The sequence below is a fragment of the Mytilus edulis genome, chromosome 14 (genome assembly GCF_963676685.1).
Source record: "Mytilus edulis chromosome 14, xbMytEdul2.2, whole genome shotgun sequence".
Lineage (NCBI taxonomy): Eukaryota > Metazoa > Mollusca > Bivalvia > Mytilida > Mytilidae > Mytilus > Mytilus edulis.
In genome coordinates this window covers 33754481-33826569 of record NC_092357.1, presented here as the reverse complement: position 1 = coordinate 33826569, position 72089 = coordinate 33754481, and the positions used below count along the sequence as shown (strand labels likewise).

Sequence of the window (72089 nt, the reverse complement as noted above, 5' to 3'; positions counted from 1 at the left end):
TGATAAAGGACCCCTAAATTACTAGTGTAATACCCTTCGAAAAGGAAAATCAATGGTCTAATCTATATAAAAAAAGGAGAAACAAAAAACACGTATAAATTACATAAACATACGTAAACTACTGTACATTTATGCCAACTAAAAAGTATGTGTGTTAACCGCACTACCCTTACCTACCTTTATTTTTATCCCTACCCTAAAAAATTTTGTGACAGGTTTTGATTAAGTACTGTTAAAGTCACAATATAGCTCCCAAAGAGTTGTGAATTTCCTGTCTTTATTCATTCCTTTACCAGTACTACCTGTACATTGTACAATGCAGCTAGATTGATACAATATATGGTTCTCAAACTCAAAAAAATGTTTACAGACTATGAGCTGGTTTTTTTTCTCTCTAAAAATTGGTTACTGTGAGACTTTTTCTTAACATTTCCTTAGTGCAGGTCATGTATCACAGTTATAAACATGGAAAGAGAACTTTTACATGTCTTTACTTCTATCGTTAAGAAAATAGAATCTGAATAGAATATGCTTACAAATGTATTCCAAATTAAAGGGCCCAGAAGGGGCAACATGAGATTATAACATTACAGATTACTCAGATAAAACAAATTCAAAATAACAATACTGAAGAAATGAATTACTTGATGATGTGATTGATATCATAGCATTTATGACATTTACACAAATTAATTATCATATCTACAAAACTTTTGTTTTCAATGAACCAATGCATTATGTTAAGCCAACTTAATGTACAATGTACATGTAGATGTAACTCACTGTACTGATCATGCGAATGTACAAATATACAATATTTTATTTCTTATCAACAGGTTAATGTTGAAGATGGAAAAGCACAAAAATAATGTTAAAATGAAAGCAGATATGATAGGAGATCATATAGGTAAATATATGATATAATTGATAAAAAAAAATGAATCAAACAAGTCATAACAAGAGACTACTAAATAGACAGCAAATAAGACCTGTGTTGTGGCATTATTTGTGAAATATAATCATATAATATAGAAATTGGAAATTGACCAGTTACATTTTTTATTGTAAAAACATGATAAATAATCAATAAATAGATTAACCCTTCAATTTTAAAAGTTCAAGCTGGTAAACAAAAAGTAAAAATAACACACGGAACACTCAAATTATTATTTTATGATCAATTAAGGGCCATATCAGTACAATTTACACAACAAAATTTTCATTACTCATCGTTGGAATTGTTCTCTTTATAAGAATGAAACCTAGAAAAAAATATGTGTTCTTGTCAGCTTGACACTGAGATCCTCATTTATAGTATACATGCATTTATGGTAAACCTGAAGACTACATTTGTATTTTTCATTTTTGAAAAAAACACTTTTACCATTATTACAGCTATTTTCCTAATGTGCGTAGAGTAAAACTTTGGTAGGTTTACTTGCTCTATTTGTATAAATATTGATTCAAGCTTTGTAATTAAGGTTGATATCTTCAAACAAAAAATATAGGCATATTTGAACCTTTATGGAGTACTTTCAAATTTGATTAGACGTTATGTCAATTGCAATTGTACAATATACAAACAAACCATGCAAGCTAACCGAAGTCTTAGATTTACATGCCTTAGAAAATTAGCTGTAAAATTAATTATATTTTTGTTTCCAATGCTTATTGTTTTACCAATTTCAAATGTTTTGGCTTGTTTTTAAATTGGGCTATATCAGCTAAAGGGTCAAAAGGTCCAAATTTAAACTTGATTTCATATAACAATTGAATAATTTTATAAAATGATATTATGCAAAATTAAACGGTGTATTGTACTTTTTTGGGTTAACTACTTCTTATATGTTTAGATTGTTAATATTCGTTTTCAAATTGCAAAAAAGATCACGGGGGCAAAAAAACCTTTGTTCGTTTATCAAAATATTATTGAAGGTTTTTTTTCTATGCTAAATGTTATCATGCATTTAGCATGTTTAGATTTATGATTTGGGCTCAGTTTTCAAGTTGATTCAAATTGGGGTCCAAACTTAAACTTTGTTTAAATTCATTAAAAAATTGCATATATGGGGTTCTTTGATATGATAAATTTAATCATGTCTTTAAGACTTTAGATTTTGGATATTGGCACAAATCCAATTTCAAAATCATCAGTTCTTTGACCACATCTATTCTGTGTCAGAAACCTACATGTATGATGTGTCTAATAATTCATCACAGTCCAAATTCTGAACTGTATCATGTGAATCAAGTTTGAATGTAGTGTCTATATAGTGTCCCCCCCCCACACCTGATGAAGGTGCAATCTCTGCATTTGTAATAGAATGTACCCTTGAGCTGTTTTATTCTCATTGTTGAAGGTTGTACAGAGGCATTACATTCATTTCATTTGAACTTTTGTGGATATTTGTCTCATTTGCAATCAATACTCATCTCCCTATTTTTGTATTGTCATAACGTCATAAATACAAGATGAAATCTACAAAATTAACTTCATAAAAATTAAGTTTGCTGCAGCTTGGAACAAGAAAAAAATCAAATTTAGGTCCATTTTTAGCTAGTATATATTATTTCTTATTCTATGTACTGGAATGTCAGAGTTGTGATAATGGAAAAACATTTTACACTAAGACCAAGGTAATAATTAATTTCTTTTTAGGAAATTTCAATCATTTAATGGATAACAATTGTTTTCTTATTATTTTTAACAGACATTTGGTGATCCAAAAATAACTGGAGTTCATGAAAGAAGACTGCTTGCTGAGACACATTTTTGTTGATAAACATGTTTATGATGAAGAAAAACTTAGATAATATTACTGATACTTGAATAAGGCTCTGATCTGTCTTTGAATTTTCCTCTTGATGTTAAAAAATTGCAAGCTCAAATAAAAATAAATTGAAATGGAACTCATATGCTTTGAAAAAAAGGAAAAAAAATGGCAATGTGAATCTCGCTGAAGTCTTGAAAACCACCAAGTCAACACACAGTTGCAACACAAATGAGAAGAGAGAGATATTTGCTAGGAAATAGAATGTTCTCACTGTCTCACCATCAGCAAGGCTTTCTCATCAGGGAATAAGAAGTGTAAAATTACTTCTGTATTAAAAGGTCATCAGTATTGAAGACAATATTAAAAGAAGATTACGAATGTACTTGGCCATTTGATAAACATAATAATATTTTCATTTGTCAGAAATTATTTCTTAGATTGACTAACTAGTTTTATTGATTGAATTATTAGTAAATTACCTTTCATAGTTCATGTAGTTACATGTATATAAATTCTTATAAGATAGTATGGAAACAATTTAATACTTCCCTAAATTCCATACCTTATGCAACAATTGTCTTGTGCTGCTAAGTCAATTCGAATTAACTTTTATGTATGTTTATAATAATCTTATTCTTGCATGTAAGCACCATTTAGTGTTATTGTATCATCTTCATTGATTGTTAAATATAATACTAATGCTATAAAAAATAATAACATTTATGATCATTTATACAGATCGAAATATTTAAAAATTTATCAATACTAAAAGAGAATTTATAAATTTAGACATTTTTTTTAGGAGAATTTTAGAAAGTACTACAACAAAAGCAAACCAATAGTATATGCTCAAATGCACTATTAACGCTCTCTCCAGATAACCAAATAGAGATATGTTTATATTTTATTAAATTGTTGAAGTGTATGTTAGTTTAAATTAATATGTACCTGCAATTTTAAGGTTTTAAAAATCAGCATTTTTATTGGATTATCTCCCTTTGTACAATAGAAATTCAGGTTTTATCCACACTGTCTCAGGTACTCATGATCTTATATGGTAACCAGCATGCAAGTAAAGGGTTGCAACGTGTCTTAATTTTGTTTACCTGTCAGACACAACTTCTGAATGTCAATACTTTAGATTTTTCAATATGATGAACTTGACATTGAATTTCATATCATTTTTCAGTAACCAGAATACAACTTTAGTAATTAGCAAGCTGCATTAACCAAAAATGGGATTACTAGGAAGAAAATGAATGGATTTTACTCTTTAAAGTAATAGGGACAAGTGAACTAAAGGAATTTGGAATAAAAAAAAATACCCCAAAAAAATTATCTTTGGCAGCCCCCCCCCCTTTTTTTAAGCCTAATGCTTACTATTGCTTGTGACACAAAAATCCAATTTTCTATTTGATTTACCTATATTGCATGTTACAATCTGTATAATTCAAGTATTTATTTTTGAATGCTTGGTTTCATTAAAATATGAGACATTCCTCAATTTATTGCGAAAATACAAAAAAGGGGGGGGGGAGGCTATCTAAATGATCAATAAAATCTATAAAATTAATTTGCAACCGAAATCCCTTCAAAATATTTTGAACCAAAGAAAATGCAAAGCATTTCTGAAATTTAGGGTAAATTGAAGCGACTTTTGGGCTGTAGTGTCTGTTTTAGTGTGATTTGATGAAAAGGCCATATTTTTTATCATTTTATGTGTTTTGCCACACCCTTATTTTCTATATATATCATTATGTTTAATAAAATTATGTGATTTATACTTCATACACATCCTATCTGTGCTATTAAAGTATTTAAACACTCAGAAGTATTATAGTATTTATTTCTATTTGAGAAATTTATGAAATCTATGCATTTCAGTAAATGCATCTATAAATAAACTCGAAAATACCCTAAATCCCTATCGTTGCCATGGTTACCAGCAGTGTAAGGGCTTCAAACTTGCATGACTTTCATATGAGGTCAACCTGAACATGTCAGCAAAGTTTCATCAAAATCAAACAACTTTGCATGGAGCACCATCTGCATGGTTTTCTCATAGATGTCCATTTAAATCGATTGGTTTAGAGTTTGATGCATCATTGTAATATTTTAAAATTGTAAAAATTTAACTTGTTAGGAAAGTATGTTTTTGATATCATTTATAAGCAGATTGCCTGACAATCTCAAAAGGCCATCGTGTTAAGAAATAAAAGGGTAAATAATTAATTAACAAAAAAGACAGACACATAAAAAGAGAAATGAGTATCATTCACAGAGTTTTAAAACCCGTCAATGCGTTATCCTTTTTTCAAGGACAAAGACACCAATTGACTATTCAAACTCAAAGTCCATTAAAAAGACAAACCCATAAAAAAAGCAAGAAAAACAACAAATTAGAAAAATTGCGTTACATGTAGAACTTAACAGTAGTTAAGCTTGATGCATACAGACAATACAGGACTTATCTCGAACAATCTGTCCTCTATCTACGTGTTTTATCCAAAGTGCTACTTATACTATACTATTAAAATTTTACAAGTCAAAACTGGTGATAAGGTTAATTCGATCAAGATCAAGGTCAAGAAACAGGTTCTCGGATCTAACGAACATGTTATTTTAATATACGTCAAATAGTGGAATTACGTTAAGACAATCTGTTCTGGCTATATACTAATATACTAATATACAACAAGTTTGTTATCGATTCGTTGTTATAATGAAATACACATGCAAATTAATGTTATGTACACACAGGAATGCTTCCCTAAAATCAGGTATCAAAATAAACTATATTTTATGATGTACACTTGCAGGTGTATTTTATAGAGATTTTTTTCGCGTATTCATAACAATGAAAATAAAAGAATCTAAGATACATGTACTCAAATGCTACAAAATTGTATTTTAAGGTATGACAAGTCAAGTTTTGAAAGCATTGATATTAGCAGTCACACTGACAGGTACGTCTAAGTTTTTGTATGGTCGCATCTTGAAAAAGAACATAATCTCAAATCATTTGTCAAGACTTTCTGGAAAAGAATTTGTTCTAGTGAAAAGATAATGGTTTCCCATGCACCGTCAACTATGTTATAGTATTCAAACAGATCTATGGTCATTAAATAGTTTTTAGGAGTAAAATAATGAGTAGTGATTTAAGTTCGTCATTACACAAAGGAATTTCTTTTTAGATTTTTTCTCGGATTTCGGTATTTTTGTTATATGATTTTGTTTGTATTTTTATTTGTTCGCAGCTGGATGCAACCCCCGACACTGATATTATCTACATTATCTTGTGAGTTTTATGTATGATGGAATTATAGCGTGTGTGAGATATTAGTCATATGCATTATTTGTATATTTGCTTATTCAAGATGTGGTAATTCAAGCACAAAGTGTTTTGACGGCTGTTAGTCATGTAATGACAAAACTGTACTATTTTCAAATAAAAAATAGCTCTTTTTATGGCATTAATAACCGTATCCGTATATGGCACATTTTTTGTGAATTTTGGGTTCTCAATGCTATTTAACTTTGTACTTGTTTGGCTTGATAACTATGTTGATCTGAGCGTCACTGACGACTCTTATGTAGACAAATTTTAAGCCTGGTACCTTTGAAAACTAGTATGGGTCCTACATTTTGAAACTGTGTCCCATAGCATGATTTTTAACATTCCTATCTTTGGTTTTGTCTCCAAAAAATTATATGGTGTTACTATCTGAAGTCTTCCACCTCAACTATGAGTATGTATTTTGAAGAATGGTGAGACATATTTAAATAAAAATCTACTAAATAGTATATAACTCATTTGATAATGATTTTATTTTTTAATTCATAAGTTTTATTACAGATATGCATCAACAGGAAATTTGCACCAAAACGGAAGGTAAATTACATAATTCGCATATCTAATTTAGTATTGTGAAATGACAAAAAAGGTGAACTGTAAAAAACAGAAGAACACATATTTACTTTTTTATATATAGACTTTCTGTATGTATCAGTGTTTTTTTATTTATACGAGATTAGCTAGGGGTTCAAAATTTATTGGTGATGGGTTTGTAATACATAGACTTTGTAAATTGCTAAATGCATGTGCATGTCCTAATCCAGGACATTTATGTAGTTTTTGTTGGACGTTTATAACTTTTTTTTATCTTGTTTTATATCTGTTTTCAAGTGTAGTGACGTCCATTTTACATAAATGATTAAAGCCTGCTGTTACGTATTAGATTTTCTGTTTTAATTTCAGGTTGATGTCTCATTGACATATTCTCAGTTTGTAGATCATACTTTACATATTTAACAGTTTATCTTTATGTATTATTATATTCAAGATTTTAATCCAAACTGCCAAAATTTCCTTTAAATTGTCAATTAAGGGGTAATAACCCTAAAATCGGTTATCCAATTTAGATGAAAATTTCATAGTATTGAATTTCATAGTATTGAAATTTTACAGTTTCAATTATTATCCCTTTAAGATAATATCCCAAAACTTCTTTAAAAATATCAATTTAGGAAAAATAGGCCAAACGTCAGTTGTTTGACTCGTCTGCAAATTTCCAGGCAGGTAATGAACAATTCAAACACAAATAACGTAAGCTTTAAATGCTTATTTTTCTTAAATATAAGCAAAAAAATGCATTTTGTCCCAGTAATTTATTTATAAAATGTACATGTATCCATGTTGTTTTTGTTTTTTTGTTGTTGACGAAACAGGAAATACAACACAAGTATTATACAATATAACTTCTAAGTAACCTAAGAATCATTCAGCTTACGTTTAGCTGGGTGTAGTCTGTCCTCGTCAGTTTTAATCTAGCGTCGAAGCACAGTACATGATATATAAGGCATGAAGATGGAGATTTTACAGACCAGCTGAATCATCTATTGCATAATATTCCACAAATTATTGTAGAATGCAGTCACAGAAATAATTATATAATAAGTACGTCTGAACCAGTGATCACTCCACGACAGATTTTATCAATCGGATCACCAGTGATGGTGATACCAGACTGAAAACACATTCCGTACATATAATTCATCTAAATAATAGCCCAACAATGTTAGAGCTGCAAATTTGCGCCAGAATATTTTTCGTTCTTCCATGAAGATTTGAACTCATGCTTTTAAATATAGTTGAACAATATCGCCTTGTACTATGCATGATGCACTTGACCACATAATCATTTAAGCCCTACAAAATATAAAACTTCCGGTGGTCGGGTGTTACCTTTCCTTGTCAGTTTTAATCTAGCTTCGTAACACAGTACATGCTATTTAATGCATGAAAATGGATTTTTCATAGATCAGCTTAATTATCTGATCTTACAAATAAATCACAAAAATAAATATATTATCAGTACGTCTAATCCAGTGACAATGTAAGATCAGTAAATCCGTGACGATAAATAACGCATACGTTTGTACGGGTTATTCCTAGAAATCATGCATTAAATTTTAAGTAATGACAAGATACAAACAAAATTAACGGTTTCAGTAAACTGTAAATATTAAAAAGAAGATGTGGTATGATTTCCAGTGCGACGTCTCTCCACAAGAGACCAAACATCACAGAAAATAACAACTATTGGTCACTTACCGGCATTCATCAATGAACACAGCCCATACCGCGTAGTCAGCTATAAAAGGCCCGAAATGACAATGTAAACAATTTATCTGGGAATTAGCCAACTATTGTACAAATAACAAGTATACAAATAATTGTTTGCTTTATGTGTACATGGACAATTTCAATTTGAGCTAGCGGTATTATGAATATTTCCTAACTAGTTATTTTGGGATCCTTTCGCTGTCTGCGTTTCAACTATGTCGCTTTCGTTAAGAAGTTGGAGACAATGATTTTGATTTTAATAACTAAAGTTTCAAGTGTTGGGAATAAGTTCAGGATAAACACAATATATATGTACATTGTCAGAAATAATAAAATTCATTTGTTTTCGCTACGAAACAGGTGAATAGCTCGGCGGAGCCTCGCGTTTTGTGCTGTTACTAAAGTTCATACAAGTAACATTTATATTTTCCAACAATATACATACATGTATATTGTATATTTAAACGAGAAAACTAACGGCCTTATTTGAGTACAAAAACTTAACAAAAAACAAATACGTAACATATAAACAAACGACTACCATTAAATCACAGGCTCCTGACTTGGGAAAGGCATGTACATACATAATGTGGCGAGGCTAAATATGTTAGTGGTATCCCAACCCTCCCCTAACCTGTGACACTGGTGTAATAGTACAACATTAGAACAAACTTTATTTGTCCGAGACGAGTATGTCGTGTACAGAAGACTCATCAGTGATGCTCAAATAACACATAGGTAAAACAGGCTAAAAAAGTACGAAGTTGAAGATCATTAGGGACCTTCAAAAAGAAGCAACAGTGATATCAATTTTTACCTTTGACAAAAGTATCTTAATATGACTTATAGAAGTATGGTAAAACAAGAAATATACTCTAGTCGTGTACACATTTTACATCTCAGCGTAATTGAAACTCTTGGATTAAGCATATAACTTTAAAAAAACAAATGGTGAACATGATCTTGCTTCAGATTCAATTATTTCAATTGATTTAATAACATATTTTTTTAAGGTAAAGGTCAGTGCGTTTGATTATCGATTACTGAATTAGTTACCCTCAAAGAGTGTTGTGAAAGAAATCATTTAAATTTAAAAAAAAAAAATACAAAATAGAATAGATCCGTTTTGGATTATTTTTGAATAGCATCTACTCCGATAAAGTATGTGTATCAAAAGAGCCACAAATAAATGCAATATATGCTCCCCTCCATCACCCTTCTATGCAATTGTCAGAAATACGGTTAGATAGGTTGGTTATGTCGAGTAATGTCATTTTTTTTAATTCTAGAATAAATCTTAGTTATGCATATTCGGATTAACAAAATGGTCTCATTTATGAAAATATATGTAACATTTCATAAAACACACACGTGCATACTAATGTTTAGCTGTTAAACAAATGTATCAACAACTGTAATGTAATAACTACCGCAGAAGTGTTTCATATGTTTTATTTGAACTACTTTTGATCAAATATAATAAGTAAAAGATAAACTCAATGTATCAAAGGAATTGTTTAATGCATGGGTCGAAAATAACCCGACAAAACACTGTCAAAAAATAAAATAACAACAGTCAATTAAATACATAATAAAGATTTAAGATTGAGCAACAAGAATCTGTCAAAACTTATCGTGATATCGTGTGCTCCTTTAACGTAAGTTAAAAATTGGTTTATACATTTTATTCGGGAATAACAAAACCGAGGGAAAGGGGACGGGATTGTGTTAACGACAATTCGGTAATACGGTAGTTTTACCAATTTTATTTGGAGATAATCTACCGAGTGAAAAAAAGTAGCATTTTGTATTTAAAATCGATCTGATAAGTCAAATAATTTCTAATTAAGGGGGCTCGCGGGTCTAAATCAATTTTTTTTTATTTAATATAGGATTTCTCTATATTTTTCTATAAATGAACTTTATCTTATACTTAATAGAAAAATGAAATAAAAAAATGGGGTCACCGTTCATTTACACTCACAATCTGCCTTCACAGAAGCATACATTTTTGTTAATGTCCTTTTTTTTCTGTTGAACTAATAGGATAAATAGCGGTAATATCGAAATAAAAAAAGAACTAAATTACAGAAATGGCTTAAATTTTACAATTATTTAGTTTATGCACAGCTTATTCGATAACAACAATAAAAAAAAATATAGGTCAACGATAAGTTAAGAAAGATATTTCAATTTTAATGCCAAAAAATGGCATTTTTGCACCAAAGGGAGATAATTTGGAGCTTTTCCAATGATATCTACATTTTAACAGTCACCAGGGGCCAACACGAATTCAATTTTTTGGAATGATTTTTGTACCATATGATAAGGTAACAACTACTTGAGGTAATTAATAAAATTTGTAATGAAAAAATTAATGTTTGATTTTTTTCTGAAAATCTTATACCCGCGAGCCTCCTTAACTTGTTTTGTTTTGTGGGTTTTTTTTATATGTCGAGCGAACTATAACACCAATGTCCAAGGCTAGTAGCATGCATCAATCGCAATGTGAATCCCCACTAAGTTAAAATATAACTGTAAGCAGAAATAGGATAAAATCAGTATGACAAAGGTATATACACGTGTCGATATATAGATTCTTTAAGAGCTAATATTCATTCGTACAATGTAGTTGAAAAACGTGAGTATACACTGTATTGACCATATTTCATAAAAAAAACTACAAATTGGTAAGTGTTTTAACTTAAGATATAATTTCATTTTTGTCATACCTTATGCTCATTTAAACATGGGTAGGGAATAATATATGTGTCCACACTGACTTATACATAAAGATTTAACGAAAATGTAAAAGAAAAAAAAAGGTTTTAGTGGAACTTTCATCAAATCGATTTTCTAATTATAGATATAGATCAAATGCCTTGTAAAAAGACTCGGCATGCATTGCGTGTCAAAGCTGGAGATAGTTTGATATTAAATTGTACTTGTTTTAACAAGACTAATGGTCAATGGACCGGTCCTTATAAGACACAATTCTCGGCTACAGAGCGTTTCATACCATACACACACGGAACAGCATTGAACCCAAAGTTAAACAAGTCAAAATACATGGTTATTGGTGGATACGATTTAAAAAAATGCTATTTAATTATTACGAACTTCATGTCAGATGATGATGGTACATATATGTGTCGGTATATCACCTCTTCAACAATTTACATAGATGTATATACAATAGAAGCGACCAGTAAGTACAATTTACGAATCATTTTTTTTTTATCATTCATACACAAACTATAGGGAACGAATTTTATAGATTCTGTTTATACTTAACCAAAGATTTATATTAAAAGTGAATAGGAACCTGTTGCCTTTTTATAATTTTTCAATCGTTAGTATATAAAAGGCAAAAGATGTTGTTGAACGAAATGATTTTAATATACGAATATTAAGGAGGTGTTGGGTGATTGTCAAAAGAGACAACTATAGTTTTCTTAAAATATTCGAAAAGTGCACAAATGTATTTATACATCGGAAAAAAATGTAAGCGAAAGTAGTCATGGATAAAATCTTCGAATAGTACATGTAACTGCATCTTTGAAATAATCTTTATGTAAGACAACATATTATCGTCACAATAAAAAAACAATAAAAAAACAGCTAACGAGTCAAAATGTTTACATGTTTTTTTTTAAACTGCTTTTCTTATCGGGAATGAAATTTGACGTTGTTAGTATTATATATCAAAGATAATAAGATGATGGTTAAAGTTAATATCAATCAATTCTTGAAAAAACAAATAAGTGACAGAACCTCAAATAGTGATACCTTTATACAAACATTCAAGATATAACTTTGTTTTCTTTGCTCTATGTTATTCGGTTTCAGTTTTACAATTACTTTGCCTTTTATCTTGTTTTCGTACAATACTTAAAGTTTTCACAATGATCGTTACACTTAGTCATATTTGTAACTAAAGAATTGACTTTGTTGGATAACATTGAATTAACTATGCAATTGAATTGTATACATTCATGATTATAACTACATGAACTAAACTGTTTTGAAACTTTTCAGTTTTGAAATTAGCAGGCTTTTCTACATGAGGAATTGATTACCTTAACTGAATTTGACAAAACGTTAGGAATTTTTGGTCCTAAATGCTCGGCAGTTGCGTATTTCATTTGGCATTTTCACATTTTGTCAGTCGAGTGTCACTAATGAGTCCTTAGCAGACGAAACGCGCGTGTGACGAAAACCCGAAATATTAATCCTGATATTTAGATGAGTTTATTCATTAAGTTATACACTATTTTCAGATCATGAACTTATACCTGCAACCTCATACGATTACTGTTGGATAATAATGGGCAGTTTGGTCGGAGTATTGGTAATATACTTGGTCGTGTCACATTGTTTCTGTTGTATAAAGCGTGTGACGAATTCAAGCCATGAAATATTACCAGTGGTACAATATGATGAAATAGGAACAATAAATTATCATGATCTCGTTTTGGAACCAATATCTGACGGCAATCATGAAACCACATCTAGAGTCTCTGATCATGCTGATAGCAACAATAGTCTCTTTCGAGCTGACGCGGATAGTTCCGATGAAAGTTCTGTTATACGACAGTCGAGTTTACCTCAGGATAATGAGGATTATGAAAACCCGTATCTTACAATCAATCCTGAAGATATCGAATTTCATTTATATAGAAGCATCCAAACTAACAACTATCAAAACACAACTATATTTCATGTGAGCACTGGAACAGAAACTCTAACAAACGGTAATGCAGAAAAAGACAATCATTGGCTTGTTATTTACTTGAAAGAGACATGAACAAAGTAAATAAAATATTATCAGTGTAGAAACTAATTCATTAATTGAATATTAAATAAAGGCAAAAGTAGTATACCGATGTTCAAAATTCATAGATCGATAGAGAAAAAACAAATCCGGGTTACAAACTAAAATTGAGGGAAACGTTTCAAATATAAGAGAACCACGACACAATAATGTTTTTACAGTTGATTTTTATTAGACGCTTTGTCACTATAATAATGTAGATATTTTTTTTATGTATCCCCACATAATCATTAATTTTTTTTTTAATCAGGATTCTTGTATAAATTTTGGTATAATTTTTAATGAACCAATATATTGTTTGTAAGTGTGTATGATATCTTATTAACATCACTGAAATTGAATTTTACCTGTTTTAATCGATAATCAATGTTTTGACATAGCCCCCACATTTAAAGTCTAATTTGCCAACCTCAGCTTTTGCCTTAGGTTTGACTATATAATGGTTCAGTGCTAGCTGTTTAAAAATCCTACATATGCAATAATTTGATATTTTCTTCAAGACGTTAAGTTTATTCGGATTATCATACATATTTTGGCTTTAATATTGATTCACTTATAGGGTCTTTGCATCAGAATTAAACATATTTATTATACAACCATTTGTTGGCATGACACGGGTTATGTACTTCTCATATATGTTATATATATGATGGTATAAAAATAAACCCCTAACTGGAGGGATTTTGCTTGATATTTATATGATGAAGGCATAATCTTTTAATTATTCTAATTGAGATCTGGAGCATTTTGTTTAGTTTCCTTTGTTACCCATTCTTTCATCGGACTCGGACTTCTCCTAAACTGAGTTTTACTATGAGCATTGTTGTGCGTTTGTTTTTTCTTCATTGGATAGAGGTATAGAGGGAGTGTTGAGATCTAAAACACAAATTTAAAAACGCCGCATTTTTTTGCCTGTCCCAAGTTAGGAGCCTCTAGCCTTTGTTAGTCTTGTTTGATTTTTAATTTTAGTTTCTTGTGTATAATTCAGAGTTTAGTATAACGTCCATTATCACTGAACTAGTAACATATTTGCTTAGGGGCCAGCTGAAGGACTCTTCTGGGTGCGGGAGTTTCTCCTTGCATTGAACATGTTGAAGACCCATTGGTGGCCTTTGGCTGTTGTCTGTTTTATGGTCGGGTTGATGTCTCCTTGACGCATTCCCAATTTCTATTCTCAATTTTATTTTACAATGTGGAAAGTTGCAATTTGGCAGGTTTGTCAAAGGTTTTATACTAATGTAAAACACAATTTAGAATTTACATCATATCGCTGCGCTTTTATCAATCAATTCATACATATATTGGAAGAAGCAATAGTTTGAACTCTCATCATAGTAGTTACATTTTGCATTTTGAAAAGGAATTTCGTTTTACCTTTAGTAGTTCATAGGTTTTTTTGCAGTTTGTTACATTTCTGTTGTCAAAAATAAACAGAATTGCAATTGTTTACATCCACATCTTTTTTTAATAGTTGTCTCCTTCGTAATCATACCACATCTCCTTGATTTTATATAGAAGTAGTAGCAGGCAACAACTAAGTAACAGTGTTCAAATGAAAAAAAAGATTTTTGAACTCAGGAAATGCAAAACTGTTGTCCTTGTCTACTTCGCCTTTGAATTTGTTTTAGGATGATTTGGTGGTGCATAGTTAAATTAATTGAATAAAGAGACCCCAATCATTCTTAAATTACTTTAATAAGAACATTCAAAAGGTTCGTGACTTACTTATATATTTTTTCATTCATATTATTTATACGTAAAATTCTATAAAGCATTATAATTGAAAATTAAACACAACAAATAAAAAACAATTAAAATATTATGACAAAAGTTGTTTGGTCTTTCCAATCTTAATAGAAAAAAATGTATTAATCTTAGAAGAATGTTTTAACATCCGTCAGTCGTCTTCACTTTCACTGCATGACGACGGCAGGGGTTCTGCTCTTATTGCATAAACAATTTCTGAATAAATAGTTCCCTCATCACTACCATGTATGATAAAACAATGTTGTGTAGCCTGGACATCAAATCTTACTTCAAAGTAGTTCAATTAAAAGGCAAAAATAGGAATTGTTTTCCTACATTATGTTTTAACAGTTTTAGTATACCCATATTTATTTATGGCGTATAGTTAAAAGAAAAAGGAGCGATACAATTCGAAGAATATACACTTATATATCATTTCCTTATTTCCGCTTAATTGGGATAAGTGTTTTCTACTTTTTTCGAATGTCATTATTGTATATTCACTAATACAAGTTACTCCGTACATTACGGAAAAATATTATGCATTTCCATTAAGACCTACAACACAGGTCAAATGTATGGAAACTCTAGACTATCGATGTCTTTAGCAAATGCATGAAATACAAGAAAGTTCGTATTTACAGCGCGCTTCTCCGTAATTCAACCGAAATGTTGAAGTATGAGCAAATAATGTTCGGTTTGTAGTTATACTGCTATTTTAATGTAGAGTGACATCGGGCTATTACTTTTGCCCTCGCATCATCATATAATGACACGTGCACATGATATAAAGGTAAATGCACATCATGTAGTAAAAATGTTCATAACAAGACATATTTGGCATTTCATGATACAGGGAAATCTATAGAGTATGTGACATGGCGATTGCTAAATTGATTTATATTGGCTGTGTTAGTCAAGTTGTAAATAGATTATGCAACCTTAGGACGAGTAACATGAGGACATGCATGTATATAAGTCATCACCATGTGGTTAGTGTCTTTAGTTTTCTATGTTGCGCGTTGTATTCTGCTGATCTTTTGCAGTTTATTTTCGACTCATTATAAATGTTCCTTTTAGTACATCGTATCTGTCGTCCCTTTTTAAATATTGATTTGATTTCTTTTTGGTTTAGACACGTCTTTAAAAGCAAGCTATCATAATCTGTTCTCTGTCATAGTAAAACAGTTGTAACTACTATAAAGGTTATTATAACAACATTTACTCTTTGACCAACATAGTTTATGAGGAAGCTCTATGTCTATTAAATACCGAAGAGATTTAGCGACAAAAGCGATTCTAAAGAAAAGTGTAAGTTTACAATAGGTGTTCCCAGTCCAACAAAAGCAATAACGACTCAGCCTTCCAGCGACTGGCGTCAACTCTCCAAGAAATATTCATTTAGCCCAAACCAGATCTGTTAACATTTAACAAGATGTTTGATGATAAACCAATTAATTATTCCAAGTGTAATAAGAGTTTTTAAACAAATGTAGATGTAGAGTATGTGATGATCTAATGGGATTAAGTTATTTTATTCAGTACTGTATTTTGCTAGGACCAACTGATGACCATAGCCCTTTCTTATTTATATACAATGTTTTTTTTTTTAAACTGATCTCTAACAACTTTCTTCCTTGAAGCCAAAAGGGAACGAAATAAAACAAATGTAAAATTGTCATTATTTCCATCACTGATTTGCTCATTTAAAGAAATAATAGTTAGTAAAGGTACCAGAATTATAATTTAGTAAGCCAGACGTGCGTTTCATCTACATAAGACTCATCAGTGACGCTCATATAAAAATATTTATAAAGCCAAAAAAGTACAAAGTTGAAGAGCATGGAGGGTCCAAAATTCCAAAATGTTGTCCCAAATACGGCGAAGGTAATCTATGCCTGGGATAGGAAAATCCTTAGTTTTTCGAAAACTTCAAAGTTTGGTAAACAGGAAATTTATTAAAATGACAACATTATTGATATTCATGTCAACACCGAAGTGTTGACTACTAGGCTGGTGATACCCTCGGGGACGAAACGTCCACCAGCAGTGGCATCGACCCAGTGGTGTGAATAGTTATCAAAGGTACCAGGATTATAATTATAACATAAGACTCATCAGTGACGCTCATATCAAAATATTTATAAAGCAAAACAAGTACAAAATTGAAGAGCATTGAGGGTCCAAATATCCAAAAAGTTGCGCCAAATACGGCTAAGGTAATGTTAAAGTACAAAGTATGAAGACATTCGAGTATCGATTTTCTGTCACGTATTTCATTTCAAAATATAAGATACCATTTGTTTGGATCTCAATGCTCTTCAACTTTGTACTTTATTTGGCTTTTTTAATACTTTTTGGATTCGAGCGTCACTGATGAGTCTTTTGTAGACGAAACGCGCGTCTGGCTATATACAAAATTTAGTCCTGGTATCTATTGTGAGTTTATCCATAAACGTCATTTGCTTTATAACATAAATTACTTGCCACTTGTTTCTTTATTGATAAGAACAACTTAATATTCTGTTATTGACTATATATTTATGTTTAAAGAGTATAACAAAAATACCGAACACCAAGTCATTTTTTTTTTAAATATAAGTCCATAAAAACTGACAAAAACGGAAAAGTGAAAAAAACAACTGAAATATTCCTGAATAGATCTTTTTCGTGTATTTTGTAGATGTTGTAGGTATGAACCTATTGTTCTGTACATTTTCTTTAAGTGGTTCTCCGTCCTTAATGTACAAACACACAAGTCGATGTGCATGGTTATCTTAATTGTTTCTTCTATATACATCCTCTAATTTACATTATTTTATTTTTTATTTAGTGTATCTTTTCTTTGCTCGGTAAAGTCAGTTAATTGAAATTGTTGATAGGACTGGTAAGCCGATAATTCTCTTTTGAATATACAGAGCTCATAAAACAGATAAAGTATCAAGCACATCAAATGGATTGAGGGTTAATCGACTCCTACGTTGCTTGCAACACCGTCAAATGAGCAGGGAGTCCTTTTTGCAAGTAAACATTTTAATCTATAAAATGGATGTTCAATAAAAGTTAAAACTGTAAAAAAGGTCCATGATATCATTAATATAATAATGCATGATAACTGAAAAAAAGAAATATAATGTTCTTTCATGAATTTATATTCTTTTTGTCACAACGGCCATTGCATTTCAATCGATAATCAAAACTGCATGTTTCAAAATACGGAAATATATAGTCTAAAGCAGATTGCATGCTGTAAACTGTCAACCTATGCTGAGTCATCATACATGTAGTTAAGGCCCAGGATTTTTTTCAATATTCATGAACTATTTATAAAACTTCATATTTGTGTTAATTTTACTAAAATAAAATGTGAGATAATAAAATTTGGTTAAATTCTGTTTGTTCTCTTTTTCATCCAATATAGGCTTTAAAAAGGCTTACACATAGTTATATACTTTTATTCAGTCACAGACTTACGATATCGCGGGTGTGGTCTAGTTTAATATCTGATTCGTAACAGTGTCCTCGTACCTAAAAATAGAAACGGGAAATTCTTCTTGGCTTATTTTAGCAGGTTTAAACGATTGGATAAATATCAACCTATCATCGCTCTCGTTATATATGTTATGTTATAAAGCGCAAACAACAAATAAGTGTTTCTGGCAGCAAAGCGTGGCTTGGGCAGCAGAAGTAGCTTCTAAAAGAAGATTTGGATAGAAACATATTCTAGCGTAACGACTTTGATAGCTTATTTATTGGAGAACAATCTACAACATTTTTTTAGAATTTGCTTAACAATGAAATGCACAGTGTATTGTGTAAAAAGAAATATGTTTATCCTGAGGCTCGCACGGGAAGCGGTGAACTATACAATAATTAAAGTTTATTTTCATTAAGACATCGATTTAATAGATACTTATCAAATTAAGATTGTGATAAGGAAATTATGCATGACGCTGATAACAAGGACGCAAATAAGGTATTTAAGTAACCACGAAAACCTTAAACGTGGGTTAGCAGGTATTAATTATAACTCCCCCCCTGTTTAAATTAAATTATTTAGAAGAAATGTCTGAATATTTTGAGTTTGATAACAACGTTCAACTCAAGGAAAAGTCTTTGTTGATATGCTTTATTTTAGGAGAGAGTTAACGAACTTAAAGCTACCTACGGATTTCGCAGCCACAACGGAAGCAGATGGAAGAGTGTACATGTACATATATATGTTATCAGATGAACGATCGACAAAATCATCAACAGGATTAAAACACAGCTGATGGCAGAATGTATTCTAGTGATGGTTAGTATATAAATAACATATATGTTATTTATTTTACATTAAAATAGTAAAATACAGCAGGGTACATTTCCTGTGACAGCTACCAATATACATGTATATATAGCATCGAGATTTTGTTGGTGTTTTAGTGTGTAGAAATCGCATAACACTGAAAGTATTGTTAACAATTCAAACAGTCACATACATGTTTTTCTGAAATTAAAATCGAGGAAGTTATTCACGGTTTAACGTTCTAAAGTGTTTATATACACGTTCTAGGCGAATTTTTAAAATAAGTAGACCATTTTCAATTTTTCAGAGCTATTTTGTTTGGTACTTTGTACACAGCATGTACAATGAAACATAAAATTGATAACTACTACGGTCAGGGATGGATACCTTGTATGTTTAAAACTGACGTAAGACACAACATTCCACTTAAAAAAACAACAACAAAAAACATGCATACAAATTGTTTTCTATATGCAATGGGTCTTGCATATAATTGAAGGCTATGTGATGACATGTGATTGATTTAACATATTTGTCACTTGGTCTTGCTGTAATAATAATAATGATAATAATAATAATAATGATAATAATAATAATACAAATGATAATGATAATAATAAAATTATAATGATAATGATAATGATAATATTAACAATTATAATAATAGTATTGATAGTAATAATAGTAGTTTTTAATAGTAATAATTATGATAAGAATTATAGTAACAATAATATCATTATTATTATCATAATAATTACAACAATAAAAGAATTGATTGACAACCCAGAATTTAAAACTTTTCACCTCTTTGGATCCTTACTTTTTCACCTGTTTAATGGAGTTCTGTTTACAAAATTATAGCTGTTAACTTCCAAAAATAGTATTTAAAGTATTAATCCATTTGATGTGTATTTTTAGGTATTTAAAAGGTAGTTAAACTGTTGTGTGGAAATTATTATCGGGTATCATTGGACAAAAAGTCAGACATTGTTGGTAAGTAAATAGCATCAACTTCAAATGTATTAAGACAACATGATTCATATTGAAGTTTTCTAAACCAACAGAAATGCGTATATATGTTTATAACAGAGTAAAATCACAAAAATATTCGGATTTATACGGTGACCTATAGTTGTTAATTTCTGTGTCATTCTGGTCTCTTGTGAAGAGTTGTATCATTGGCAATCATACCAAATTTTCCTTTTTTTTTATATATATATAGCTAGCTTAACCTCTGGCTTGTATGATTGTCACATTACATTGGATTATATTGACAACGATGCATGAACAAAAGAAAACAGATATAATAGGTAAAAATATAAAATATCGGGGTACACCAATTCTATTCACTATTAAACCAAACAAATATGTAAAAAAGAAACACAAAAAGGCAACTATGTTGAATCAACCCATAAAGGGTTTAAAGATTTTAAGTACTGGTCCGAATCTCGACCCTGATAGGTTCATGGTGAGGTTATCATTATCTATGATGTAGAATCGAGCGTTTGTCGTAGCATGTACATGTAATCGTCAGACAGGTCGATATAAACTGTTTGTTGTCGTTCAAAGTATAAACAGAATATAGCCAATAGATCTTTAGGCATATTCTCTACAGAGTCTAGATTATAAAGTTCCCTTGCTCATATGCATATTGTGAATTTCTTCTTGAAAAATAGCAAAGTCATTATGTATAAAGAACACAAAAGGGGATATAGACAAAGCATTAGCAAATATGAAAGACAAACATTTTTTTGTTTTTATCATAGTACAGTTACGCAATGGCGAGTATTCTCTTCAGCGGAGACACAACCAAAAAAATCAAATTCGTCGCGTGCAATTTAATAAAAAAAACTTGAGATTGACTGTTACAACCTTATTTTTAAAGTAAATAATGCATATACTTCTTTCATATAATATGTGCTTTGTGATTTCATTCTATAGCTACATTGTAGAAGGGTTAGTGTTTTGTTTTGCAATTCCACATTATTTGAACCCATGGGGAGTATTAACGATTTACCCTTTTAAGCTGTATGTATGTCACCGGTTTTTTTAGGATGTTGTCTCCTTGACTAATACCCTAAATCTTTTTGAAAAAATAAGATTAAAAAGTCAAACCTAATGTTACGTTGTAAAAATGAAGCAGCATATGATCGCTCTAGCTTTCATCTGTCTCTTATACTACCAAAAAATTTTCCATTTTGTGGATATCTTGGATATTAATTTATTTAGTTACAAACCATCAAATAAACATGTAAAGTTTCGTTCAGTTATATAAATAAAATAATTATTGTTTGTAAAAGTACGATTAATTCAGTTTATTAATTACAGATGATCAATTAATTATGTCTTGCTTGACACATTGGGTTTGGATTCTCTATGAGATATTCTTCAATTCTGTTCTCCCAGTAATTACATATGATATGTATAATTGCTTTGTTTATATAAAAACAAACATGCTTATATAACAGTTTGAAAAATCAAGCATAGTCAATTATATAAAATTTTGAAAAATATAAGATTGTTCTCATTGAAATTAAACCTTGGGCAGCAGTTACTATATTCTTATTATCGGAGAACAACGAAGAAAATACATCATAGCCAGATTCTAATGAAACTAGTTTATTTGTTCATCTTCATTATGGAATTATAGTGTTGTGACAGACAAAAAATGAATCTAAGCTAGTAAAGCATCCGATAATACTAGGGTATGGTTTCCATATGGAACTCCATGCACACCTTTTTTATATGGAAATCTGACATTACGTTGTGTTGTTTTATTACTATTTGATGAAGTTTTGTCTTAAAGTAAATTTAAAGTTCAAATTAAACTTCGGGTCGGTGTTCAGGGTTATTTGCTATGAAAAAAGGGAACGCCAGACATGGAATCAACAGATACTCTTTAGTAGTACACAGACAAGGTATTTTTAGCAACCACGAAAGACCTGAAACGTCAATCATTACCCCTCAATTGAATTTGTCAGATTTAAAGAAATTAAATGAATATTTTTATGTTAATAACAATGTTCAAAATAGTCTTTCATGACTTAATGTTTTACTTTTGGAGAAGAGGTCATGAAAACATTTATGAACTAAAAGCTACTGATTTTGCAGCCACAAGGGATGCTGATGGTAGAGTGTACATATATTTGTCATTAGATACATTGACAAAAAATCATCAACCGGATGAAAACACAGCTGATGGAAGAATGTATTCTAGTGATGGTTAGTGTATCAATAGTATCTATTTTATTTATTTTACTTTGCGATTGTAACATGCAGTGGGGTACATTTCCTGTGATAGTTACCAAACGATACTTCATTTTTATATAGCAGACTATGGGTCAATTACATTGGAATGTAATTAATTAAATAACAAATTACATTGCAAAAATGATCAATTACACTAATTACACATTACACAGTTTTGGAAATGTAATTCATTAAATTACAATAACTTTACTAATTAAAGTAATTAATTAAATTACACATTACATTTCATCATGACATTTTTTAACAATATTATACATTTTTTATACAATGCATGTGAAAATTTATTCATGAAAGCATAGTTTGAGCATTGCATTTGATAATCATTAGTTATTTTAATGTTTTGTTATTTAGTCTGAATCTTTCTGGTCTGAACACTCAATTCTAAATAGTCTTTCGACAGGAGCTAATGTGGCAGATATTCCTTGATAAGAACATGGAAGTTCCATGATCACAAGATCGTCACATTGATAGGATAGGGAATTTGTTCCTATTAACTTGCCAATACATCAAGGGGTATTTTGAGATCTCAGAAATGCAGTCATTTAAATCAAACATAATTAATAAAAAAAAATTGATTAAAAGTAAAAAAAATTCTATAAAAATATTTAAAAAGTGTGCTTGTTACAATATTGAAAATAATTTTTAGTACAAACAATGTATATAATGTCTAAATATTAGCAATATTTTGCTTATTAGATAAAATGCATGTAATACTAATAGTGGCATTGCCCCTGGACATTTTAATCTGATTAATTGCTGTTTGTTTTTACAGCTGTTAATTCTTATTTCTATAGTCCTTTTGTTTATACTAATTTGACAAAATGATTGTGTGCAGTGATTTTAAATTCTAAATGAACTGTCTAAGAAAGATTATTCACAGAGACACATTTTTTGTTTTTGTTAAACAAGGTGATTAATTACTTATCAATCTATTTAGTTAAAAGATCTTTCTTAAAAACTGAACAACACTAATATATGATCCTCATATTTTTTTAATTATAAGACTATTAAAAAAAGTCCTGTAGGTCAAATAAATAATATAAAAACTTCAGAATAAATAAGAGACTTCATAAATTAAAAAAGGATGTGATATCTATATTTGAAAAATAAATTGATATAATTTTACAATTTATATTATAAAACACAAATCCTTATCTTTAACACCATAACAGTACATGTAATTGAAATGTAATTTAAAAGTAATTGAGCATTACATGCTTTTTTCAATGTAATTAATCAAATTACCATTACATGTAATTCAAAAAATGCTCAATTACACATTACATTCAATAACATGGAAAAATGTAATGCATTACACTTAATTATCATTACATTTTTAATAATCCCATACCTGCTATATAGCATCGAGATTTTGGTTGTTGGTGTATAAAAACCCATCATGGATACCAGGACCAAAATTTTATATTTACACCAGACGCGCGTTTCGTCTACAAAAAACTCATCAGTGACGCTCGAATCAAAAAATGTTTAAAAGGCCAAATAAAGTACGAAGTTGAAGAGCTGTTTTACTTTGTAAAAATAATAACTGTCATATTCCTGACTTGGTAATAACATTTTCATGATTTTCTTATATGTAGAAAATGGTGGATTGAACCTGGATTTATACGGTGACCTATAGTTGTTAATTTCTATGTCATTGTGGTCTCTTGTGGAGAGTTGTCTCATTGGGTCCGTATATATTTGCGTCCATTCGTTTTTCATTTTGAAATATCAAAAACAAAAAACGAAAACGAAAGTGTTTTCATTTTTCGTTTTTGATTTCTTACAAACCAAAATGAAAAACTAAAGTGTTTTCATTTTCCGTTTTTGATTTCTTAAAAACCAAAATGAAAAACAAAAGTGTTTTAATTTTTAATTTTTCATTTTTGATCCCCAAAAACTAAAATCGAAAAATGAAAGTGTTTTCATTTTTCATTTTTGATTTCACAAAAACAAAAAAACGAAAAACGAAAGAGTATTCAATTTATTTTCCCCATACTGTTTAATTGTCATTCAATAGATGACAATGTTGTCATTTGTCATTCATTTAAAGATGCTTCAGAGAATGAAATTTGACAATGTTGTCGATTTTTGTTACGTACTTAAACAAAAAGGATGAACATAGAGTTTTGTATATAATTTTATTTCTCGATTTATAATGTAAAATGTTTTCTTTTCTTGATGTACAGTCATTGATAGTAAATGTTGCTAATGTAAACACCCCGGTGTTCATTCAACATAATGTAGACAAGATAGACCGCATGACTTCTGAATTGAACTACGGTGATAAAGTAATCAAAGACTTTCAAATTACCTTGTTTATATCTTTGGTAAAGAATAATTTATTATATTTAAATATTAAACGAATCACATATTTAAATTGTACAATATAATATTATATAAAGGTGGTACAAATAAATAGATTGATGACAACACCACACTAACAAGGGAGGTAACTACTTTTAAAACTGACACGAACACTAGCCCGGTCGACCTTAAAGTATACAGGAACAGCGGTTGTCAGAAAAATACTATTCTAATTGAAGAAAATGTCGACGGATGCAAAATGAAATTGAGAATGGAAATGGGGAATGTGCCAAAGAGACAACAACCCGACCATAAAAAAACAACAGCAGAAGGTCACCAACAAGTCTTTAATGTAGCGAGAAATTCTCGCATCCGGAGGCGTCCTTCAGCTGGCCCCTAAACAAATATATACTAGTTCAGTGATAATGAACGCCATACTAATTTCCAGATTGTACACAAGAAACTAAAACTAAAATAATACAAGACTAACAAAGGCCAGAGGCTCCTGACTTGGGACTGGCGCAAAAATGCGGCGGGGTTAAACATGTTTGTGAGATCTCAACCCTCCCCCTATACCTCTAGCTAATGTAGAAAAGTAAACGCATAACAATACGCACATTAAAATTCAGTTCAAGAGAATTTCGAGTCTGATGTCAGAAGATGTAACCAAAGAAAATAAACAAAATGACAATAATACATAAATAACAACAGACTACTAGCAGTTAACTGACATGTCAGCTCCAGACTTCAATTAAACTGACTGAAAGATTATGATTTCATCATATGAACATCAGGCACAATCCTTCCCGTTAGGGGTTTAGTATCATACCATCATAACATATATGAGAAGAACATAACCCGTGTCATGCCAACAACTGGTTTTTTAATAAATGTGTTAGTTCCGATGCAAAGACCTTATAAGTGAATCAATATTAACGCCAAAATATGCAATCTTTAATGACCTGACAACAGTATTGTAATTATATCCCTTCTTAATAAGTCCATTCAAAGGTTTTGTTAGTTTTTGAGGTGAATACTGACACCTTTGTGCTTTATAAAGAATATTTCCATAACAAATTGGATGTGAAATACCTGAACGTATGTTGAGCTATATTTACGAATGATGTCCTTATACCGATGATAAAATTTAGTAAATGTTTTGACTAGTTTGTGATATCGAAAACCCTGGTGTAATAATTTTTCAGTAATACATAAATTTCTCTCGTTAAAATCTAAAACATTGTTACATACACGAGCGAATCGTACAAGTTGAGATATATAAACACCGTAAGATGGTGACAAGGGAAGATAATCTGACGATATACGGAATCCCCAAAGCGAACAAAAATGTTATCTAGTAAAAATTCAAGGGCATATATAGTATCAAAGCATGTCCAATTGACATAGTTTTTTTTGTTTATTGCTACTAAAAAATGGCAAAGTTTAAACATATATATTCACATTCTGACTTTTTAAATGTTCATTTAATTAGGTGTGTGATTTTTTTCTTAATGAGAATGTGAGGCAATGCGGTATACAGGGTTGAAAAATCAAAACTTTGAACAGATTCAAAATCACCAATACAAGCATGCAATTTATTAAGTACTTCCAACGAGTTCTTGACATTCAAAAAGTAATTAATTCCACTATTTTCGAAGGCCTTATTTGAACAATTTATTTTCAGGTTTGTAATTGTACCAAGTGTCCTGGTAAGAAGAATAGACAATTTAGTAGTGGAACAATGGCTTGTAGACGAAATAAATCTATATTTGTAAGGTGTTTTGTGTAGCTTCGGAAGCCAATACATAGTTGGGACTTTCATTGTATGTGGCTCTGCTTGTAAAGCGGTAGCTAGAAGTTTATGTTTGTAACAGATGTCGTTTTCTGAAAATGGAGTCAGTTGGAATATTGGTGAATTGGTGATTTCTTTTTTCAGAACTGCAATGTAAAATTTACGTCAAACAATAATAATATTATTAGCAGCTTTATCGGCCGGGACCAAAACAAATTTCTTGGCTAGTTCTTTTAGTTTATGTTTGATACGAGAAATAGGTTTATTGTGGTTATTGTTAATAGTAAAATGTTCTTTAAAATGTTGAATACGTATATCAACTATCTTCATTACTGAATTAAAAAAAAAGATTTTTTGTCAGCTTTTTCGCGTTTTATCCATTTCATACAGTAAATATGGAGTGAGTCGTGGATGATATTACGACACTCATTCCAATTAATAATTGACGGCGGACGATATTTAGGTCCTTTACTGAGGAATGATTTTTACTCTCGGTCTTGAACGATGTTAAGATCTCCTGTTATAACATGGGAAATGGGTCCATAAATATATTCGGGGGTACTACAATTACATGAAGTAGGTGTATTTTCACTGATATTAACATCTTTACACAATTGACTATAATTAAACACAAAAGTCTTTATCAATCTTAACAATAAGGATGCGTGATCTTTACTTTTAAGTTTGGAGAGCTCGAGGTTGATCTAAGATGATAATACAGAAGCGTAACTAGCCTCTATTACAAACAAAAGTAAACTATATTGTTGGCGAAGGAAGGACTCAAGGACCCCAGAAGAACTGGAAAAAATTATACAAAATGATCGGAGCAAAATACATAGATACAGTGTAAGATTTTTAGTATTCACATGTATCAAAAGACATATGTAGGATGAAGAAAAAACAATGTAATCCACATAGTCAAGTGTGTGGCTATTGTTAGTTTAAACATATTTATTAATAGTGGAAAGGAAATGTTCTCCTCGGAACAGGGATCGAACAAGGAACTTTTGCTTTTGTAGTCCGATGCACTAACCTATGTTACTTTTGTATAATGAGTATCAATTGTCCGGTTCCTCGTTGAAGACCCTTTAGCTACTTTCAAGATGAAGAACAGGAATAAAAGCCCTGTTAATTAATTATTTGTATTTTTTTTATATATTTAGTGCGATTTTGTCCTGTGTACATTTACTCCACATCTCTTTATTTTCTATTTAGGACCTGGATACGGCTCAATGCTAGTTTAACCATCCAATGTTAAAGGTCATACTCGTATGTTTTTTAGATTAATTGATGCCGTGGGATTGGGATTTTTAGTTTTAATGTAACCCATGTCAGCTTTTTAACTTGTATTTACAGCAAAGATAGCCAGTTTTCTGTTCTGTAATATACTGTAACAGTTTTTTGTTTTTGATATTTCAAAATGAAAAACGAATGGACGCAAATATACACGGACCTCATTGGCAATCATACCACATTTTCCTTTTTTTTTATATTTATAGCTAGCTAAACTTCTGACTTGTATGACAGTCACATCACATTCAATTATATTGACAACTATGCGTGAACAAAAGAAAACAGACATAATAGGTAAAATTGTAAAAAATGTAGGCAACTACGAAAACACACCATAGGCAGATTCTTATGAAACTAATTCATTTTACTTCTTCATTATGGAATTATATTGTCGTGACGGGAAAAAAATGAAGCTAAGCTAGTAATGCATCCGATTATTATACTAGCAGTGCTACTGTAATACAATGTATGGTTTCCATATGGAACGCGACACCTATTTTATTTGGAACTTTGATATTACGTTGTGTTGTTTTATCATTACTTGATGAAGTTTTGTCTGAAAGTAAATTTAAAGTTCAAATGAAATTTCGGGTCGTTGTTCAGGGTTATTTGGTATGAAAAAATGGAACGGCAGACATAGAATCAACAGATACTATTCAAATTTATATAGTAGTTAGGAAATTATGCTTGACGCTGATTACAAGGACGCAAACAAGGTATTTTAGCAACCCTGAAAGACCTAAATCTTCAGGGTAAAGGAGGTATCAATCATTACCCCCCGCTTGAATTTGTCAGATTTAAAGAAATTGTATCAATATTTTTTATGATAATAACAATGTTCAACTCCAGGAAAATAGTCTTTGATGATTTATGTTTTATTTTTTGAGAAGAGGTCGTGAAAACATTTATGAAATTGAAAGCTACATATTTTGCAGCCACAAGAGATGCTGATGGTACAGTGTACATATATATATGTCATTAGATGACACTGGATGAAAACACTGATGCCAGAATGTAATTATGCTATTGATGGTTAGTATATATTTAGTATCTATTTTTTTAATTATTAGCTCACTTGGCCAACAGCTTTTCTCATCATTTTGCGTCCAGTGTCCGTCGTCGTTAACTTTTACAAAATCTTCTCCTCTGAAACTGCTAAGCCAAATTAAACAAAACTTGGCCACAATCATCATTATTTAGTTAAAAAAAATGTGTGGCGTGACCTGGTCAACCAACCAAGATGGCGGCCATGGCTCAAAATAAAACATAGGGATAAAATGTAGATTTTGGCTTATAACTCTGAAGGCAAATCATTAAGAGCAAATCTGAAATGGAATAAAATTGTTTATCAGGTCAAGATCTATCTGCCCTGAAATTTTCAGACGATTCGGATAACCGGTTCTTGGGTTGCTGCCCCTGAATTGGCAATTTTAAGGAAATTATACCGTTTTTTGACTATTATCTTGAATATTATTAAAGATGGAGATAAAGTGTAAACAGCAATAATGTTCAGCAAAGTAAGATCTACAAATAAGTTGATATGACTAAAATGGAGTTATTGCCCTTTATAGGCATTTTCACCAATTTTTCGTATTTTTTTGTAATCTTTAACAAAAATCTTCTCCTCTAAAACTGCTGGTCCAAATTTAACCATACTTGGCCAAAATCATCATTGAGGTATCTAGTTTAAAAATGTGTGCGGTGAACTTGCCAACCAACCAACCAAGATGGCCGCCATGGCTAGAAATAGAACATAGGGCTAAAATGTAGATTTTGGCTTATAACTCTGAAACCAAAGCATTAAGAGCAATTCAGACAGGAGTTAAATTGTTTTGCAAGTGAAGATCTATCTGCCCTGAAATTTTCAGTTGAATCCGACAACCGGTTGTTGGGTTGCTGCCCCTGAATTGGTTATTTTTAAGGTAATTTTGCTGTTTTTATACGACCGCAAAAATTTTTTGGTCGTATATTGGTATGACGTTGTCGTCGTCGTCGTCGTCTAAAGACATTTGGTTTTCGCACTATAACTTTAGTTTAAGTAAATAGAAATCTATGAAATTGAAACACAAGGTTTATGACCATAAAAGGATGATTGTGATTGATTTTGGGAGTTTTGGTCCCAACAGTTTAGGAATTAGGGGCACAAAAAAGGTCCCAAATAAGCATTTTTCTTGGTTTTTGCACAATAACTTTAGTATAAGCAAATAGAAATCTATGAAATTTTAACACAAGGTTAATGACCAAAAAAGCAAGATTTGGATTGATTTTGGGAGTTTTGGTCCCAACAGTTTAGGAATTAGGGGCCAAAAGAGTCCAAAATTAAACTTTGTTTGCCTTCATAAAAAAATGAATTATTGGGGTTCTTTGATATGCCAAATCTAACCGTGTATTTAGATTCTTAATTTTTTGTCCTGTTTTCAAATTGGTCTACATTAAGGTCCAAAGGGTTCAAAATTAAACATAGCTTGATTTAAAAAAAAAATGAAGTCTTGGGGTTCTTTGATATGCTGAATCTAAACATGTTCTTAGATTTTTGATTATGGGCCCAGTTTTCAAGTTGGTCCAAATCAGGGTCCAAACTTATTACATTAAGTATTCTGCAATAGCAAGAAATTTTCAATTGCACAGTATTGTGCAATAGCAAGAAATCTTCAATTGCACAGTAGTGTGCAATAGCAAGAAATCTTCAATTGCACAGTATTGTGCAATAGCCAGAAATCTTCAATTGCACAGTATTGCGCAATAGCAAGAAATATCTAATTGCACAGAATTGCGCAATAGCAAGAAATGTTCAATTGCACAGTTTTGCGCAATAGCAAGAAATATTCAATTGCACAGTATTGTCCCTTTTTCAAATTGGTCTACATTAAGGTTCAAAGTGTCAAAAATTAAACTTATTGAATATATGGGGTTCTTCAACATGCTGAATCTAACCATGTATTAAGATTTTTAATATTTGGGCCCGGTTATCAAATTGATCCACATTGAGGTCTAAAGGGTCTAAAATTGAACACTATTTGATTTCATCAAAAATTGAATTCTTGGGGTTCTATGATATGCTGAATCTAACTATGTATTTAGATTTTAGATATTGGACCATAATAGGTAAATGTCCAATTTAAAAATTTTAAGTTTTTAAGTTTAAGTTCTTAGACCACATTCATTCTGTGTCAGAAACCTATGTTGTGTCAACTTTTTAATCACAATCCAAATTCAGAGCTGTATCAAGCTTAAATGTTGTGTCCATACTTGCCCCAACTGTTTAGGGTTCGACCTCTGTGGTCGTATAAAGCTGCGCCCTGCGGAGCATCTGGTTGATTATTATCTTGAATATTATTATAGATAGAGATAAACTGTTAACAGCAATAATGTTCAGCAAAGTAAGATCTACAAATAAGTCAACATGACCAAACAGGTTAGTTGACCCCGTAAGGAGTTATTGCCCTTAAAGGTCAATTTTCAATAATTATGTAAATGTTAACAAAATATTTTACTCTGTAACTAATGGTCCAAGTTCATTATAAATTGAGGTAATTGTAAGAAGCAAGAATGTTAAGTAAAGTAAGATCTACAAACACATCACCATCACCAACACACAATTTCGTCATTAATCCGTCTGTGTCCTTTGTTTAATATGCACATAGACCAAGGTGAGCGACACAGGCTCTTAAGAGCCTCTAGTTATTATTTTACTGATAAATTTTAAAATGTAGTGGGGTAGAATTCCTGTGCCATCTACCAAACAATAATTCATTATTATAAAGCATCGATATTTTAGGGGTGTTTTTGTGTGTAAAAATCACCTACTACTGAAACTATTGTAAACAATTCAAACAGTCACATACAAATCTTAATGAAATAAAAATCGAGAAAGTCATGGTTTTGAATACTAAAGTGTTTCATTACATCCTTTAAGGTGATTTTGGGGAGATCTTTTTGACAAAATAAGTAGAAAATTTTCGATTTTTAAGAGCCGTTTTGCTTGGTACTTTATTGTATGTAAAATGAATAATTAATACTACGACCAGGAACAGAAACATTGCATGTTTAAACTAAGGTAAGACACATCATTCTTCTATCAAAAACAAAACAAAATATGCATTCATTACATCTTCTGACATCAGACTCGGACTTCTCTTGAACTGAATTTTAATGTGCGTATTGTTATGCGTTTACTTTACTACATTGGCTAGAGGTATAAGGGGAGGGTTGAGATCTCACAAACATGTTTAACCCCGCCGCATTTTTGCGCCTGTCCCAAGTCAGGAGCCTCTGGCCTTTGTTTGTCTTGTATTATTTTAATTTTAGTTTCTTGTGTACAATTTGGAAATTAGTATGGCGTTCATTATCACTGAACTAGTATATATTTGTTATGGGGCCAGTTGAAGGACACCTCCGGGTGCGGGAATTTCTCGCTACATTGAAGACCTGTTGGTGACCTTCTGCTGTTGTTTTTTTCTATGGTCGGGTTGTTGTCTCTTTGACACATTCCCCATTTCCATTCTTAATTCTATTCAAATTGTTTTCTATACGTTATTTGTCTTGCCCATGAAGGCTATGCGATGACATGTGATTGGTTTAACGTCTTTGTTACTTGATTTTGATGGAGTAGTTTTTAATAATAATAATAATAATAATAATAATAATAATAATAATAATAATAATAATAATAATAATAATAATAATAATAATAAATAATAATAATAATAATAATAATAATAATAATAATAATAATAATAATAATAATAATAATAATAATAATAATAATAATAATAAATAATAATAATAATAATAATAATATTTATTTAAATAATAATAATAATAATATTTATTTAAATAATAATAATAATAATAATAATAATAATAATAATAATAATAATAATAATAATAATAATAATAATATTATTATTAACGATAATAAAAGAAATGATTGACGACCCAGAATTGAAAACTTTACTTTTTACCTGTGTGAATCTTTCCCATGTCACCTGTTTTATTTAGTTCTGTTTGCACAATACCTGTTAACTTCCAAAAATAGTATTTAAATTAAAGTTACTACTATCATACAATTTGATGTGTAACTTTGACTATTTAAAGGGTAAACACATTATGTGGAAATTCATCATCATTGGACAAAAAGGCAGACATTTTTGGTAAGCAAATTGGCTCCAATTTCAAATGTATTTATATAAAATGCATCACATTGAAGTTTCTAAACCAGAAAAAAATACGCATATCTGTTAATAACAGTTATACTCAGCAATAGGAAGGCGCATACACAAAAAACACACAACTAAAGCATCAAATTCGACGGGATAAAAGTGTTTTGTTTGCAATTACAAATTATTTGAACCCATGGAGGGGGTTGAAACTTTTAGCTGTATGTATGTCACTGTTGTCGTTAGGATGATGTCTCTTTGACTCATACAATAAATCTTACTGAGAGAATAAGATTAAAAGGTCAACCATACTAGTATGTTTTGAAAATAATGCAGCGTATGATCGCTCTGACTCAAACAATACAAACAATACAAAAAAACTTGTCCATCTTGTTGGTATCTTGAGTATTCATTTATTCAGTTACAAAACATCATACAAAACTATAAAGTTTCGATAGTTAACCTTTTGTCAGAAAAGGGTCAAGTACGTTCAGGTATATAACTAAAGATAATGATAGTCTGCAAAAGTATAATTAATTCAGTTTATTAATTACAGATGATCAATTAATTATGTCTTGTTTGATACATTGGGTTTGGATTCTCTATGAGATATTCTTCAATTCTGTTCACCCAGTAATTACATATGGTATGTATAATTGCAATTTTTATAAAAAGAAAAATATGATTGTATAAAAATTTGAAAAGTCATACATATTTATTAATATATAATTTTGACAAAGATATTGTTGCTCTCATTGAAATATGAACTTGGGCAGCAGATAGAATATTGTTATTTTAGGCAGATTCTTCTGAAACTAATTTATTTTACGCCTCCATTATCATGATTGTGGAATTCTAGTCTCCAGTAATAAAAATTCAAGCTAAGCTAGTAATACATCCGGTTATATAAGAAGTGCCTCTATAATACAATGTATGTCTTCCAAACTATCCTTAATTTGAAGATCGTGCAACAGAGAAAATTATTTTAAACATTTATTTCAGTCAAATCAGCAAACTTGATGTTTTCATGTTACGACCTACACATGTACTATGTTTTTCTGAGGATTGATTTGTCCCAGATTTGTATTTTAGTATAGAATAGTTGTAAACTACCAGCGTGGCAAAGCAGTGGTTTATAAAGGAAAATTAATCAAACAAATTATCTGTTTTATCAAGGTATAAATAAAACCTTCCATGACATACAATTCTAAAGAAAATAAAACCGAACACAGGAATGGTTGATAATCATAATTTCATTGAAGAAGATTGCCAGAAGAAGAAATCAGTCTTTTTCAATTGATAAAAAAAAAACACTGATCACCATGATACAACCAAGCGAATCGAACGTGCTGTTAAACATAGTAAATCAACAAGTCAATCAATCAATCAACTAAAAATGTGAACAAAAAAGACAATTATAGTATTATACCGCTGTTAAAATTAATAAATCGAATTAACTTAAGCAAATCGGGATTGCAAACCAAAATAGAAGGAAACACATCAATTAAAATGTTATAAGAGGAAAACAAGAAAACAGCAGAAACACTGAACTGCTACAAAAACAAACGATTATATACATAGACACGGGATATTTGATAACAACAGGTGAACAATAACATAAACTAATGTCTCGTCAGTGATGCTCGAGGTCGTATGTTTTAATATATTCAAAAACTAATACAAATGAAAAGATCGACATTGTTTTAGCAGCGATGTTAAGTTCCATACATTTTGTGATTAATACAGTTACTCTGGATTTACTCTATTTGTTAGCAGATAGCTATTCTATTATGCAAAGCTGTAATTAGAAGGGTGTGATATTTAAAAGGGATTTGACTGTGTCTTGTCTATTTTTAATACTAATAGAAATTTCTTTATCATTTACATATTCTGGAGTCATTCATTCATTCATGTCTTTATTTCCTCATAATTGAGATACAAACATACACAAAATTAACTAAATATCACACAATAAAAAGAATACAGAAATATTGTTTTTACATATACAGACAAATATACACTTTAGTCACTTGGCATACAGTCTTTATGTAATCTTGAACGGTGACATATCATGTATTGCCTTACCTGACACACGTCCAAATGTTGCTATGCATTTAATAACATGAGCATGGCAAAGCTTCTGAAACAAAAAAATATGCATAAGCTTCGTCTAATTATATCTTCTCACAAAATACCTTAAATAAAACAAATGATATTCTATTGTAAATATTCAAATAAGACGTTCGTTTATTTCAATTTAAGGAACCTATAAAAAATCTTTTTTTCAGTAACATGGGAAGCAGAAACCAGAATTATACGTATTGGTGAGACCCTTGTCCTCACGTGTACTGTGCACGAAGTACAAATTATTGACCCAGGAGAGCCACGACAGTGGTCTAAAGGATCAAGTCTTGTGTGTTACAATGGTCAACCGACCAATCCGTTGAAGTATATGGAATCCCTACAAAAAAACAAATTTAAGCTGATAATCTATAATGTCACAGAAGCGGATTTGAACCGCGAATACCAGTGCCTGTACTCTTTTGACACTTTTTCTAAAAACTTGAAGATAACTTCAGGAAATTTTGAATGTGAGTAAATGACATCATACATGTATCAGATTAAGATTAGAGAGTGTATCTACATATAATAGGGTAATCGTTTATAGTACCAATAAGAAAGCTTTTTGTAAAGGGAAAAAAACGTATTGCTATCAAGAGTCTGGTATACAGTGATTGTACATGTTGTATTTACATTTTGTAGCTTTAATAATCTCTATGTCTTGTATATATCAATAAAATGTTACTTTTAGAAGAAAAAAAATCAAGAAAGAAACAATTAATCACAGCTATAGCTGAAGCATAATGTTGTTTCTAATTATTTTTTATTAATTATTTAATCTGTTCCAAATTCATTTCAACAAAGATCTTAAAACAGTCATTTCATCAAAAAGCTTAAATCTAGATGTTAAAGATAGTATCAAATGAGAAATGTTAACATTAAGGGAACATGGCTAACACAAGTAATTGATATGTATATTATCAAACTAGTCTAAGAATGTAAGATCTGTAAATTTGCAGTAGTAAACTATTTGTTTTTCTCCCAACGGTTCGAATCTAAAATCCCTGTTCAAACTGCAGTTTCTAAATGTTTTTGTTTTACTTTGAAAATGTCCTAGTCAACGCTTATTTTTATAAATACAAACACGCTAACATTGTTTCAGATATACCGCCTGAAAATACGAGAGAACTTGAATACAACTACACAAAACATGGAAACTTAAGTATAAAACTGAACATGGAGAAAGTGTTTCCATTGCCAAATTGTACAATTTCTTTCGAGGTAAGAATACAAATGTGTTATTCAAATTAATATGAAACAATGTCAATATTATTGAAACTTTCAATTGAATCCACAAATTCTGTTTAGATAAAATCAATCAAATCGGAAATAATGTTAAAAAGAAGTAACAGAACCCCTCAAACAACCGGGGAATCTCAGGTAGTCATGAAGGGTAACCAGATCGTGAGACACGCGTGACTCCCGCTCTGTTGATCTAAGTAATAGAATCATTTGTAGACAAACCCATATGTTTGGTGGTAAGACAACTGGTGATTAGCAACATGGTGTGTCAATAAAAATAACAAGAGTGATTAACTTAATTTTGATTTAAGATATTGGTTTCAAAAAATACTTTTATTTAAATACTTTTCTCTAGTGTTCATTTAACGTGCATCTAGACTTTTGAAGGGAAAAACAACTTAAATCAAACGGTTACCTCCTATCTATAAATACCTCATACTATTTCGTTTAGCGTGTAAGCATCAGTGAGCGTGTATTTGATTTTTTTTTACATGTTCTAGTGTAAGAAATTGGTATTTTTTCAGGGGTTACAACTGACGTTTGCAAACAGTACATACAAGAAAAATGGGTTATATTTTGAAGTGTATATGGTCCATCAATCAAACCATCAACTCAAAGCAAATACACAATTTAATGTTACTTGCAAGCTGCTCGCAGAGTATGTGATAGCATCCAGAATAATAGACGTTTACAATACAAATGGTATTTATTTTATTTACAATGCATGTCGAGGTCGGAAAAAGTCTTACAATTACTCTTTGGAGTCTATGCAATAAAGAAATTAGATAATAATTATTTAATCTAAAGAGACGCATGTGGTCACACCTGTAGTATCATATAACTAAAATGAGCACATTCTCTTTAATTACGATATTTCAACAACAAACAACCTTTAAACCATCTTGTTTCACCTGTGATTTGGTCTAAATCATACAATTATTATTTGTGATTCATTATCTAGTCAAACTAAACACAAATTCTTTTTCATACCATGAAACAAAAAAGGCTAAAATACCACAAAATGCAAGAATTTTACATTGAACAAAAATAAAATATAATGAAAATTAGGTAACAATTCCTGACTCCTGTTGCACCAGTCAAAACCATTGAGTTCCCATCTTAAGATTTGACAGATGATAGTCAGTGCAAGCAATACGTATTGTTTAAACTTTAGGTATTCCACTCCAGGTATCTAATTAAAACGTTGAAACAATACACCCGTATTTCTACACCTACATAATTCGCAATCAAAATTTAAAAAAAAAGGATTAATGACTGGTACAATGTATTCTATGAAAGCACCACTTGACACTGCGGAATGAAACAGCACACATTTCTGTTTTCGTTTTCTCTTTCAATTATCCTGTCGTTTAGGTGGCAAACATAACATCGACTCAGATGAATCTTCGACACTTCCTGATTCAAATGAATATTCAACAGTTCCGATTTCAAATGAATCTTCGACACATCAAGATTCAGATAAATCTTCAACACGTCCTGATTTAGATGAATCTTCGAGACTTCCTGTTGTCATCTCTTTTTGTGTTTTGGTGTTACTACTGATAGTGGCAGTGTCAATACTTGTAGTTTATAAAAGACGGAGGAAAGGGAAAAATAAAGGTAGGAAGTATTGCATTTCATCCACAATTTTATAATATATATATATAGTTACAGTTTAAAACCAACATCACCCAATGCAGATGAATTGTGCAGCATATTCATTTGTATATATGTTCTTGTTTTTGAAACGTTATGTAGATCGAGGTGTACTACCACCAAATCATAGTACTTCACATCCGGTTGCATACGAAAAAATATCCCCTTGAATTTGACAGCTGTATGGAACAAATTCTACATTTCATTGCAGTTATTCTGAGACAAAATGGTTCAAAACCCAATTTTTTACATGGTGTTTCTATAGAACATTTTGAAAACTGGAGGTTACATTGTTACTTAAGCTTGTAACATGGAAAATAAGGTTGCAATTTTGATTGGTTAACTTCAGGTGATGGTTAATATCTTATATGCAATGACATTTTTTGTGAAGTTTTTTTGATTTGAAACAAGGTTAAATTTTGCACAATTTTGTCAAAAGTGAAAATTTAACAAAAACTAACAGGGGAAACAAATTGGTGTTATTACACCGACGTCAATTCCGGTGTCTTAGGAGAACGAGAATATATTAACCTCATGTTGTATGTGAATATATACATATTTTAACACATTTCATTGCTATCAAAACATCAGCGTTTTTTTTGTGTCTGGATTTACAATTAGCTATTCGACCACATAACATAATAGCTAAATATATTTAAGATTAACTTTGCATGAGGGGTGAAACCTTAGTTTCTTGTCATGATTTATAACGGATTGTTTTTAAAAAAGTAAATTAATAAAGCAAGCCCATACGAAGTACTGACTTCTGCGCTGATGATTCCGTCGGAGACTGATAGTCCACCAGCAGTGGCATCGACCAAGCACTGTAAATACAGAAAACAACACTCTATAAATTGCATACGTTCGAGACGCTTTTATTTGGATTTACCTTCATCTGGAACGCTCCAAGTATTGAGAAAACATTAATTTCAAAATGTCAACCAGTACCATTGCGATCAAACATATTTAAATGTGAAAAGGTTCCATAAAATTCCTATTTATAAAAAAGGACACTTTCTCCCCAAATGATGAAATTAAATGATGCATCTATAAAGTCACTGACTACACGAGTTACTGTAACCATTACATGATTCAATGTACAAATCTTAAGTCGAATTGTGTTAGCACAAAAAGTCTCAACGTAAAATAAATTACCACCAATTTTGGATAATCGTTGTTGAATTATAAGATGTCTTGTATCTTTTATCCATATTTTTTTTAATTTATTTTGTATATTTTATAAAGTATTTTTGGAGCTATGAGCCGCGGAAGGGGACTTGACCTGACTAATCATGCAAATAAACTATACGGCAACGATTGTTTCCAGCCTCAGAATCATTTTTGTTGCAGATACTCATGATAAGGCTTGGTTTCTATCGCCATTGAATATATTTTCACTAGGCTTGACTGGGCTGCTGCATGTAACCATAAGATTTCCAAGCTTTCGTACAATACATGTTACTTCCTACACTAGAACTACAGCTTTTAATTATGTATATCATCTACGCTTTTGAGGTCTAAGTCATGTAGGATTGCAAGTTACACCATATTTGCGAATACCAAAATAAATGTGACTTAGGTTCTCAACCTTACATTCAGTTTTTTATGGAACATTGTGGATGTACAGCATTCGGAGCAATAACAACCAGCTCTGTCAAATTCTGCTTTCAACATGTGTAACAGACTTTACATAGCGGAAGAATTTTTTTTTTTTTCTTCTTTCTAGTGCCCATGAAGATAACACTCTGGCTTCATGTTATTATAAATATACAATCGATATGCTTAAGATTGTAGTGCGACATACGTTTTAGCTGAGCTAGTATACATTACTGTTAAAGGACCAAGCGATGCCTGCCTCTAGTTGCAAAATAAATAACTTTTTATAAAACTAGTATGTATTGATAAGGAATAAATTGAGGAATCAAAAAAGCAAAAAAAATATGGGGGTCAATGTGCTTGTTTTCATGATATTAGCCATTGGAATTTTGGCGGGAAAATGTTCTCTCTTGATTTTTCGTAGCTTTATCATTGACCAGTTAAAGTTCTCAAATACTATTAAAAAATAAATAAAATTTTATAAGACTTTTACAAATGACTTATAATTATACATGTTAAAGATTTATAAAAAGAAAAATAGGGGTTCATGGGGAAATTTTTTTAAGGCATTCAAATGGATAAAACCAGAGGATTCTGAAAATCTGACACAAATTCCAAAACAGGACAAGCAGACATCCTTAAAGACCTATATGCGTGGGCCTTGTCCTGTTTTCTTCTGTTTGATCAATTTGTTATCGCTTTTACAAAATCCCCGTTTCAAGTCTTTTTTTTTTTTAAATAGAAATAAGCTACTGATATTCCTAAATACTAAACACCATAAGCATCATTTAATCAATTTGTCTATCATCACATATCATCCAATCCGTTTACATAAAAAGTACACGATGTAAATACGAATTATTATTAATTGCGTTTAAACCGAGATAGAAAAAAAAAAACGTTATAGTTATCAGTTTGATAACGGATTTACATCACTTGAAATTTTGTTACTATAACAAATTATTCTGCTTGGTCAAACATTCAAGGTGTGACTTGAAAACCACCATTTAACTTCAAGGGAGGGGTGTTCTGGTTTTTATTAGTTTAAAGAATGAACACATAATTCTTTGTCTTCAACTACAATCAAATCAAAATATTCAGTTTTTATTTCGAAGTCGAAATAGTTTTCTTTTCAACACTCATAAAGTAATTGGAATTGCAATTCCAATGAAATAAAGTTAATATAACAAGTATATGCTATTTGGTTTGTTTATAGATCTCCAATGCACAACGTTACCATATTTTTACAGAAGGGTTTAGAGGGAAAGATTGATGGTTCGAGAATTAATAGGGTTGGGTACACATATCAGTATTGTTTTAAGATATACAGGAAGAAACAAGGCAAAATTCGATTTTGGTAATGATTATGAAACGATACATTGTAGATGGTTCAAGTATAAAAAATGGTAGAAATAGTCCTACTTATGAACGGAGCGAGTGTATAATTGAAAAATCTGAAGCAGAGGTAATTATATTATACAATGTCATAGGTGTAAATGTATACTGAGTATTGATTCCGCCACTTATATCATAACAATCGTCATTACAACACAAACATATTATTGTATGAGATCATGTAAGGCAGCAACCATTTGATTTTCTGGGGGGGGGGGGAGAAATTGTCCAGAAAAAAACCATACCCTCCCCCCCCCCCCCCCCCCGAAAATCAAATGGTTGCTGCCTAATGACGTCACGTGCATTTAATCTTAAAAAAACATAATCATGTGAGACTTGGGATCTGAAATATGTTGATAATACTTTAAGAGGTAATACCACCAAATCATAGTACGTGACATCCGGATGCATACGTAAAAGTGTCGACAAAAATATTTTTTTAGTTTGACAGTTGTAGGAAATTAATCTAAAACAAAATCTTGGTCATAAACATATATGTTTGGTGTTTCTAATCACCATTATTTTCTCATTTGATGTGTCTATAGAATATTTTGGAAACTTCAGATTCCATGGTTACTAAAGCTTGCACAAAGTTAAAAAAAAAAAAAAAAGAGGAAAATTTGATTAGTCAACTTCCAGTGATAGTTATTTTCTTATATGAAGTGCAATGGTCTGTGATTTTTTATTGTACTGGACAGAATGAAACTCTATTCATGCCAAGTATTCCTTAATTTGAATTAAAAAGAAATTCTTTACAATGTTTTGAAAAGTGCAAACTCAATAAAGACTTAAAGGGGAAATTAATAGTGGTATTGCACCTTAATGTATTGGAATTATAAGTAATACTAGTATATTTTTTTGTTAGAAAAGAAGATAAGTGATTTCCTTTTATAAATTGTTATTTGGATGGAGAGTTGTCTTATTGGCACTCACACCACATCTTCCTATATCGTTGTGAGGTTAATTTGTATATATAGCACAAACCATATGAGATACTGTACCTGCACGGCCGACACTCGGCTAACCGAGAGTTTGGTCGGTTAATCTATATTGAGTATGCGGCTATATCGGCGGTTGGTCTGTTAATCGGGTTGGCTAAAGTCTGTTAATCAGGTGTTATCGAGAAAATCATTGCAAGGTCAGTATGTTTCATTGTATAACTTTTTAGTTATATTTATATCATAAAAACTATTCATGTCTGACAAAACGATTTGGAGTACTGAATCCAGTGGTGTAATTATTTTTTTTCTAGCTTCAATAAACGATCCATAAAATGAAAAGGCGAGTTACTCATCAGTAAATTTATACACATTTTACACACACAAAATGTACACAAAAATGACAAGTTGGTTGAGTTTACTTGCATGCAATATTTTGAACATCGAAAAAAGAAGGGCATTATGTTTGTTTACCATATTAACATCAATATGTGAAAAATCTACACGAAAAACTGTATTTTGGTGACATAAATCAATTTTTGATAAAAATGTGGTCTGTTAATGGGTCGGATGTATAAAACTCGGTCTGTTAATTGGTCTGTTAAGAGTTATGAATGACATTACAAGCATAATTTAATTGCTATATGGGGTGTTATCTGAATAAAGGGATAGACTCAAGATTAGTGGCTAGAATATATGGAAACAATATACATGAACAATGAAACATAAGTTTAGACAATGGAATCTGAAAATTGATAGAAATGGTTTCAAAAAGTGTAATATCAAAGTAATACTAATTTCAAAAGACAATACATACCGGAAATAAACTCCTCATAGATACCGGGAATGAAATTTTATATTTACGCCAGACACGCGTTTCGTCTACGAAAAACTCATCAGTGACGAAAAAAATGTTTAAAAGGCCAAATAAAATACGAAGTTGAAAAGCATTGAGGAAACACAACTCATACCGGCGTCACACATCAGCGTATAGCACTGGCGTGTTCAAAATCATTTACGCTGCCAATACTCTAGTAATTTTGGATGCATTTAACCTGTCAATCATATTTGTAACGTGTGAAAAACGAGCTTTAAGCGTGTATTGGGCGTACTAGAAACGTATGTTGGCGTATGTTGTATGTTTTTTATGCTGCATACAAATTTCCTGATATTGTAGCGTTCATCAAGCGTATTTACTTTCCTTCATTAGCTAGAGGAATAGGGGGAGGGTTGATATCTCATAAACATGTTTATCCCCGCCGCAATTTTGCGCCTGTCCCAAGTCAGGAGCTTCTGGCCTTTGTTAGTCTTGTATGATCTAGTATACATATTTTTAAGGGGCCAGCTGAAGGACGCCTACGGGTGCGGGAGTTTCATTGAAGACCCATTGATGGCCTTGGCCTGCTCTATGGTCAGGTTGTTGTCGCTTTGACACATTCCCTATTTCCTTTCTCAATTTTACCTTCGTATTTCGACGTACTACAAACTTATGCAACGCGCTTTGAACGATTGTTAAGCGTTCCTATGGCATGCAACTAACGTATACCGACTTTGTCAATTTTCTCTGTACGTTTGGTGCACGCCGGTCTATACGCCAATGTGTGACGCCGGCATAAGGTAATCTATTCCTGAGGTAGAAAAAGCCTTAGTATTTCAAAGAAAACGCATGGAATTTAACCAGCTGCATTGCAACACATGACAGATTCATAGATGTTACAGACTTTGAACAGACAACAAAAAATAAGGCTGATTGATAACTTGGCGTAAATAGTAAATTCGTGCGAATTCGAGCGGCCAATCAGTCCATATAACGCTGTATTGAAGTGACACACCCTTCAATGAAATGCAAAGAAATAAAATTAAAATAAAAGTTCTCTTTCTATAAGGATACTGTTGCACCGTATTGTAATTTTTTCGTCACAAGTACATCTCATTTTTTTCAATGTGAAAATATAAACTAAAGGTAGTAGGACTATTGTCGTGGCTAAATAACTCTTAACTGACACGATTTAAATTGTCCAACCCACTAACAGACTGTATTCCCCTAATATTCAATAAAATGTGGCATTACTCAACTTATATAACAATTATGAAATATTTATCAATGACAATTATTTTTTTAGAACCAAAGCACTATTTTGTGTCCTTTAAATCATATATAAAAATGTTTTTTAGCCTTTTATCCAAAATATTGCTATGCGTATAAGCATAAAAACCACATACTTGCGAGACGCCTTTTCGTTTTACTTAAAACTGCGCAGGCTATGCATTTTTTTTACTGGTGGAAAATGTTCTATGATAGATATCATTTTGTCAGACGCTTTTCTTTTTTTGATGTGGTTCTCATAACATGGCAAAAATCTGTATATTTCACAGAGTTTAACATTAAATTGTGAGTTTTACTCTTAACAGACGTATAACCAACCCGATTAACAGACCAACCGCCGATATAGCCGCATACTCAATATAGATTAACCGACCAAACTCTCGGTTAGCCGAGTGTCGGCCGTGACCTGGGAGTCTATAATGTATTATATTCCCAGAGCTCTTGAGATTATATATGCGTCTCAAGGTTGATACGGATGTGATACTGAAAAAGCCATATGATATTCTCTATCAACAAAACTATTATTGTGATTCACCATTTTGAAAAATGTTGGAATTAAAAAATAAACAAACTGAAAACAGATCAGGACGCCCTTAAATGTCAACTCAAAAATATCTAACTTAAGGCACCAAACATAATGCGTATAACACCAATATTCACATAAAATATTGAGAGTCTTTAATAAGAAAGTCGGAATCGAACAATCAGCTACTTCTTTTTTATCCTGCAAAAGGGTGTTCTACTATACAGATACAGCCCCACATATATCGTTATGCTGTATTTGTATACTATACAAATATCGCGTTAAAGCTCCGCCAACTGCCGGACTGAGTATTGTATGAACCTGCGTGACCTCAGAATGTGTTTTGCAGTCGCATTCCAATGACGTATTTAAAAACTTCAATGTGTATGACTGTGTAACAAAAACAACCATTCAATTTCAGCATGCATGCTTAGGGAATGTCGATTCTGAAGCGTAGGACAACTCCTACATTTCTGTTTCAAATGGACAATGTTTTGTTATTTGCTTTTATTGTTGAAATTAGTTGTTTTGTTTTAAAAATAGATAATTATTCACTCTGAGCGATGTATTATTGTTGACCATTCGAGATTCCTTTTTTGCGAACCCGTCTTCAGCTGAATGTGTGATTACTGTATCGTATTACTACACGGGCCTCAAGGGATTTCAAATCGAAAATAAATGCAAAACATGTGTTTTTGTGTCTTTCAAAACACATTCAAATAATGCACAGAATTAATTGCAGGATAAAGACTATAACTGTTTAGTGTCTTAAATATCAGCTGTATTTGTACTCGGCTCTAAACAGGTGTAGTAGCTCGCTAAATGCTCGCATACACCTTGTTCCCTAGCCTCGTATAAATACAGCTGATAAGCTAAACAGTTATTGTCTATGTCAAATGTCTTTCATCGTCAAACTAGCAAAAATCGATAATGTTCCAACACTGTTATTACATTTCTCATTTCTTCCTTCCAAATTAATTATAATATTTTTTTTTTTTTTTTTTATAATATTGTCATGTTGAGTAAATATTTTATTTCAAATTTTTTTATAGACGGTGCATATCATATCCTAAAACTGTACGAAATCATGTTATTCTCGATTCTTTTTAGTGTCCTGAAGAAATAGGACTGAATGTTATAGAAGACTAAAGAGACAATGGTCTAGGAGTGTTAAAAGTTGAACAAATGCGGTAGTTGAAATGTCATTGCTGTCTTATTTTCAAGTGGTAGATTGATTTCACAGTTTAACATTCAATAAATAATATTATAATATATAGATCCTGAGACAAGTTAAAGTTTAAAAGCTTTACACATATATATTTGTAGACTTCTATTAAAAAAGGGTCCATGTTACTTAAAAAGAAATGTGTTCTTCCGTTGCCAATATGTGTTCAATTTATATATAATTACCAGCTCTTGGAGTTGAAACGTTCAATGTTTAAGTAACATGGACAATTTTAAATCAAGAAATTTTTGTCGTTATTTTTTTTTATATTTTTCTTGCCAACGAATGGAAACGTTAAATTTACAAATACCCCTCAAACTTTCATGCATTTTGATAGACTAAGAATAATTCTCGGCAACACACCACATACTTTATATTTAACAGTGAAAAATTGTTTTATTGAATTCATTTATCCTACAACAGGTGGAGTACACATAATATATAGTTTTTCTTTATATGTTCTTGTACAAATGATTTCTTTTGATATCCCGCTTGTTTATTGAGCAAGAAATAATGTGAATATTTATGTAACATTTCATTTTTGAGTCTATGTCGGGTTTTTTTTTGGGGTATATCAGAAACCACTATTTGGATACAACAACTAAAGCTTCAGTAATGGACATGAATTACAAGATAAAACAATATACATTTTCTGAAACATGAAACTAATTTGTACTGACAAAAAAAAACACTGTTTCTGTGCTTATTAAATATTATGTACTTCTGATATTGTACAATTCCCGTAAGCTCTATATGTCTTATGGCACAAATGTGTAATTTTGTATAATATATATTTGTTTCATTTTTCATTTTTTGCTTTTCGACAGGGGGAAAGAGGGGGGGGGGGGGTGCAAATAAAAGTTCAAACGGGTTTATGTTTAATTTTTTGGGCGATCCTTCGTCATGTCCCCCCTTCTATCGCGACTATTACTCAAACCCGCATCCGTTCAGTCGTTGCATATAGCTGAGTAGTTAAATGGGTACCACTCAACTTTGATACTTGCTTTGGTTTGACATGTACAAACATACACAATGTGATAGTTGTAAAAATTGTGATAATACGATATTCCTTTGCTTATTGTGATATACTTTACGTTTCATAAAAATATCCTGCCATTATACATTTAACTGTGTATTTGTAATATTTTTTTTATATCTATTGATGTTTGGGTGGTTTTTTTTTTTGTGAATCCGTATATTAAATCACTGCATGTTCAGACTAAAATTGTTTTAGGGCTGTATAGTAAGCTGTTAAATATACATGGTTTACTTGCTTTTTGGTGTTTTGTTGCTAAACAGTTTATATACGAAAGCGATATCATTATAACCCTCCATTTTTAATATTAATATGATTAGTTATTTTTTTATTTAATTTGTTGTTGTTGTTTATTTAATTTGTTGTTGTTTATTTTTATTTTTATGATTTTCTTTTTATATTAATCTCTTGTAGTATACATTGAAACCACTGCCAATTCAAATTAACAACACTGTAAATTTCCGCTTACATTTGTGTGGGCTATATTCAGAATATTATATATGCCAAAGGTTTTATTGAGTCTATTGAGTCTATTGAGTCTATTGTTCTGCGTATGGGCTGATCATTGTTACAATCACGTATCTACTAATCCACTAGAAGAATCTACATGTATTTACATTTTGTATATTCATCAATAATCAAATAATAAAAGCTCAATGTATATGTTTTTGGTTAAATGTGTTGTTGTTTTGTTACGACTAATTATAATTAAAAGTTGTATTGTTTTTTCCTCGTCGTTACTTTCTTTTTATATATATAAAATTGAGAATGGAAATGGGGAATGTGTCAAAGAGACACCAATCCGACCAAAGAGCAGACAACTGCCGAAGGCCACCAATGGGTCTTCAACGCATTGCAAAACTCCTGCACCGGAGGCGTGTTTCAGCTGACCACCATACAAAAAGCCATACTAGCCAAGTGACAATGGACGTCATACTAAATACCGAAATATACAATAGAAACTAAGATTAAAAACCATACAAGACTAACAAAAACCAGAGGCTCCTGACTTGGGACAGGCGCAAAACTGAGGCGTGTTTAAACATGTTTTTGATTTCTCAACCCTCCCTTTATACCTCTATCCAATGTAGAAAAAACAAACACACAGCAATACGCAACTTATAGTTAACTCATGTCTAGATATTTCATCATTAAATGTTTCAAGAAAGAGCAGTTGAATGACATTTGGCTGCTTTTGGAAAGTATATATCACAGAAACAGTTACACAACGACATTAACCATTAGAATGGTCATGTATGGCCCTTAGCAAAACGCTAACAAGATATCAATGTTGTTAATTGGTCAGTGCTATACATTTATGTCAATTCGCAACTATTGGTATATGATTTGGTATTTTTTTGTTTTTCTTGTTATATATAGTTGATAAAGTAAAAGGCTAATTTAAAGGTTCACATAGAGCGAGAGTTAACACATACAATAAAAGGAGATAAGGGGAATATGTCAACAGAAACAAAACGACAACAAAAAACCAAAAGACTTCTGTATGAAATAAGGATATGTGTTATGACTGTGAATGAGGCAATTATACACGGCTAGTTCCATACTAGTCTACACACATGTATGATAGAAAGTTCATATGACGTCAGACAACCGTAAATCATCGTAAAGCCGTCTACAAGGAACAAAAAGAATACCACATAGTCAACCAAAAAAGGTACCAATATGACAAAATAAGGAACTATTATGAAGTAGAAGCTATAGCCTTATGACGGAACAATTACCACAAAACAAATCAAAAACCAATATAACTGACAGCAACTGAATGACAGGCTATTTTCTTAGGACAGGCACATATATTTTAAAAACTGACGGGGTTAAACATGTTTGTAAGCGCTTAACCCATTATCTAACATAGCACAAAATTGTAACACCAATACATAAGAATAAACTGTAGAACTGATTGTAAGTGGTTGCTAGACTCATCAGCTCGGCATCTAGCACAAAAATCAACCATTAAAAATACCAACATTTGAAGTAACTATCTAACTAAAGACTTTTTCTTAGACTCCAAATACTCACTTTTATGTGTCTTAAGTACTGTAGATCATCATAATAATAATCTCTGAGGGTATCATACGGGTATTATAAACTCTAGCTATCGTTTGAGGGATTTTACATTTGTTATTATGATGCCGTTCATAGCTTGTTATGCGGCATGGACTTTTCTTATTGTTAAAGTTCATACCCATACATGTACTAGCTGCTTCTACATGTATATTTTTTTTATATTAGGTGGAGAAATATCATTTGCAGAACGTCCAGTGGCAAACATCTCATGCATGAATATGACAAAATCACAAATAAACTACAAGTGTTGTTTAACTAATATTACAGAAATGCGTGACCAATATTATCCATAGACGTTTACAAGTACATTGTAGTTTGAATCTTATGAGTTAACTGGGTTTTACAAAAATGATAAACCCTAAACCTCGTCAATCCAGTATGTAAACCATTGCGAAAATGGGTGTGTACATTGCTGTGCGGAATGCCTAAATACACAGTCACGTGTGGTCGAAATAATGCAGTAAATCCGATTCTCTGTTTTAACTAGTTAATCGATAGCTATACGCCAAAGACCATTTCAGCCCTGTCTTGGTAATAAGAAAACCTGCATTAGGCAACTTTTTTTGGTTCATATTTAACATACCCTTAAATAAAGTGACGGTTGAAATTACCCCCTCCCACATTTTCCTCCCAGTCGACTACTTTCCAAAGCCTATCTAGATAATGTATAAATTGTTGTTTTGTTCTCATCCTGAATATGCATGAAATATTTGTTACTGGACGTTAAAAGAAGTACCAATTAAACTTAGTATGTTGAACAAAACAATTTGGTCTGATGTGATGTAAAATAAATTAAAAAAAAAGGTAAATACAAATATTGATGAATTTGGAAAAGATAGTCTTGATGTCATAATTATTTAAAAAGAACCAAATTGATTTGAATAAACCCTCAGATAAGTAGTTTGAATTTAATTGAGAAAGTTGTAAAAAACATAGATTGCACAGGATAATCATACACGTAAAAAACATAACGTTTTCAATTGCTTTATAATCTAAGAACTATATTAAATATTGGTATAAAATTGTTATGTTAATTTACGATATGGGAGATAACTCTGGCGGACTTAGAACAGATGTATTAAATATGGAGATTTTGTGCAGAATGAGAGACAACTCTTGAATTCTTTAAACATTAAATGGCGCTTATAAAGAATAAACATGGTTGTTATCCATTTCAGCTCATAATACATAAAAACACATTTTCATTGATATTTAAAATTGGTTGTAAATAAAAGTGAAAACATACGTTTGTTTTAATATGAGTACTACATTTGTACTATCTTCTTTTGTTATTGACTTTTCGCAGACAGCAAACTTAACGACATGTTTAATTTAATGCCGCCGTACTTTTGTCTGTTCAAACACATACATGTATGTTTGGCTGTCTCCAATTTTTTCCCCGTTTCCTAGCAGTAGCATACACAGATTGCTGGTTTTCTCTTTTGAATTTTTTCAATGTTGAAAGCCGAACGGTTACATGTAACTTAACGGTGGAGTACGCGGCTTGGGTGTGGGATCTCCTTTAGGTAACGCCAAGTCCCTTTTAAATGTTGCAGAAAAAGTATAGAAAAAGAACCATGATAATAATTTGACCCTTATTTCAATTTCGAATAAGTAATTGATAATGTATCAATAAATAATTATGATTGAATCAGTTGACACACATTCTATACCATTTTGCTCCAACATAATATTCTATTTCGTTCAGGAGTAAGTTAAAACATTGTTCGATGCCATTGCAAATTAGGGAAAGAGGATTAAACACGGAGTTATTTGTTCCGAGATGGTGCATGATCGGTGCATTAGCACAACGTTACATATTTTGGAATAACTTGAAAGGTCTATATATTTCACTAAAACAAGCTTATATAGCGTAATTATGCGGTGTGGACTTTGGTCATTGTTGACGATCTTAAAGTGAACTAAAGTTGACAATTTCCGTGTCATTTTTGGAGAGTTACAATGTATGACATTTTCAATGATATTACATCTCCTTTTTTATGTAGTAATGAGCAAAAAAATAAATAATCAAATAATCGATTGATTAATGGACTGCAGGTTTTTAAACGTTCAGGAGCAAATATTCCAATCCTATTCAAGTAAGAATTTCACAATAAACCCAATAGGAAGGTCCTTTAGAAGAGACCGTATATGATAAAAATTTGGGAAATTCAAACATCCATTGGACTGTGAGAGTATATTGGATGGATCCAATTATTTTGCCTGACAACAGGCCACCTACGAACCCTTCAAAAGAGTTTAAAACGTGTATACATTTAGAATTGAAAAATATGGGCTTATGATTAGGCAAAACCAAAAACACAGATTTACGATGCTGTCTACAATCAACGACATTGACTAGATGCATTTGATTTTTTTTTTTGCATTTACATGTAATATCTTGAGCGTAAAAGCTTATATTTTGCAACATTATATCTCTTTACTTCTTTAAAGTGTTTTATCTTTAATTACCAGCAACACATAGCTTTTTTTTTGTATTCTTCAACTGTTCCGGGACACTGATCAAAATACTTGTTTCGGATTCTAATATTTCAATGCAAATTATCTTTCACTAACCCTTTCGTAAAATGTCGTCATACGTTTCAGAATAACATTTCAAGTAATTTCCACTTGCACCCTTTTGAAAAACATCTCCCAAAATTTATCTTAAAAGCAAACCAATGGAATATTCAATTAAGCTGTTTGCCCCTACATTCACATAAATTCGACAGGAAATATTAACTTTTGAACCCACTTGTCCAACTTTTAACAACAAAGAATTTTAATTGTTTTTGTTTTGTTAAATTATTTTAATATAATTTCCTTATTTGTCAAGTTTTATTGACAATTTGATAAACAATAATAAGTTGTTTTCAACATCCTAATATGTGAACAAATAGGTTTCAGCATTTGGAATTACGCATTGAAACTTGGGGTAAATATACTTTTCTTCATCAAATCGAACCGTTTAGATTATTGTTCAACTCCAATTGAAAACAAATTAAGACCACTTTATAAATATATTATTTTTTTTTTCTCTCGCATAAACTGAGGATAAAGTGGCAATTAAAAGGACATACGTATACATAAGGTCAACTGTGAGGTATAAATAATGAAAAACAAGATGAACAAGCTTTTACTTTTACACATTTAGACTTGAATTGAGATTTATCTCAATTCCATTCATACCGCATCTTCTTATATCAAAGCACTTACAATTAACCAATTCAAAGAACCCATAAAAGCATACGTATTTAAGAAGATATGTATTTTAACAGTTCAATATCGAAAATTTATAATATTGGACAATTGTTGAATGTTGTATATGTTTAATTTCAAAAGATATACTATCGTCCTCATAAGATAAGGGCTTCGGTGGCTGTTTGGTCTTAGTAGTTTATCCACTGTGTCACAACATGTAACAGGTTCGTAAGACTCCAATAATAAAAAACTGACCAGAAACTAGTATTCAAAACCAACAATCAAACATGCAATTAATGAATATAATTTTGAGTGGCCGTTCATGACAAAGTAACGATGGTCCCATCTAGATACATTTTCCATCTAGATACTTCACAAACATTGTATTGATACGAGTTGATTCGCACCAGTATCTAGATGCTTCCTATACGTATCTAGATGCTTCGCACCATTAACTAGATTCTTCCTACACGTATCTAGATGCTTCGCACAATTATCTAGATGCTTCCTACAAGTATCTAGATGCTTCCTATATAATACAAGTATCCAGATGCTTCCTATATAATACAAGTATCTAGATGCTTCCTACTAGCATCTAGATACTTGGGCAAAGCATCTAGATAATTGTGGCATTTTGTGCGAAGCATCTAGATACTTGTAGGAAGCATCTAAATACTGGTGCTAATCAACTAGATACTTGTAAGAAGCATTCAGATACTCATTAAAAGTAACTAAATGCTTTCAAGAAGTATCTAGATGGTTGTTGAAAAAATCTGAATGGAAAAGGGTATATAGATACTTCGCTAAAGTATCTAGATGTATCTTACAACTACCTAGCTACTAATAAGAAGCATATTGATGCTTGTTGAAAGTTTCTAGATGCTTGTTGAAAGTATCTTGATGCTTTCAACAAGTATCTAGATGGAAAAACCATCTAGATGAAACCATCGCTATTTTGACACGAAAGGCCACTCATTGTATAGTTAGTGATATTGATTGTGCAATAGGTGAAAAGAAATCAAATGTATAACAATTATACTTAGTAAAAACCAAGAAACTTAATAGTTTCTATATATACACATGTATACCAAGTAGGTCATCACTATATATAGTGTACAATGTACTTTCCTGAACCATTTTAGAACCGGCGTACTCGAATACATGTACATGTAGCTTTAACTTAAATTAATATACGGCTTTGGCCACCTGATGTTTCTGATGATTTGAAGTAAATACAAATTTTGAGAAAAATATAAAATAAGTGCTGATGTTAAATAAGAAAAAAAAAAAACAGGAGCAACCGGGTTAACCTTCAGTTTTGAGAGTGGTTCATGTTGCTCAATTGTCGAATAATGGATTCCCTCAATTAACATTTTGTACTTTATATATTCAATTTTGTACCAATTGTTCAAACTTAAAAACATATAAAGTAAATTTTTAGAGCATAACTCATCATTTAAAATTAAAGTTTCAACGACCTTATTTAAGAACTAGCGCAAAAATATTACCTCTTACAACTTTTTTCATTTCTATTGTACTTATTACTACAAATGTATCAAATTGAAAAATGCAGTTATTAAATAAAATTAGAAAAAAAAATGTTCGCATGCTACATTGAATTAGCACACGTTTTTGTGTGTGCAAACACTCTATTATTTAAAAAAGATCAAAGAAATACATTTTGACAAACACGGTTGGGTTGAATAGTATCTTGAATGCAGAATACAAACCGTTAGTAGTAGTCCGTTTTGGATAAATCAAAATCTTAAGAACTCTTTCACCTTTAATAACCTCTTTGAAAAAGCCCAAACACATATAAACAAACGCTGTTCAAAGTATGTCTAATTAATATTATCCGCATTCACAAAAAATATCTACTATTTACTTTTTTACAGGTATGAATTTTTACAGCAGCATTCTAAAGTTGCTTTATACCAGCGTTTTCAACTTATTGATGATATGTGTACTTTATTCACTGGGTAAGGCATCTTTAAACTAAAAGGACATACAACTACTTAGTATGTCCTAAATAGAAAAGTGTTTTGAAGCACTGCAAAAATGTTCCATAGCGTACTTTGTCATGATACTTGTACCAATGAAATAATACAAGGACATAGGCAGATCTATCAATGGCATATACAGGGGCCTCGGTAGCCAAGTGGCCCAAGAAAAAAAAAAGTAGTTACACTACTGTAGTCACTATTCAGTCAACATTGAGGTTGTGAGTCCGAATCATGCTCGTGCAGGTGCATTCGACTCCAATCTTAACTGACTAGGAATGTCAGCTTTCCTATCGAAGGTCGGTGTTGATTTCCGAGCACTCCGGTTTCCTCCACTCATACAAACTGACCGCCACGAAATAGCCCAAAAGTGGCGTAAAACACTAAAAATCAATCAATATCAATCAAAGGTATATCCTTGTGATTAGATTCAAATACCAGAATTATGTTCTTTATTAATAAGAAGATGGGGTACATGTATGATTGCTAATGAGACAACCTCCATGCCAGTCACAATGTATAAACAATTAACACTTATAGGTCAAAGTACGGCCTTCAACACGGAGTATGAACTCATCAAAATGCAATCTATAAAGGGTCCCACACAGACTCACACAAAAATGTCGCATACTCCAGATAAAAACCCTGTACAAAAACGCAAACGTACAACGACGCCAAAACACTATTAGCAATCCCATAGAGAGTCAGTTGTTGCGGATGCTTTTCTGAAAGACATTAAAATGTTAAACCTTAACTGTTGCGGTTTAGTGAGAAAATCGCAGTATCCTGAATTTATCAAATTGATAAGTGACCATGATATTATATGTTTGACTGAAACAAAAACTGATAATTTTGATAATATTAACATACCAGAATATACTTTTAAATTTAAAAATCGAAAGTCACACTCTAGAGTAAAATCAGGTGGCATAGCTTTTGGGTATAAAAATGAAATGTCTAAATATATTCATATCATTGAAAAAACTAAGAGTAGCCTAGTGCTATGGGCTAAGATATCTGCAGATTTCCTACAGACTGATGAAGACTTGGTGATTGGGAATGTGTACATCCCTCCTGAAAATTCGCTGTACAAAATAACCGATGCATTAAACGAACTTGAGCAAGAGTTGTTGAAACTTTCTGTTAACTTTAAATATATTATGCTTGTCGGAGATTTTGATAGCAGAACTGCTTCTGATATAGATTTTTCAAATATTGTAAATAGCAAACATGATATAGTTAGTGATTCAGATTTATGCTATACTCAAATACTTTACAAGAGTTAAATATGCTAAGTATTAGAAAAAGTAAAGATATATCGAAAAATACTTATGGAAACGCTTTACTTGATATTTGTAAAAATAACAATTTGTTTATATTGAATGGTAGAGTGAATGGTGATAAAGAGGGAATATTTACATGTAGAAGTTCTAGTGTTGTTGATTGTTTTATTTGCTCATTTGAATTATTAGATCATGTTGTAAATATGCATGTAGATACGTTTTCGTCTCTTTACTCAGATGTACATTGTCCATTGACACTTTTGTTAAAATTTAAAATTGAGCAAAATACTGATGTAACTGAAGCTGAAAACAATGATGTAACAAGTGGTAGTGAAAATATTAAGTTAAAAAATGGGATAATGAAAAAAAAACAAGATTTCATTTAGAACATTGATGGAAATAAGATTGCAGAATTAGAAAATGAATTAGTGTTTTTGCATTCAAGTGTTTTGTCGCAAAATTCTGTAAATAAATTGTCCGAACATATAAATGAAATACTTTTGGAATCAGCAGAAAAGGTACCAGGTACCATTACTTATAACAATAAGGTTAACAAGAACACAAAGGAAAGCAAACCATGGTTTGACAAAAAATGCTGGGAGCAAAGAAAGTGCTCACGAATTGCAAAACGACGATATAAAAACAACAAAACAACAGATAATCAAGTTCAAATGAAAGATGCAGAGAGAAAGTATCAAAAGCAGATGGATTGTTCTATACAAGAGTATAGAAAGGCTTTTAGAAAAAAGATGCAAAATTTAAAAAACAGTAACTCTAAGGAGTTCTGGAAAATTTTAAATGAAAAAAGAGAAAAACGTAGTCAAAATATTTCCATCGATGTTCTCTTTGATTTCTTTAAAGACTTGAATTCGTCGGATTCAGTCGACGATATCCCTGTTTCGCAAGTACCAAACCAGTTCAATGAAACTCTTAATAGTATCATAACAGAAAAAGAAATATTTAACTGTATTAAAGATTTAAAAAATGGAAAGGCTTGTGGAGATGACAAAATTATTAACGAATATATTAAAAGCACATGCCATATTTTTATGCCTATTTATGTTCAATTTTTTAATATTGTTTTCGATTCCGGTAAAATTCCAGAAGTTGGTAACATTATTCCTTTTTATAAAAATAAATATGATACAAAAAAAACCCCCAGAAAATTATAGACCTATCACAATTTTTAGCTGCATGGGAAAGCTATTTACCTCAGTTCTGAATTCAAGACTATCCACTTTTTTGGAAAATTACTTATTGTTAAATGAATATCAATCAGGATTTAGAAAAGGCTACAGATAGTATTTTTGTCCTACATATTCTTTTCGAACTATTGAAGATGCGAAAGAAAAAACTTTTTTGTGCTTTAATAGACTTTGCAAAAGCCTTTGACACAGTTTGGCGATCTGGTTTATGGCAAAAACTTCTGGAGAATTTTATCAGTGGAAAAATGTATGATACCATTGTAAATATGTATAGTAATATTAAATCTAAAATTTTTGATGGTAGTGTATTTTCAGAGTATTTTCCTTGTAATGTCGGTGTACGTCAAGGTGAAAGCCTCTCACCTTTATTATTTTCTCTGTATATTAATGATCTTGAACATTTAAAAAAAAACAAGATGTAGAAGGGTTAAAAACAGTATCCGATGATATAGAAATTGATCTAGACTTCTATTTAAAATTGTTTCTGATTCTGTATGCAGATGACACAGCTCTTTTGGCAGAGTCAAAAATGACTTACAAGAGCTTGACTCTTAATTTGTACAACTATTGTGAACTTTGGAAATTGAAGATTAATGTAAATAAAAGCAAAATTGTAGTTTTTTCAAAAGGTAGACCATTATCAAATTTAGAATCTAAATATAATAATACTGTTTTAGAAATTGTAAATGAGTTTACGTACCTTGGTGTTATTTTTTCTAGAACAGGAAGTTTTTCTAAGGCAAAAAAGGCACAAACAGAAAAAGCCACACACGCTATGGATACGATGTTATCCGAAAAGGTCGAAAACATAATTTATCTATAGAATGCCAACTCGATCTTTTCGATAAAATTGTCAAGCCTATTTTATTGTATGGAAGTGAAGTTTGGGGAGTCGGCAATAATTCTGTTATTGAAAGGGTCCACCTTAAATTCTGTAAAATTTTGTTAAATGTAAAGAAGTCAACGCCAGATTTCATGATTTATGGAGAACTTGGAAGATATCCTTTGGAAATTGATATCAAATTGCGGATTTTAAATTACTGGTCGAAACTTATGTGTGGAAAGCAAGAAAAACTTCCTGTTATTTTATACAAATATATCATGCTTACAAGGGGTATTTTCCAAAAATACCGGTTGAGAGGTACAAATTAGGCGAGGGAAATTTGATTACCTCGAAACCGGTATTTTTGGCAAATACCCCTTGTAAGCATGATATAATTGTTTAATTCCACCGAATGTTCCACCTCAGAAAGTTTATTTTAATCAGGTATCATATGAAATTTCAACTTTAATGTATATTTTTTGTATACACTGCAGCTGTGCTATTTGCGCAATCAAATTGCATTGAACGTATAATCATTTCTTATCATTTTTTTTATGTACAGTCACTGACTGTATATATACCTCCCTTTTTGTGATAATAAGCTTGTTCTCGGCTGACTACTACACTTTGTTTATCAGTTTCAGTGAAGCGTAATACATGTGGATTCCTGTTTTATGTGACCGGTTGACAATTCATTTCCGTTGAGTTTTATTTATGACGTCATTCCCGGAATTTTTACGTCATTCGCTCAAAATTCAATAATGATGCATTTTATTCTAAATATTTCATCTGGAACCATATATTTAGAATGACCATGAATTTTTCATATTAGAATAGAAATAATTCATTGAGTTATTTTTAGACATGGTATTCCCCATCTGCCATGGTATTTGCTAGGGTATTTCCCATCTGCCATGGTATTTGCTAGCAAATACCCCGACACATGGAATTCCCTAATGGCAAATACCCCGGCAGAGAAAAGAAAATCTCAATATATAGAAATTGGTGAAAAATACCATGTTTCTCATCCAATCAAAATACAGCATTATTACAGAAGGTGGAATTATGTATAAATATGCATATATATAAAAAGTATGGGATGAACATTCCATGGCTTAATAATATAAAATTTATTCTAGATAGTTGTGGACTGTCATATGTTTGGAATGCACAGTACTTTGTTAGTAATACATGGTTATATCATAAGGTTAAAGTTAGTGTTGTAGACCAATTCAAACAAAATTGGCACTCTATCTTATTAGAATCGCCAAAAGCTATTAATTATCGTCTATTCAAAGATAATGCTGAAAGAGAAAACTATTTTAAGATCCTAGATGATAAAAATATTATTACTTTTTGTAGATTCAGGATACTCAGTCATAAACTTCCTATTGAAACTGGAAGGTGGAAAAATGTACCTAGAGAAAATCGAAATTGTAAACTATGTAATTCAGGAGATATTGGGGATGAATTCCACTATATTTTTAAATGTTCGAAATTTAATCATGATAGAGAAAAGTTTTTGAAACCATATTATCTAAATAGACCAAACATATTGAAATTTCATGATTTGATGAATACTAGAAACATCAGCATGTTGAATCATTTGTGCAAATTTATCAGACTGATTAATAAACAGCTGGACTCTTAGGGGAAACATTGTTTAATAACTTTTTTATATAATATTGTATACATGCATAATGCGTTTTTTTATATTACATGTAGCTGGAAATATTTTTCCAGTTGTAGATCATACATTTGTATTAATTCTGACTATATGTTATATTATTAATTGTTTTTATCTCTGTACCATGGATTTTGGTTTATGAGAATAAAGATATATAGACTAGTGTAAAACATTTCAAACAGGTAAACCAACAGCCTTATCTATATATAAAAAAAAAATAGAAACGACAAACACATACGAACCACATAAACAAACGACAACCACCGAACATAAGGCTCCATTGTCTATATCTATGTTTTCTATAGGATAACACAAAACGTTAGCAGAAAAAATATGGGTGTGTACATAAAATAATAGATAAATGACTTAATTACCAACATATTCGTCTGACATGTTTTGAGACACAACATTTTTGGTTATATTTTTGTCATGACCAATTTATATTTACATGTATCAGAGTTTCCACATTCCTATTTATTTTGTCCCTGAATATCACTGAAGAGACATTTATTTCGAAATACGTATATGTTACATCACAAATGGTACCTTTTATGTTATTACTACCACTAAGTCTAGTTCGCTACAGGAGGACTATTAGTTCCTAAGAGTATCACAAGCCCATTACCAGTAATATGATACTGGTATGAAACACAGAAAGTGTTTAAGTACAATTTGGTGTTTTGTGAATTATTTAGAATTAAGAAAAATATTTCCGTCCTGCAGAGCACTGATTCCTTGCTCGAATTTGGATATACTTTAGAACCTTTTTGGTTTGATCCGCTCTTCATTTTTTGGTATTCGTTTTAGACATTCAGATAAATTTTGGCCTCGAGCATAGCCGAACAGCCATTATTTGTCCAAATGCACACCTGGTGTACCCAAATTGACTCCTTATGTGTAAAAAATGATCGAAAGGTTTTATAAATGCTTAAATAAAACATCAAAATCATTATTTTGACTTTTAAACTGACCAACTGTAGCTTGTTTGGATTTCTTATGATACTATTTTTTTTACATTTATATCATAGGAAAACAGACGCTATTACCTGACAGAAGAGTTTTTGTTGTCAGAAATGAAACTGTTATCCTTAACTGCACTTGCTTAAATCAGAACGAAAGTTCTTGGCGAGTCCTGAAATACCCAAGAGTTACAGCAAGAGAAACAGATGCAACAGATGAAAGATACATACCTTATACACAAGGACTTCTCCTCAATCCCAAACTGATGAACTCAAACATTGACATCGTTGGTGATAACAAAAGCGGTGAATGTAACCTCATTATTCGCAATTTTTCGAATTATGATGAAGGAACCTACAAATGTGATTTTTGGAAAAATGGAAATATATATACAGACACCTACTATTTGCAAATAAGGAGTGAGTATTTTTTTTTATATACTGTGGATACATATTTTTTTGGATACCCATGTTTTTGGATTGTAAAACAATTATATCATTGTGGTTTTGCCAAAGTCTGCTTTTAAATTTCCTGAAAATGTGTACTTCGTTAAACATTAAATTCAATGGTTCGCCTTAACCCACGAATTCCACAACAATTAGCATGACTACACTATACCCAATTACAAATGTATGCTTTGTTAAAGCTCAATATATAAAAAAGAAGATGTGGTATGATTGCAAATGAGACAACTATCCACAAAAGACCAAAATGACACAGACATTAACAACTATATGTTTGCAAACAGCATGAATAGTGAAAAGGGTTACATCATATATTGAAATATCATTGGGATCAGGAAATGTTGAAAGACAAGTGATACAACAAACAACAGACATTCCGATGAATACAACATATGCTGCTCTTACTTCTCACTTGTAGCTTTATTCATACTAGAACACACTTGCGAAATCGCGGGTATATACAGCTTGTGAACTGTTGTAGGATGATTTTTTGGAAAATATATTATGTATGGAGAATTTCATAAAAGGGATCAAAAGCCCTCTCCCTATTTCCTAAGTCCGATATTTGTTTCCTTTCTGTTAAATTCAATTATTTTCGTGTTTCTGGTCTCAGACCACAAGTATTCTTCTCCTTTGCTACAATGCTTCTTTTGGTAAAAGTCAAATCAAAGTGACAGTCAAAATTTCCCCGACTATCATCCTGAGTGGCCTCTATCATGACACGACCTACCCATTGTATTTATTGTTTAACTTGTTCTCATCATGAACATGCATGAAATATTTACCATTGGACGTTAAGTAACCAACAATCAATCAATCAATCAAATCAAATTAAAAATTTGCACCGTTTCAAACATCAAATAAATGTTACTGCTTATGTATAGACCATTATCATGATTATTAGTCTAATAAAATATGCTTCAAGAACAATCCGTCAGAGCTTTTTCTATTGAGAGCCTTATTAACATGTCAAAGATAGGATATGAATCTTGTGGGAATCTTGTATAAATGACTAAGACCGACTAAGGCTAATTTGAGGGGTGGTCGGAGGGGCCCTGATCTCAAAATCCCGAGATGCAATATTTAAAGAAATTCATATCCCGAAATCTTGAAATCGAACAATATATTCCCGGATCCGGATGGATCATTCCCAAATCCCGAGCTTAAAAACACCCGATCCCGACTCCCCGAAAAAGGTCCTGTCTCCCTCTAATCTTTACCTTACTTTCATTTTTGCCAAATCACTATTTTCCCTTTCAATGATAAATTTGTATGCCCCATTTATATATATATATATATATGAGCATTATGTTTTCTAGTCTGTGCATCCGTGCGTTCGTTCGTTCGGTCGTCCGTCTGTCCCTCTTCAGGTTGAAGTTTTTGGTCGAGGTAGTTTTAGATGAAGTTGGGCATGTTTTACTTATTTTAATATATATGTAAGTGGTATGACCCCTTGAATAGTAAACATTTCAAAGAAAACAGTAGACAGAATACAGAGTCTCTACATATTAAAGTAGTATAATCGTAGTTTATATGTAGATAAACGCGAAAATAATTGTCCTCTATAAGGAGGTATAATAGTTGTAGTTAAACACCATGATATAGAGACCGGTCTGATTGGCTTATTTAATTTTCACTTTTTTTATCTTTCATACGATTGGTTTTTGTGCATGTTTCTAACCAGAAGTTATATCTATGACTAAAAGTCAGTATGATGACGGAATCATATCCAGACTCTTTTTTTGTCGTTTTTCTCCCAAAATATCTTAATCTGAATAATCATAAGAATGGATGACAAATGCGACTATACATGTTACCTATAAGACACAGAGGCATGATGATTGATTTATTGTGAAAGGAAGAGAAGCGACACACAAAATGAGGTCTTCTCGTTTAATATACACTAGAACACACCAGTGATATCGCGGGTCCGTGACTGATTTATAGTATATAATTATGCTAAAGCCTTATCTTAGTATTAGTACTGTCATCTGATAAAGTCATGCCGATTATAAGATACACAATTTTCTCTGCTTTCAAATCTTTCTGTTTGAACCCGTCGAACTGGAACTTATCAATTATTGGTAATATTAAATATTTGGAAAACAAAAGGTCCTGAAATGGAGTATTTTTTAATCAACAGCATTGTCCTATATTAGTTATAAATAAAGTTGAATTCTTTGATTCGCTGTTCTACGTCATGCCCGCTAACAAATTGAAACTTTTTTTAGTCCAGATTTTTAGTATTCGTATTGTTATCTTAGAAAGTCTTACGGATTAAAATACTACAATAGGCAACAATTTGACAATTTAGTAGTGTCAACCCTGTGATTACAACCCGTTTATATAGCATATTAGTCCTGAATACAACGTTTGGTGGTGCGCCTGTCAGATGCGGAACGTACAGATAAGGTAATAGGTAACAGGTGAATATACTATTGGTATCGGTAGCGGACTCGACCCGGAACTTCTTAATTATTGGCAATATTAATTACGTGGAAAACAAAAGGGCCTGGAGTGGTGTAATTTTTAATCTACACCTTTGTACTATATTAGTTATATATAAAGTTGAATTCTGTGATTCGTCGTTTTTACGTGATGACGGCTGACAAATTGGACCTCGTAATTTTAGTATTATAGATGTTACCTATAAGACACAGAGGCATGATGATTGATTTATTGTAAAAGGAAGAGAAGCGACACACAAAATGAGGTCTTCTCGTTTAATAGTATAGATGATACCGACTAATTAACACAGACGCTTCTCATGAAGAATGACAAGTAGCTATTTCTTTCGTTTAATTCCCGTTACTCTAATATAGCTGATGTATTGTTACTGAATAATTAAACATGTAATAAAATTGAGAATGGAAATGGGGAATGTGTCAAAGAGACAACAACCCGACCAAATAAAAAACAACAGCAGAGGGTCACCAACAAGTCTTCAATGTAGCGAGTAATTCCCGCACCCGGAGGCGTATAATGACTATATTTAATCTACTAGTATATTCCTAAAAAGAAATACAGGATACCACAGATACAGATAGTCTGACCTACATTAAGTAATTGACTTTGAGGGTAGTTTGAAAACAAAACTTTACATTTCAACAGATGCTTAAGTATTGATAAAAGTATGCCGCTGTGTAAGAAGCAGCATTTCGACAGCGCTTACTTATGGAATGCATATATCTCATTTAATACGATATATCACCATTTGTGTTACAAAACCAGGAATACAGAGTTAAAGTTAAAGTTCTCACTTCGATCATTTTACGGCAGCCATAACAAGCTTAAGTTAGGTAACCTTTACGGCATATCTTTATCACAGATAACCTTACATATGTTCTACTCGTCGTGATCACAATCGTATCCCCAATCCCGCCATTGTGACTTTACCGTATGAGTTTACATGTTCTATGAGTAACATTCCAGTATCAATAAGACGACTAAGTATTTCATCTGGCGATTTGATTTCCCTCCGTAATTAGATGCATTCATGTTATTCAGTCTTTAGTTTTCAATGTAGTGTTTTGTATACAAATATTCATGAAAGTGTACAGTGAAATTATTTATCACTTCGTCGTCTTGATTTTGTGTGTCAATATTGCAAAGTAATGATGAATCAGAACTGGTCTAAGGACGAACGGTTGCCTATGACTACTGACATTCACGGCATTAAAAAAAAATATCCGATTAGAACCATATGATCTACGTACGTTAAAGGTTGCACCAATCTTCCATTATTCAATTCTCATAGAATCGTTCCGATACACAATGCAACGTAAAATCAAAACTGAGGAAATCTAACCGAATTGAACTCCACAGTAAGTAAGACAGGGTGCACCGACAATGTAAACAGCTGCTGATAATATTAATATGATCAACCAACATTATAAATTAGCTGTTTAAAGACTTTAATTATTGAAATACTAAGGTTTATCTACATCAGGAATAAATTTACCTTATCTGTATTTGGCAAAACTTTTAGGAATTTTCGATCCTCAAAGCTCTTCAACTTAATACGAAAATGTCTGTACCAAGTCAGGAATATGACAGTTATTACCCATTCTTTTGATGTGTTTGAGCTTTTAAGTTTGCCATTTGATTCAGACTTATATCTTATAATTGACTATGAGGTTCGGTTGAAAACAAAACTTTACGACAAAAGAGATTTTACGGACGCCATCACTAGTTGGTTGTCCGTTATGGAATATCCTATATACATGCAGATGATATCGGATATGTTCCGTATGTCTTTACAACAATCCCATTCCTTGTTCACGAATTTGACTTACCGAATTAGACTATTTTCCGGCTTTGTAATGACACGAGTAACACAACGGGTGCCGAATGTGGAGCAGCACCTGACACCAACCCCCAGTTTTTGGTTAGGTGTGTTGTTGTTGTACCCCCATTTGTGAAACTTTGTTCACGCATCCTTGTCAATATATAATGGATGTTCATGCGTCTGTCGTACAAGTAAAGGTTTAGCGCTACCAAACTAAGTTCAATCCACTTTTTTCTACTTTTGAAAATGCCTGTACCAAGTCATGAATATGACAGTTGTTGTTCATTTGTATGATGTGTTTCATCATTTGTTTTTGCCATTTGATTAGGAACTTTCCGTTTTGAATTTTCCTCAGAGTTCAGTATTTTTGTGATTTTTCTATTATCGTACTTATTTGGCATTTTCAACTTTTTTTATTCGAGCGTCACTGATGAGTCTTTTATAGACGAAACGAACGTTTGGTGTAAATGCTTCTTTTTTATTTTTGTATATTTATCTGTGATGAGTTTATATACAATATTGTACTAAAGAAACAGATTAATATTGACATTGAACCATAACTAGTCTTTGTTATCATTATTTTTTTAGGTATTCATTTAAGGATGATGATTCCTTTGACGATACTCTATCATTTCTTTTATAGATCCTCTGGTTATGGAAATAACATATACCAATTTTGAGAACCAATTAACGATCGATTGTAAATCTAAAGGAGGAGAGCCTGATAACTACACTGTTAATCTTTGGGAACACCGTTCTGAATTTAATGAATATATTCGGAGTTTTGAAGGCGGTAAATTGACTATTTCAAAATCAAATAGTAAAAACAATTCGTTCGAAAATGATGGTATTTATACGTGTCTATCAACGAACGGTATGGTTGAGGACAATAGGAGATTAGCACAGAAACGATCGATTCTCATCAACGATAAAGGTGAAATAACCACTTAGGGGGGCTCGCGGGTCTAAATCATTTTTTTTTTCTAATATAGGATTTCGCTATATTTTTCTATAAATTTACTTTATCGTATACTTAAAAGAAAAATGAAATAAAAAATTGGGGTCACCGTTCATTTACGCTCACAATCTGCCTTCGAAAGAAGCATACATTTTCGTAAAGGTACTTTTTTCTGTTGAACTAATAGGAGAAATAGAGGTAATATCGAGATGAAAAAATAACCTAATTACAGAAATCGCTTAAATTTTACAATTATTTAGTTTATGTACAGCTTATTTGAAAATAATAAAAAAAATAGATATAGGTCACCGAATCAGATGTGTTTAAAAAGATATTTCAATTTTAATGCCAAAAAATGGCATTTTTGGATCAAAGGGAGATAATTTGGAGCTTTTTCAATGATATGAACATTTTAAAAGTCATCTGGGAGTAAACAGAATCGATTTTATTGGTTGGTTTTTGTACCATATCATTAAGTAATAACTAACAGTGTAATAGATAAAATTTGTAATGAAAAAACAAATTTTTAATATTTTTCTGAAAATATTGTACCAGCGAGCCTCCTTTAGGTTGAAATATTGTTATATATTGGTGTAATTGTAATTTTCATATCTGTATAGTACAATTAATTGAGAGGCGATATGTACCTAGTCTAGAGTAAACTGGCAATGCTATGGCTTTTGAGCAATAAACGACCAAAAACAAGCAATAGTGTAAAAACCGTAACATAGAAAACTGAGCAACACCAACTCCTTTAAATTCCGTAGGCTATAATATGCCACCAAATATGGTTTTGATTCAACCCAATATGTATAAGAGAGGCGAAAGATAACAGAGGGACTTTCAAATTCACAAGTCGAAAACAAACTGGAAAAGATATGGCTAAAAAAGAAAGACAAACAGACACAAAACACGACTTGAAAACTAACACCACCAAAAACTAATGGTGAACTCAGGTGCTTCGGAAGAGTAAGCATATCCAGCTCCACACATGGTTTCTTCTTTCGTGTTGCTCATGTTAGTACAAACCCTGTAATAAGTCTAATTCGGTTGGTCATATATATCGTGAAAAGTAAAGAGGATTGCAGTTATAACATTATAAACATATATGATATTATATGTGAAATGGAAATTCAATAACGATCTATCATGACGGGATGTCGTGTTATTTTTCAACTTATGCACGTGTAATGAGTCAATCATATTTGAAGAAAGCAATAATTTTAAATTAATGCTATTGATTTGTGAAGTCCTATGGGTATTGTTATGTCTTAAAAGAAAACATGTATCAGGGACAATGTTCATTCTTTTATCTGACATACTGCTTACACCTTTTTTTTTTAGTTAAAGTTGAAATAATTTAAATAAAGCTCAGACGTTTGAACAAATTGGATATATGTAACAATTTAGTGTTTTTAAAAAACATGGGAAAAACATCGAAATATTTTGAAAAAGCAACAAACGCATAACATTCACATGGCAAAAATTTGATACATCGTATAAGTATCAATCAATTATCAAGGAATGTATTTGAACATGGAAAAGAAACATTAAGACATTATTATCTATCATCAAATGTCTAAAACAATCTTTTTATTTTAGTCCCGCCAATATTTGTGAATTCAAACAATGAAGTACAGGATGGACGATTCGGCCAGAAGATTAATTTGACAGTGATTTTGTACAATAAGTTTGGCAGGATACAAGCATATATTTCAAAACTAAATGAATCTTTGAATATACCTGCGAGACAGCAGCGAACACTTGTACGTGAACAATTTCACAATGTAAATGTAACTATATCCGGTATACAAGTAACCTTTCAAATAATATTGGATACATATGATGATTTCACTAATTACACAATTACAGCTTGTAACAAAGAAGGATGTAATGAATTTATTGTTTCTATCATGCTAACAGGTATGTTGCAAATTTTGGTATCTTTCTACACTATTCAAATCTCGCCTGTCATTGAACCAATGGAGCTTTTCTCATCATCCGTCGTTCATTGTCCGTTAACTTTTACAAAAACCATCTCCTCTACATGGTTGACATGGCAAAAATAGAGCAAAGGGATAAAACGCAGTTTAAGTTCTGTATTCGCATGATTATGTTAATCTTGCAAATATATAAGAACATTTTGATAGCAGTTAAAAGGTCTTATTAAAATGAATTCGCGAATCAGTTGTCACCGACATACACCAGTATTTTTTCTAAACAAAGGGATAGTTTGTTTAACTTCCTTATCTAACAATGAACATTCTAAGTTTGATGAAAGGAGTGCATAAATTTGAAACAGTACTAGTTGAAAATGCACTCAATTGTTTAACTGCAAGTCACAAAACAAATCATAATTGACCAGTGTTAATTATCAAAAACTATTTCACCAACAGATATTAAATGTTCAATCCGATAGTAACTAATATATTATGTTATCAACATTTCTGATGAAGGTAAATTCAGAAAAGCGGTTCCGTTATTTAACATGTTGTTTCCTTTTTTTTAATAACATAATATATATCATATATCATATGACTACCAAACGTATTATTTCAAAAAAGATCTTCACTGTTCATGATGTTATTAAATAAAAAAAAACAGAAAAAAAGAAATTTAGCTGCGTCCAAATGTATTTTAACATTATTTTTTTAAACTGTTAGTATGTTATGTGTCATATAGTAAAAATGTATTTCTATTAGTTAAGAATAATGTCAATTTTGGATAGATCTTTGAAAACTTTTTTCATATCTTATTGATATTAAAGCAGCATAATATAGAGGAAAATTGGAATATCATCGTATTATGAAGTTGAAACAAATATTTCAGTTTATATATTTTTTTTTACCATTTTCAGACTTCGTAGAATATAATCCTACACATAAGTATGGTGATTGTTGGGCAATCGCGGGCAGTATAGTTGGAGGAATTATACTATTCTGCATTGCCTTAAATATATACTGCTCAGTGAAGCGTTCAAGAACATTCAATTGGACGCTTAACTTCTCTGCACAGGTCAATGATCGTGCAATATACATTTAAAATTATAACAATGATAGTTTTGCACAGATATTCAACGTTGCAGAAGTCAATAATGACAGTATCTCAGACATGGTTTTAATGGTTGATTTCGTAAGCTCCGATGACAGCTCGTATCTAAAACAATATGGTGAAACAATTAGATGAATTCAAAAATTATATATATATATATATATATATCAGGGATGGGGTAATCGTAATCTGTAATCGTAATCGATTGTAATTGATTACATTTTTTCAAGTAATCGACAGTAATCTGTAATCGAAGACATTTTCAATTACATGTAATCGTAATTTAATGGATTACAGCAAAAATTTGGATGTAATCATCGATTACTTTTCGATTACATTTCGATTACTTTAGTAAAATAGTTTGATGAAAAATAACCTATTTCAGAGGAAAATATGTATGTTATCACTTTGTAGTACAGATAAAATATTATGCATTAACAATACTTGAGATTTAAGCAACTGCCTTATTTCTATCTAGTGTCTCTAGCTGCATTATGAGTAACCAGATCCCTCCCCTACCTAAATTTACTTTATATATAGCTTTTGAAACAAATGGATGTATGTGCTTGTCAATAATTCAAGAGCTTTAATATTTAAATAAGAAAATAGATTTGAAAAAATGAAATAGATCTTAAATAAGAAATGTGTCTGTCTTTCGTTAAGTTCTGTACTACATTTTTTAAAAGTAGTAAGCTTCTTTGTATTAAATTTCCTGAAAATATCATTTTCAATCAGAGTTGAAATTAAAGCTTAGAATACATAAACAGTTGATTTCTTAAATGTTATGATATATATACATGTATATAAATTAAATTAAAAAAGAACACAAAATACTTTTAACAATGAACCAATGGCAATGCATAGCAATTCTTTTTAGAAATAGATACATGTATCCCTTTGACACTATAAATATATTTTGTATATAATTTGATTGGAGAAGTTAACAACATTCTTGCCTTTACTAATGAGATGATCAAAGTCTTCTAATCAATAATAAACATACTTTGTTTTTATTTCAATTATCTTATGTCTAATAAAGAAGGAAATTTACAATATTTAGCCCCAGGTTATAAATTGTACTCCAGTGGCAGTTAAATAATCTGTAATTAGGGTGGTTATCCAAACAAAAGTTTTAAAACATGCATGTCATTATAAAAATAAATTTTGATCTTAAAAATTAGCTGAACTAATTAATTATTCTACTTTTTTTCATATTTCCTTAAACATTGTAATTAACTATGCTAAAATATTTTTTTTTTAAAGAGTAAAAACAAAAAAGCTAACGTGACAATAAGAAAGCTAATTTTTTGAAAAACAATTAGTTATGAATAAGTGATTATTGCAATGCGATGACATCTTTCATATATGTTGAAGGTCAAAATTACGAGATTTTTTAAATATTTCTAATTTTCATCAAGAGATTTGATCTAAAAAGCAGCTATTAACTTATAATTTAGAAACAATGCTTTGAATGATGCATAAGGTAAAGATCTTAATTTCAACTATATATACAAATGTTGAGCAATATAATTGTGTTTTATTCATGTTATTTTTTCTTGAAATGTTGAAGTATGTAATTCACAGTAATCGAAAAGTAATGTAATTACTTTTGATAAAGTAATCGATTGTAATCGATTACATACTAAAATTTGAGTAATCGATTATTAATCGATTGCACAAAAATCCTTCATGTAATCGATTATTAATCGATTACATTTGTCAGTAATCGTGCCCATCCCTGATATATATATATATATGTTTTATACTTGAGTATAACTTATATAATTTATATTCTGCTCATTCCAAACATTCTTGTGTGATCTTCAGCGCTTTGACTTTCTGAATAAATCTGTGTAGTTCCGAAAGAAATAAAATTACGCTTTTATCGCTATATCTATAAATTCTGAATACAATGTGTAAGTATCATTGATTTCTTCAGTATACCATCAAAAAGTAAAAATATGAATAAAACATTTGATGATAACATTCAGGTACAACATACAAATCCTGTTTAAACATTTGATTAAATTGTCTCATGTCTAAAAGTTAGTTTTACTGATAAATTATGCAAAAACGTAGATTTTATCAAAAATCCTGAAAACACTTGATAGTATTTACCACTGGAAATCTATAATTTTAAACTAAGAAACCACTCTAAACTGGTGTCAATGTCTTAGTTATCATATGATTAGAGTACATTGAAGTTTACATTTCAAAAAGAGTCTTTTCACTTAATCACACGTATTATGATGCCATTAACAGGGTCTAACTTAAGATTTCTTTTTAAAAATATCAGTAACTAAGCAGTTGATAGAATATCAAGACCATAGCAACAGTTTTCATATCAGCATATCTTCAACATTCATACTCTAATATCAATTACATAAATACGACAAATAAAGAATTTAGAGCTTGACCAATCAAGTAAAATGCTTACCAGTGATTCACAACGTTTAAAAACATTAACCGATATGATTAAAACAGACATAATATACATTAAAGCCTTATTTACACAAGATATACGAGCTTTGAAGGCGGCAACCTTCGCCCTATCCTGGGACAGTGGTACAAAAGTACAACATAAGGGCACACTATAAAATCAGTTACAAAAGGCTTAACTCATCAGAAAGACATATAGACCTATATCTAAAAAAAAAGAAATGAACGTTGACTGGAACTTGTACATTCCAACAACAAAAAGACACTAACTACAGATCTCAGAGTACTCGTAACCTTTGACGGGTAGTTCAAAGCCAACAAAAAATAAGTATCATACAACAACGACTGCACCACAGACTCCTGACTATGGGTAGACACATCCTGTATAGGTTGCATTTCTCTAAATATAGACAATGTAATTTTCTGTAGGAACTACCTTTGAGTCAAAAACTGTGACACTTTTAATATAAATTCGTGAAAAAGTATATCCTAGAATGGAAAGTTGATATGCACTACTATTTAATTCAAAGGTCAAAACATAGGGCTGAGTGGCATATTTTCAAAATGTGCATGCCCTGAACGTTTTAGAATTTAAACTTATATTTAAAATATGTACTACCCCTACCCCTTTCCCGCAAAATCCTTATATTATTAGGTCATCTTTCTATGACATCATGGTCATTCATAAAAAAAGGCATATGATGTGGGAGTACG

The 72089-nt window shown here is 31.2% G+C and overlaps 1 protein-coding gene and 1 long non-coding RNA gene across 2 annotated transcripts in view; both read left to right on the top strand.

Moving 5' to 3' along the window:
• The window catches only part of LOC139502779 (uncharacterized), a 5472-nt gene extending 926 nt beyond the window's left edge, over positions 1-4546 (top strand). Inside the window, exons 2-3 of the long non-coding RNA XR_011658935.1 lie at positions 837-907; positions 2712-4546. This is a non-coding gene — a long non-coding RNA (uncharacterized lncRNA). The remainder of the gene's footprint in view (positions 1-836; positions 908-2711) is intronic.
• Positions 4547-22315: 17769 nt separating this feature from the next.
• On the top strand, positions 22316-69089 carry LOC139504138 (uncharacterized). The gene is made up of 5 exons (XM_071294198.1): positions 22316-22490; positions 60244-60594; positions 65571-65861; positions 67488-67808; positions 68743-69089. The coding sequence occupies exons 1-5, from the start codon at positions 22316-22318 to the stop codon at positions 68925-68927; spliced, it is 1323 nt and encodes a 440-aa protein (XP_071150299.1). The 3' UTR covers positions 68928-69089.
• The last annotated feature ends 3000 nt before the right edge of the window (positions 69090-72089 follow it).

Bases quoted from the DNA above. Each gene is read 5' to 3' on its own strand.
- LOC139504138 (XM_071294198.1), top strand. From the start codon at position 22,316: ATGTTTTACTTTTGGAGAAGAGGTCATGAAAACATTTATGAACTAAAA. The intron at 22,491-60,243 runs GTTAGTGTATCA...TTTATATCATAG, and splicing joins AAGAATGTATTCTAGTGATG to GAAAACAGACGCTATTACCT. The intron at 67,809-68,742 runs GTATGTTGCAAA...TACCATTTTCAG, and splicing joins TGTTTCTATCATGCTAACAG to ACTTCGTAGAATATAATCCT.